Below are 72,089 nucleotides of genomic sequence, written 5' to 3' on the forward strand. Positions count from 1 at the left end.
TAAATATGCATGTTTTACATATGTATAGGAAGATACACTTATTCTAAATGCAATCGCTGTGTTACATTTATTTTTAACGTTACATTTTGCGTTCACTAGGCTATAATAGGGAGTCGGCGCTCCCACATTAGCATAATGACTCCTCTATCTTGGAGTCGACAGAAACCCAAAATTAACACATAAATATTCCCTTACCTTTGCTGTTCTTCCATCAAACGACCTGGAAGGGATTATACTTACCAAACCAGCGTTTAGTTTTCAAGTCTGCGTCTTTCGGTTCTCAAAATACCCACATTTCGGTCGAAATGTACGCAAAATCAAACTTGTCAAACTAACTTCATAATCAAGCTTTAACATGTTATAAAGGTGTACAGCAATTTTGAGAACAAACAGAAACACAGGCACCGTTCAATCGATCTTGGAAAAAAGAGAGGACTTGACCACTGCGCACATAAAAGTGACAGTTTTTTTTGAGTGACTGGGAGCTTACCGCATGCTCAAACTCTCGCGAGCGGGTGATTCTCACAATGAGAAGCCCCATTGAAAGCTGAGATCACCTGGCGCTGTAACTGTTTGTGGAGGGTGTTTGCGATGACGTCAAAGGTGGCCCAAGTTTTCAGATGAGAAGAGATAGTTTGGGAGAATGCATATTTTGAGAGTTCTGCTTTACATAGAGACAAAATTTAAACGGTTTTAAAAGCTTTAGAGTATTTTCTATTCAATAATATTTTTTATTTGCATATATTAGCAACTTTTGACAAAAAATAATTATGTTTACTATGGGCACGCAATTACTCCAGCGAGGGCAGTAGACAGCCCTATCCCCAACAGGTTTTAACAAGAAATTCCCAAAATGTCATTGCAATTACAACCTTAAAATAGATAGCCCTAAACCGCATGTGTGTGGAATCATACATTGTCCAATCTGTAAAGGGCCTTTGAAAAGCAGAGACGCTGAAGTGGTTCAAGAAGTGCCACACAAGTGTTATATTCAGCCCTTGGCTGAAGATGAACATTCAGAGAAATATGTGTTCTATGATTTTGAGACAAATCAGCAATCGGGGGATCATTTGCCTATTTTTGTATCTACCATGACATTCAAGGGGGAAAAGTGGTCTGCAGAAGGATCCAATTGTGCACTACTCTTTCTAAAACATTTTAGAAAGCCACAGTACCGAAACTTCACGTTTATAGCCCACAATTCTAGAGCCTACGATTCTTACCTGCTTCTGAATCCATTGACACAGCAAGGCGTGGCACCCAGGGTCATAGCCCAGGGTAGTAAAATCTTGTGTTTTGTAGACCCAGCCTTGAACCAGAGATACATTGACAGTTTAAGATTCTTACCCATGCGCTTGGCTCAAATGCCAGAGGCCTTGGGTTTTGAAAACTCTGTGAAAGGCTGGTTCCCCCACTTCTTCACATCTGAGGAGAATCTAAATTATGTCGGATCATATACCAGCCCTGAAATGTACGGGTGTGATCAAATGTCTCCCAAAGAGCGTGAGAGATTCATGACGTGGTACGAGACAGTAAGACATGGCACCTTTGATTTCTATAAAGAGATGGAATCATACTGTGACAATGATGTGGTTATACTTCGTGAAGGATGCCTCAGATTCAGAGAAGAGGTAATCAAAGATGCAGGCATTGACCCCTGGAGTTGTACAACTATTGCATCGGCATGCATGAAAACCTACCGACACACAATCTGCCTACAGCCTCTATAGCTATCCCCTCTCCTGACAACTACCGACGCCAATTCAAGTCATACTCTAGTGGGTCCATTCAATGGTTAGAGTATATGGCCCAGGATAAAGACATTTTTATTCAACATGCTTTGAATCGAGGGGAGAAGGCATTTGGCTCTTACCATGTAGATGGCTACACCCAGATTTACGGGGTTGAGACCGTGTATGAGTACAACGGTTGTTTCTTCCATGGTTGCAAATCTTGCTTTGTGCCCCAGACCATGTGTTTCCTAACCCAAAAGACTTTTGGGGAAATGTACCAAGAGTTTCAAGACAAAGTTGATTCGTTACAGGCTACTTACGGTCTAAAAGTGGTGGTTTTGTGGGAGCATGAATGGACAGGCCTCAAAATGTCTGATCCTCATGTTCAAGCCTTCCTTTCCAGCTTTGACACCCCAGAACCCCTGGAACCCCGACAGGCCTTGTATGGCGGCCGTACTAATGCTTTGACATTGCGGTATGTAGCGCAACCCGACGAGACAATAGGCTATGTAGATTTTACATCCCTTTATCCTCATGTAATGAGTTTCTCATGCTATCCTATAGGGTTTCCGGAAATTATTCATCGTGATTTTGACTTACCTCAAAAATATTTTGGTCTGATCAAAGCAACAGTCTACCCTCCAAGGGGTTTGTTTATACCTGTGTTGCCTTACAGGGGCCCTCAAGGAAAACTTTTCTTTCCCCTTTGTCGCACCTGCAGTGAAAACAAACAACAAACCCCATGTGATCACACCGATCAAGAAAGGGCCCTGACAGGGGTGTGGGTCACAGTTGAATTCTCTAAGACTTTAGAGATGGGGTATCGTGTGGCCAAAATCTTTGAAGTATGGAACTTTTCCAAGAAATCAGACACTCTTTTTAAAGAGTACATCAAGACCTTCTTGAGATGTAAGCAAATGGCTTCAGGCTATCCTGCATCGGTCACAGATCAAGAGAGTAAAGACAGGTACATTCAAGACAGAGAAGGCATCCTTCTTGACCCTGACAGAATAGAGGTCAACAAAACCAAACGAAATGTGTCGAAATTGTACTTAAATTCGCTTTGGGGCAAATTAGCACAGAGGTGTAATATGCTAACAACGTCAATTATTAAAGACCCTGAAGAATTTTTGGAATTTGTTTTTTCAGACCAATACGAAATTTAACATTTTTCATTCTTGAGTCAAGATATTGCCTTGGTGCAATGGCGACGTAACAAGAAGTGGGTTCTACCCCCGGGTAATGTAAATGTATTTCTTGCAGCATTTACCACGGCCTATGGCCAACTTGAACTGTACAAGCTCATGGAGCAGCTTCAGAGGCGGGTTCTTTACCACGACACAGACTCTGTGGTCTATGTAAGCAAACCGGGGGATTGGAGCCCCCCACTCAGCAACTATCTGGGTGGCTTAACGAGTGAACTCGCAGAGGGTGACCATATCACAGGATGGTCCTCCTGTGGTCCTAAAAGCTATGCTTTTAGGACTCAAAAGAATCACGTGGTGTTGAAAGCCAAAGGCGTGATCCATTTTAAGATCAACAAGAATGTTTTCAATATATTTCCTGCTTACAGGTACGTAGTGTGGCTTGTCGTAGGTGATAGTGACTATGTCCCCATCCTTTCCGTCTATATGTACCGTTCTCAGGAGTGGCACACAGCTGTCTCTGACCCTTTGATAGGATATGATGTCGGTATACACAAATATGTTGTAAAATCCTGCATGTATATCCGCGGAGAATGGGAATAATTTATCTTTCACATATGTCCATTTATTGGGACCCATCCCCAACATGTAGGCTAATCTAATCGGTCTTTATCCCCCCAGCAGCATCTCCTGAGATTTGTACACGTTTATGTATAGGGTTGTAGATCAGGAATATTTCCATACTGTTCTGCGATAGGCGTTCTTTCAACTCGGAGACAATCCTGTCGACGGTTCTATAGAACCCTTTTTTAACCTTAATAAGTTTCGCAGGTTCCGATAACTTTTTGCAATAAAAATCACGGTCCTTATCTTTGATATTATACCAGTGTTAGAGGAAATTATGGTTGAAATGACTAATTATGTATACATTCCAATCAGAACTGACTAGTCCAAATGCTATAATGTACTGTACATGTGAATTTTCTCTCTTGCTCCCATTCCCAATTGTATATAATATAGTCAGGAGTTTAGTAACAATGAAGGTCTGTTCCTTAGTTCATTCATTTGTACAATCTCCAGGTGGGAAAACGGCCTATCTCCAGACTGTCTAGAATGCTGATTTATACTGACTGACCTTGACTTCAGGCGTGGAGCATAAGGCTCGAGAGCTAGAGGGCCCCTCTACTGGTGAAATAGATAGAACGTCTTGAAAACGCTGACGTCATTTTCAGTTTATAACCTGTGGAAATATGTGTATGTGGGAGTACTCTCTGGAATTAAACGCTGTTACCTGGCTTTTAAGACTGGTCTCAATCTACTTCATGCATAATTAATGAACTTACAACTCATTAATGAATTAGAATGAGTGAGAATATGGTTTTGGCTACAAAACATATAGGAATTTAGAAATTCCACTAACAATTGGTCCTTCGAACCCGGATCTAAATACCCCTCCCTGTTATCTGGAGGTAGTACGCTGAAAATCGTGCACGGACGAGTTTTTGACTCGTTTACTAAAGACCTGACCTCTGAATTGAGGTTAAAATTAAAACAGGCCTGCGTATTATCACGGAGGACAGGGAAGGTGACTAGATTCAAACGAACAATGTTTTCCCAGACGGCAGCAGGTAAAGTAGCCTTTATTCTCGATTCTGGGGGGATTTGAGCTCTTTAATTGATGTTCTGGAATTTTCAGAATTCATCAATAATGGGAGTTTTGCTATTCCCACAGGGTTTGTATGACCATCATACACTGGGTTTTGTATAACCGATATACACTGAAGCAGGTTCGAAAATAACCTGTGGTAATGTGCACTACCGTAAATAAACTAAACTTAATCATGAGAGGCACACCCGCCCTAGATTAAGACGGGATATTAAATAGGTACTGGGAGATAGGACGGTGATCTTGTAAAAATACTAGGCGTGGGGAGACAGCAAGAATGCGCAAGATAACTGGATTGGTCATGTGAATAGTGGCAGTATTGATCACCGTCCGGATTCAACTAATACTACGGAAATATCAAAATGAGGAGGAGAGGGAATTTAAATCTAAAGAAATTAGATAAAAGCCATATCTATAGACAGGAAAGTTCCATGCGAGAGGGGAGTCTAACAATTAGTGGCATGAGCTAACGATTATTAGCGTTCTTTAAAAGCCCTCTGACATCCGCTACAAGACCATGGTGCTTGCCTACGGAGCTGTGAGGGGAACGGCACCTCAGTACCTCCAGGCTCTGATCAGGCCCTACACCCAAACAAGGGCACTGCGTTCATCCACCTCTGGCCTGCTCGCCTCCCTACCACTTCAGGAAGTACAGTTCCCGCTCAGCCCAGTCAAAACTGTTCGCTGCTCTGGCCCCCCAATGGTGGAACAAACTCCCTCACGACGCCAGGACAGCGGAGTCAATCACCACCTTCCGGAGACACCTGAAACCCCACCTCTTTAAGGAATACCTAGGATAGGATAAAGTAATCCTTCTCACCTCCCCCCTTTAAGATTTAGATGCACTATTGTAAAGTGGCTGCTCCACTGGATGTCATAAGGTGAACGCACCAATTTGTAAGTCGCTCTGGATAAGAGCGTCTGCTAAATGACTTAAATGTAATGTAAACAACCGGAAAATAAGATTTTAACTAGGGATTTACAAACCCTGGGCTTATAGTTGTAAGGTAGACCTAATATCTGATTCAAAAGTCAAAGCTGTTGATAAGATTTCCATAAAAGAGACACAAATAGTCAGACAGAAAAGGAAGGATTGTTTAGAAATTCCTCAAAAGAAGTGTCGAAAAACTAGCGGGAGATTACCGTAATACGAGAACAAAGAGAGGGGAAGGGAAGCATCCAAAATCTGACTCAGACAAAGAACCTGAATGGAAGCTGATATTTAAAACCCTTCCTTGCTATATCCGTAATTAGGACGATTTTCTGGGAATTCCCGGTGTCGAAGTTTTGGGACTACGGACAATTATAATAATAATGTTGAGAAAAATGGATAAGGTGAGTCAAAAGAAATACAATATGGTTTAATTGTAATCCCGGCCGAGGCGTTTAACTAAAATTGATTTTAGATTGTAATTGACCTATTTGCATGTTTTGCCTGAAAAATACGGTCACCAATGTTTGTAAAAGATGTGAAATGTGTTTTAGATTGAATACATTTTGTTAAAAAAGAAGGCATTAAAAATAATGGCGAGACAATTTAGATGAAAAACGCTATTTTGCCCAAAATGATCTGGTGGAATAATGTATTGAGATGGGAGTCGTATTTAAATAAATGTATCATAGAAGAGAAAGTCACCTAAAGTTAAATGTAGGGAATAACGGAGAGATAAGATACCATTTCGGGCTATCCGGACGTTATAGCTATTTATGAATCGACTGACATATGATAAATTTAGCACAAAACATGGTACGTTTAAATGTTAGAGTATGGTAATTTGTAAGTCGCTCTGGATAAGAGCGTCTGCTAAATGACTTAAATGTAAATGTATGTAAATGTAAGCTGAGAAGTTGGGTTGGGGTTACATTGATGATTAGAATTTAAGACTGAACGCAATCTGAATAGGGAATATATATATATTTTACAGAGGCAGGCAGATGTGTGATGACGTTGCACGTTTAACAACATCGTTCCTCAAATTTAAACTGAGAAAAGGGGTTGTGGCATTTAGAGGAAAAATGCGTGCATTATAGTTTAGAGTTACTTTTCAAAAGTGGCCAGAAGTTCCAGATACATTTCATTTAAAAGAAGGAGAAGTATCGTAAAGATGCCACAGATTGCAACGGAAGTGCCAAGCACTAAATGGGCTATATAGTGCAACGCTTTGGACTATAAAATAGGTAAGAATAGTTTAATCGTAAAAAGTTGTGATTGTTTTTCAGAGTATTGATTTTTGGTTAGGTAACGCCTGGGAATTCGAACTAGAAGTTAAAGTATCCTAAAAAAAAACACTATCTATTTTCTCTGTTTTTCTTCACGGGGAAAAATTATGTATTATCTTAAAGGGACAGTGCACGTCAATCACAGTGGTTTGAGTGTATGACAGTGGAAAAAATATTGTGGGACGACAATTTGAAGATAGAAAAATAAGTTACATGATACATCAAGAGATTTAAAACAAACGATGTGAAGGCATTATCAGAATTATTGGGTGTCATTGTAGTAGTAAAAGTTTGGGTTAAGGGGATTTCCCTGTTCCCAGTGACAAGGAATTTTAAATGTGTACACTCACATAGGGGGTGGTAAATTATAATTCAGGATTGGAACAGATGTGATAAATTAGGTTTGGTTAATCGAACAAGAATTATTTACAATTCATTTAAAGTTGCTACGAATTGGGATGAGGCTGAGCGCTTGATGATGACGTCACTAGCGAGGCACTTTTGTCGCCAGGGACTGGGGATAACGGAGAAGATTGGTTGTCGGTTAGTGTGTGTATTGGTGTTTCGAGTAACTTCTCAGAAGTTGATGTAAATTACAAAATACATTTTTAACAGTAATTTGAGAGTTGCCAGGATAGTCAGGAAAGATGCTAAAAACTATCAGCTGATACCTAGGTAGGCATCAAGGGTTGTGGCGTTGGTTTGGGTTGAACCATGTTAGAGAGGGAGAGACTGGATGTATGATTCATAAAACATTGTGGTAATGGATTCCATGGTTGGGATTCCAGGGTTGATTGTTTATGTAACACCAGTGAATTTGAGCACTTTCAATTGTGTGGAACCATGTTAGGGTATTTAAAGTTTGAAAAGCAACCTCTATAGAAAAACATAACTGCATATGTTTCGGGAAGTAAGATAGGTTGAACTTGAATTTTCCCCTGATACGTAGACATGCGTGTTTAAGTAGGATTCTTCATTCCGGGACGGATGGGAGTTTTCTAAAATAAGTAAATTAAAGGAGCCATGGGAGAATGCGAATGCATTTTTTAAAATTAAATATCTGGGATTAAATGACGGATTTCTTACACTGAGAAATGTACGAGTAAACACATACATAGACGTTGTTTAAAACTTATGATTAATGATTTGAGTCAAGGGGGAATTATCATTAGGTTTAGTTATAGTTCACTTATTGAGTTTCTGAATTGAAGTAGCATAGTGAATGCTAGTTAGGCGTGTTGTGTCTCACGTTTAGAAACCTCCTGGGATTATAATCTTGGGGAGAGTGGGGGAGAGAGCGGCCATAAACGACCAAATTGAAAAAGGTCTGGAAGTCTTGATTATCCATTAAGGTTTGCAAATATATACACATAAAACAATTGTTAGAACTATTTGTTTTAGTGCAAAGGTATTTTAAAGAGGCACGCTCACATATGGAACTTTATGAGTTTTAATTATACAAGTGAATTCTCTTTAAATTTGATGAACTATTGATATTATCGTGACTGTCTTCTGAGGTCTGATCAGCCTCAGGGGAGAGTCATTTGTATGATGAATGTGGTCATATTGAGTTACTAGTTTTAAGGTAATTCCTAATAATGGAGTTTTGGTTGAGGGGTTTAGAATTATTGTTTGAACCACAAATGAGAAAGTGGTTCAGGATTCTGTTTTACAACATTAGCTGTGAAGTTCTTGAATGGGCTATTAATGATTTGGTATTGTAACAGAGAAAAAGTCATATTTATCATTGAGAATAAATAGGGGAAGATAAAATAGATTAAGCCAATAGGGCAGGGAATTACATAGAAAAATAAGTTGCAGTTTTTAGGAGTGATAAATTACTGTAGATAAGGTATTCCACACTTTGCAACACATATTAAATTCATGTTATTGTCAGATAATAATGAGGGTCCCCGAAGCAGAGGGCTTGTTAGTGTAGGAAGGATTTTGATATGATTAGCATTTGTTTTGAATTTGTTTGATTATTATAAGTATTTAAATAGTATTACATTTAACAGGAATATAGGACATCTGTGATGATTTAGGGTTATTGTTAGGATTAAGTTAGATTGATTAAGGAAATGTAAGGACTTTAGAGAAAAACCGCTCATAGACATGTTTTTTCTAAAAATCAATGATTTTAGATAAAGCCAAACAGTGAGACATGTAGTTCAAATTTGGAAACATGAGAAACAGAGCTACAGACAGATAGGGGAAAAGGCAGACAGAAGAGCCCTCCCCGCACTGCGGAGACCTTGAAGGTTGGAGAGCAGAGAGGAGAAGTTTTAGAAGGGGAGCCAGGACAGGCAAAGATAACAGAATGTGTAGATAACAGTTACTGAGTGGAGACAAAAGCGAGAATTGGACATGTGGAAAATGAATGGGGCGCTCCTAAATGATAATGTCAGAACAGAAGGATATATACTAATCTTACCTAAATCATTATTTAGAGTAGGTAAGGTTGTTACCTGGGCAGAGCCAGGTAACAAAGGGGGGATGGGTAAATAGTGTTCTAGAATAGGATGTGACCTACGGGATAATTAACTAATACATTTTTTTTTAGCTAATAAACAAACCAAACCTGTATGTCCAAGATTTTATGCACTACAGGTGAACTACAGGTGAAGTCACTCAATCCAGTCCCATAGGCCTGTTGGGGGGACCATACCAAGGACTCCTGGTGACAGCTAGCTGAAAGAGCTACCCGGATTCATATCGCACTGCGGGAGGGTAAGACACGATAACACTGTCGAACAATAACAGAGTTCGAGAGGAGAGCTGGAATTAACAGAATTCGAATGAAAAATACCCTACCTGTCCTTTCCTCACTGTTGTTGTTCATAGAAGTGAAAATGTGTCTGGCTCTTGCTAAGCGATGTGTTCTAGGGGAGAGGGTGGGGCTTCACATGGAAGCTGTTCGTCTGAGCTGCCTTATCGTGGGTGACATATTCCTGATACAGCACGTCCTACTAGATATGCGGAGAGTGGTAATTTGACCCATGGTTTAGACGGTGAGGATTTTGTTCCAAAATAGAAGAGATATCGGTGCAGGTTCCCATATTGATCGTGGACACAGGTCATACCCCATGGGGAGAGAGGGCTATATGAATCCACTCACCCAGTATGGAAAAAGGTAGAGTGGAGTGGCATAAGGAAATGCTTAACTCTTTAAATAAGAAATGAAAAGGATCAAGGGTTGTGGTAGGGAGATGACCAGGTCTTGGTCGACACCCTAGTACGGTTCTGGGTAGAGGAGTGTGGGTCGGTATGGTAAAGCTGTTCATGAAAGCAGGAATGCCAGATAATGACAGTTGTATTGATTTGCACTATTTATATCCCCAGGTTCCCCTTAAATCAAGACTTCCTCCATTTACCGTGACGAGAGGAGAATATTACTGTTTGGCCAGATACAGTACACATGGGAAATACGTGGGGGAAGTTAGTACTTGCAATAGGACAGAGAATATTACCACTGACGAGACCATGTCTGATTTGACAGGCTGGTTGAACTCTGGGGATTTCAATATGTTGAAGTGGGCCAGGGCGACATCTGGTGGTTGTGCTGGGGAATGAGTTTGTGGCCAGTATTGCCGACTGATTGGACTGGACTATGTGCCCTAGTACATTTAGGAATGCCTTTTACACTCATACAACACCAAGACATGAAGTTAGACAAACGAGAGAGAAGAGAAGCTCCATCTGGGTCTTTTGACGACAGAGTATATATTGATAACATTGGGGTTCCACGAGGTGTGCCGGATGAGTTCAAGGCAAGAAATCAGATACTAGCAGGATTAGAGTCAAGCATTTTCGGGGTTCTACTCTTACAAGAACGTGGACTGGATTAATTATAGTTATGATAATCAACAGCGCTTTAGCAGGAATACCAGAGGTGATATTAAAGGTTTTGTAGAACAGACCGAAGCAACCAGCTGGAAGACCTGACAGAATAGAATTGCATTAGATAAAAGGGGAAAGTGGGCGTGATAATCGGGACCATGTCTTACATCCCGGGGTAACACAGCTCCGGACGAATCAGTGCCCGAAGCCTCAGCTGGTTTGACCACCCTGGCTCACGGGTTGGCAGAAAACTCTGGGGTGAATACTTCCCTGACTAATTGGTTTGATAGTACATTTGGAAAATGGAAAAATGTTATAATCACTGTGTTATGGGCTGCAACCACCTGCATGACTGTTTTAATTTTATGCGGCTGTTGTCTAATTCCCTGTGTGCGAGGCCTTGTTTCCAGGACTCTGGAGAGATCAATGACACTACAGATGGTGCGTTATGGGCCGATTCCAGGTTCTGACGCGTGGAGGACTGAAGGCATGTCTACAGAGGAAGTGGACGAATCTGGATCTGTTATTTGTGGGGAATTTATGTTTGATGAGACTAGTGTTGAGATGAAGGGGAATTAGAATGTAATTTGTTTCCATGATTGAACTGTTTTTTTAATGAAGGTCGTGACGAAAATCCGGAAGGAAGAGTTATGATTCTGATGTAGGTTTAAAAACAGTTGGAGTTAAGGTTAGATTTGATTAATGATATGTGAAGAGTTGGATAAACATTTATAATAATGTTGATTTGTTTATTATGTGTCTATTCATATGATAATCTGATAAACCGTTATAATAAGGTTAGTATGAGTAGGTTGATAGTTTCATTTTTATGATATAATGTAAACTAGATGTAGGTTTGAATGTATAATATTTGATCAAAGGGAGGATTGTTAGAGGAAATTATGGTTGAAATTATTAATTATGTATACATTATTGATTAGAACCATTTATTCTAATACTATTATGTTATGGTATGAAAAGTAAGAGTTATTGGTTAAGCTGTTACTGACAATGTAAGCAGAACGAATTAATTGTCTGTGCCTCTTGGGTGGTTAAAGGGAGGTATATGCTATAGCTTTTCAGACAGATAAGAAATGTTTGGGTGGTGTTCCATTAGTAGTTGGAATGTAGTTTTATGGGGGGAGTAGAAGAAGAGTTCCAGACCTAATAAACAATGGGCTCTTGTGAGAATCGGAGAGAGGGTGGGAAACTGATGATGTCATGTGTATGCATTTAGTACTCTCTTGTTACTTTTGGCTTTTAAGACTGGTCTCAATCTACTTCATGCATAATTAATGAACTTACAATTCATTAATGAATTAGAAATGAGTGCGAATTGGTTTTGGCAATAAAACATAAAGGAATTTAGAATTCCTCTAACAGTGACCCCAGTTCATTTTAGGTTAGGTAACACCTATACTAATTCCTCTAACAGTGACCCCAGTTCATTTTAGGTTAGGTAACACCTATACTAATTCCTTGTGACCCCAGTTCATTTTAGGTTAGGTAACACCTATACTAATTCCTTGTGACCCCAGTTCATTTTAGGTTAGGTAACACCTATACTAATTCCTCATGACCCCAGTTCATTTTAGGTTAGGTAACACCTATACTAATGCCTTGTGACCCCTCCACCCTTCCATTCAAGAACCCTATTCCAGAATAAGACGACATAAAATCTACATTTATTTCCAAATAAAACCACATAAAATGTCTCATGATTTAAAACCCCCAAGGCCTTCTGAGAGTGTTGTGTCATATCATTTAAATGTGTTACCTTTATTATCCATTCCTCTGTCATTTCTCCTAGAATCTTCAACCCAAAATATGTTTTCCTGTGGCAAATTTAGCCAATTTCTCCTCCAGGAATCCGCAATATTTACATGTGGTTCTCTAACACTTTCTCTCACCAAGGCAGCCGCCTCAGCCATTCCCTCTGCTTTATGATTATCTATGGAGATTTGATCTGTACGACTAGTATGAGGATCACATTTCACCACTGTTCATTTACTGGGTAACTGACATGCTTCTAATAATGCCTCATTTCTCCTTCTCCCTCACCTTCACCTCCCTCATCTCCATCACTTATGTTTTAGTGGTGTGTGTGTGGAGTATTCAGGAGTTGTGTTTTAGTGGTGTGTGTGTGTTTGGAGTATTCAGGAGTTGTGATTTGGTGGTGTGTGTGGAGTATTCAGGAGTTGTGTTTTAGTGGTGTGTGTGTGTTTGGAGTATTCAGGAGTTGTGATTTGGTGGTGTGTGTGGAGTATTCAGGAGTTGTGTTTTAGTGGTGTGTGTATGTTTGGAGTATTCAGGAGTGAGTGTGTGTGTGTGTGTGTGTGTGTGTGTGTGTGTGTGTGTGTGTGTGTGTGTGTGTGTGTGTGTGTGTGTGTGTGTGTGTGTGTGTGTGTGTAGTATTGGTGGAAACTATGAACTCTGCTCCCTCTCCTCTCTCTGTGGGCGAGTGTGTTTATATTCCACATGTCTGTACAATCACTTCAGAGTCTGGGGTTAGAAACCATGTGGAGTCTGGTCTGTTGTCACGATCATCGTATATTTTTAATGTAAGATGAATGAACACGAAGTACACTAAACATACCAACAACATGACCACTAACAACACTGAGTGCAAACATGCAACATCACATAGACAATCACCCACAGATTACCCAAGGAATATGGCTTCCTAAATATGGTTCCCAATCAGAGACAACGATAAACAGCTGCCTCTAATTGAGAACCAATCTAGGCAACCATAGACATACAAAACACCTAGACTAGTGAACAACCCCGTAAACATACAAAAACCCTAGACAGGACAAAAACCCTAGACAGGATAAAAACCCTAGACAGGACAAAAACCCTAGACAGGACAAAAACCCTAGACAGGACAAAAACCCTAGACAGGACAAAAACCCTGGACAGGACAAAAACCCTAGACAGGACAAAAACCCTGGACAGGACAAAAACCCTGGACAGGACAAAAACCCTAGACAGGACAAAAACCCTAGACAGGACAAAAACCCTAAACAGGATAAAAACCCTAGACAGGACAAAAACCGTGGACAGGACAAAAACCCTAGACAGGACAAAAACACAATAAACCACCCCTCGTCACACCCTGACCTAACCAACATAAAGAAAACAAAGATAACTAAGGTCAGGGCATGACATCTGTAGACCTCTCACTCTCCTCAACATTAAATAACTCTTACGGACAGATTGGTTTGGAGCCAGAGTCTCGTGTGGATCAGAAGACTGTGTTGGCTTCCACCAGTCTTCAGGTGTCAGATATGGTGACTTATTACACCAGCTTAGTTCACCGAACCACAAGGAGCCATTTAAATGTCGTAAATCATTAAATCAATAAACGATCAACGAACCGTGACTACGTGGTGCACAAGCACAAAACAATATCCCACAAACACAGGTGGGAAAAACAGTGATTTAAATATGATCCCCAATTAGAGACAACGATTACCAGCTGCCTCTAATTGGGAACCATACAAAACACCAACATAGAAAATATAAAAGTAGGAGACAAAAGTTTCAACATGAAACACTTTGAATAAGAACAGGAAGTAGAGTGTGGTAAATACAGTATGGTTCTCTGTTCAATAGTAGACCTCCTCAAACACTGGGTAAAAGTCTCACTCAGATCTTTAGTGTTATCAGTCTCTGACTCCGCCCGCTGACCTCCTGACCCCCCACAACCCTCTCCATTCTAAAGGTCTGCAGTGCAAAGGTCAATAATCTACGTTGGTTTGGAATTCTGTGTTAAATCTCATCAATATCTTTACAGACCTCCCTCCCTCTCTCTCTAGACACTGTAAAAGGGGGTTTCCAACTGAATTTATTCAACTGAAATGTGTCTTATGCATTTAACCCAACCCCTCTGAATCAGAGGTGGGGGGGGGCATAATCGACATCCGCGTCTTCAGCGCCCAGAGATCATTCGGTTAACTGCCTTGCTCAGGGGCAGAAGTACAGATTTTGACCTAGACAGGATCAGTATTCTGACCTGTTCTCCCACCATGACACTCATCACAGGACAGACTATCAGGTTGACCTAGACAGGATCAGTATTCTGACCTGTTCTCCCACCATGACACTCATCACAGGACAGACTATCAGGTTGACCTAGACAGGATCAGTATTCTGACCTGTTCTCCCACCATGACACTCATCACAGGACAGACTATCAGGTTGACCTAGACAGGATCAGTATTCTGACCTGTTCTCCCACCATGACACTCATCACAGGACAGACTATCAGGTTGACCTAGACAGGATCAGTATTCTGACCTGTTCTCCCACCATGACACTCATCACAGGACAGACTATCAGGTTGACCTAGACAGGATCAGTATTCTGACCTGTTCTCCCACCATGACACTCATCACAGGACAGACTATCAGGTTGACCTAGACAGGATCAGTATTCTGACCTGTTCTCCCACCATGACACTCATCACAGGACAGACTATCAGGTTGACCTAGACAGGATCAGTATTCTGACCTGTTCTCCCACCATGACACTCATCACAGGACAGACTATCAGGTTGACCTAGACAGGATCAGTATTCTGACCTGTTCTCCCACCATGACACTCATCACAGGACAGACTATCAGGTTGACCTAGACAGGATCAGTATTCTGACCTGTTCTCCCACCATGACACTCATCACAGGACAGACTATCAGGTTGACCTAGACAGGATCAGTATTCTGACCTGTTCTCCCACCATGACACTCATCACAGGACAGACTATCAGGTTGACCTAGACAGGATCAGTATTCTGACCTGTTCTCCCACCATGACACTCATCACAGGACAGACTATCAGGTTGACCTAGACAGGATCAGTATTCTGACCTGTTCTCCCACCATGACACTCATCACAGGACAGACTATCAGGTTGACCTAGACAGGATCAGTATTCTGACCTGTTCTCCCACCATGACACTCATCACAGGACAGACTATCAGGTTGACCTAGACAGGATCAGTATTCTGACCTGTTCTCCCACCATGACACTCATCACAGGACAGACTATCAGGTTGTTCTTACATTGTCAGATAAATATCATGTTATTATCTCTAGCTTCTCCAATCCCTCCATGAAAAAGTCATCTCGTCTCTAACCTCGTTGTCAGGCCAATTCAGTGAAATGGTGAACTAGGTTACATCTGCCCAAACATTCCTCAGATCTTCATCAGTTCTCCCTGTCTTCTTCCTCTCTCTTCTTCTACATCTCCATGTATCCCAGCACTTCTTCAGGCTAGTTACAATAACTCATTTACACATTTCCCACAGTCTTTCTATCAGTCCCTCTATCTCTCCATCCCTTTCCACAATCACTCTATCCTTCTCCTCCATCTGTCTATCCTTCTCCTTCATCTGTCTATTCTTCTCCTCCATCTGTCTGCTGAACTCCCCCTCCATCTCTCTATCCTTCTCCTTCATCTGTCTGCTGAACTCCCTCTGTATCTTTGTCTGTGAGATCATGATGTTCCTCTGTAACTCAGGCAGGACTATCTTCATCAGGTTTCTCTCTGCTTCAACTCTGGCTTCTCCTTCATAGTTCTCCATCACCTGTCTGTGTCTCTCCTCCATCTCCCTCCTCTCATTCTCTCTCTTCTCTCTAAATCTCTCCAGCTTTCTCTCCATCTCCTCCCTCCTGACAGACTCCCTCTTCAGCTCCCTCTCCAGCTCTCTTTTCTTCTCCTCATCCCTCTCTTCTTTCACCTGTCTCTCCAGTTCACTGGTTCTTTCACTGAGTGTTCTGATATCTCCCTCATGTTCCTGGATCACTCCCTCTATCTTTATCAGAGAGTCCTGCAACTCCTTCTCAAGCCTCTCTCTCAAGTCTCTCTCCTCCCTCTGTTTCGTCTCTCCTCTCTCTCTCTGGATGTTTCCCTCCATCTCTCTAACCTGGTCCTCTGCCTCCTGGTAGGTCTGACTGCTGTAGAATCTCTCTCTGTTTCCTGCCACCATCTCCTCTACCTGAACCAGCAGCTCTGATACCTGAGTGCCATGGGCCCTGTCCTTAATATTGAGGACGTGGTACCTGCTCCCACTTTTCTCTACAAGCTGCTGGAGGTCCTGACTTCCTGCTTGGAGAAACTCCTCAATGCTCTGCTCTTTCAGTCCATCATCATGGGTGAATAGAATCACAGTGTGTCCCCAACAACCCTCCCCAAACATCTCCTCTATTCTCTCCAACACCCCTCTCTCCTCCCCCTTAGAGGGCTCCACTGGTATGACCAGGAGGAAGGCATGGGGTCCCGGGGCAGACAGACGGACACAGAGCCCCACATCCTGTCTCATCTCCTCCAGAGAGAGTCCAGGACAGAACCAGTCTGGAGTGTCCACCAGCACCAGCCGTCTCCCACACACATCCCCCTCTCTCCTCTTACTCCTCTGGGTCACTGCAGAGGGGCTGGCCTGGGCCCCAAACTCCTCTCTGCCCAGGATGGTGTTTCCTGCTGCACCCCTCCCAGCCCCAGTCCTCCCCAGCAGCACCAGTCTCAGCTCAGACACACTGGGAGACAGTGGGGAGTCTGGACTGCTGCTCTCTCCTCCCACTGCAACACAACACACAGCACTGATCAACATTCTGACTCTCTGGAGGATGTACAACAGTGTCTAATATAATATAATCTACATCCATAACTCACTAGATGGAGGAGGTAACTCCATGCTGTGTCTCCTCCTCAGTGGAAGTGTGGGGTCTGTATCTGAGGTCTCTCCTCTCACTGTAACACAACATAGAGAACTGGTCAACATACTGACTCATCAGAGACACATTTTAAACATAGTATAAACAAACTACAAATACATTACACATCATAGTGAAATATAGATTATTGGAGAACATAGAGAATATCAAGATTGATGACAGTTTGAGACAATATTGATAACTCACTAAGTGAAGGATGGTCCACTATAAACTAGAGACAGTAGGAGACAACAGGACAATATTGATAACTCACTAAGTGAAGGATGGTTCACTATAGACTAGAAACAGGACAATATTGATAACTCACTAAGTGTGTCATGTTTTGTCTTAGATTGTCTTGTCATTTTGCTTTTCCCTCTGTTCATTTTCCCCCTGCTGGTCTTTTTAGGTTCGTTCCCCTTTTTCTCTCTCCCTTCCTCTCTCTCTTCTCTCTATCGTTCCATTCCTGCTCCCAGCTGTTCCTATTCCCCTAATCAATCATTTAGTCTTCCCACACCTGTTCCCTATCTTTTTCCCTGATTAGAGTCCCTATTTCTCCCCTTGTTTTCCGTTTCTGCCCTGTCGGATCCTTGTCTATTGTTCACCGTGCTGTGTCTGTGTATCGCCCTGTCGTGTCGTGTTTCCCTCAGATGCTGCGTGGTGAGCAGGTGTCTGAGTCTGCTACGTTCAAGTGCCTTCCCGAGGCAACCTGCAGTTCATGATCGAGTCTCCAGTCTGTTCTCGTCATTACGAGTGGAATTATGCTTTATGATTGTAGATTTACTTTACTGGATTAAAGACTCTGTTTTCGCCAAGTCGCTTTTGGGTCCTCATTCACCTGCATAACAAAGTGAAGGATGGTCCTCTATAGACTAGAAACAGTAGGAGACAACAGGACAATATTGATAACTCACTAAGTGAAGGATGGACCACTATAGACTAGAAACAGTAGGAGACAACAGGACAATATTGATAACTCACTAAGTAAAGGATGGACCACTATAGACTAGAAACAGTAGGAGACAACAGGACAATATTGATAACTCACTAAGTAAAGGATGGACCACTATAGACTAGAAACAGTAGGAGACAACAGGACAATATTGATAACTCACTAAGTGAAGGATGGACCACTATAGACTAGAAACAGTAGGAGACAACAGGACAATATTGATAACTCACTAAGTAAAGGATGGACCACTATAGACTAGAAACAGTAGGAGACAACAGGACAATATTGATAACTCACTAAGTAAAGGATGGACCACTATAGACTAGAAACAGTAGGAGACAACAGGACAATATTGATAACTCACTAAGTGAAGGATGGTTCACTATAGACTAGAAACACTAGGAGACAACAGGACAATATTGATAACTCACTAAGTGAAGGATGGTTCACTATAGACTAGAAACACTAGGAGACAACAGGACAATATTGATAACTCACTATTGTAGATTTACTTTACTGGATTAAAGACTCTGTTTTCGCCAAGTCGCTTTTGGGTCCTCATTCACCTGCATAACAGAAGGATCCGACCAAAGAATGGACCCAGCGACTACAGACGCTCGTAACACTGCCGTCGAGATCCAAGGAGCCATGCTCGGCAGACACGAGCAGGAATTGTCTGCTGCTCGCCATGCCGTGGAGAACCTGGCCGCTCAGGTTTCCGACCTCTCTGGACAGTTCCAGAGTCTTCGTCTCGTGCCACCTGTTACTTCCTGGCCTGCCGAGCCTCCGGAACCTAGGGTTAATAACCCACCTTGCTACTCCGGGCAGCCCACGGAGTGCCGCTCCTTTCTCACCCAGTGTGATATTGTGTTCTCTCTCCAACCCAACACATACTCTAGAGAGAGAGCTCGGGTTGCTTACGTCTTTTCACTCCTTACTGGCCGGGCTCGAGAGTGGGGCACAGCTATCTGGGAGGCAAGGGCTGATTGTTCAAACAATTACCAGAACTTTAAAGAGGAGATGATTCGGGTTTTTGACCGTTCAGTTTTTGGTAGGGAGGCTTCTAGGGCCCTGGCTTCCCTATGCCAAGGTGATCGATCCATAACGGATTACTCTATAGAGTTTCGCACTCTTGCTGCCTCTAGTGACTGGAACGAGCCGGCGCTGCTCGCTCGTTTTCTGGAGGGACTCCACGCAGTGGTCAAAGATGAGATTCTCTCTCGGGAGGTTCCTTCCAGTGTGGACTCTTTGATTGCTCTCGCCATCCGCATAGAACGACGGGTAGATCTTCGTCACCAAGCTCGTGGAAGAGAGCTCGCGTCAACGGTGTTTCCCTGCTCCGCATCGCAACCATCTCCCTCCTCTGGCTCAGAGACTGAGCCCATGCAGCTGGGAGGTATTCGCATCTCGACTAAGGAGAGGGAACGGAGGATCACCAACCGCCTGTGCCTCTATTGCGGATTTGATGGACATTTTGTCAATTCATGTCCAGTAAAAGGCCAGAGCTCATCAGTAAGCGGAGGGCTACTGGTGAGCGCTACTACTCAGGTCTCTCCATCTAGATCCTGTACTACTATGTCGGTCCATCTACGCTGGACCGGTTCGGGTTCTACATGCAGTGCCTTGATAGACTCTGGGGCTGAGGGTTGTTTCATGGACGAAGCATGGGCTCGGAAACATGACATTCCTTTCAGACAGTTAGACAAGCCTACGCCCATGTTCGCCTTAGATGGTAGTCATCTTCCCAGTATCAGATTTGAGACACTACCTTTAACCCTCACAGTATCTGGTAACCACAGTGAGACTATTTCTTTTTTGATTTTTCGTTCACCTTTTACACCTGTTTTGGGTCATCCCTGGCTAGTATGTCATAATCCTTCTATTAATTGGTCTAGTAATTCTATCCTATCCTGGAACGTTTCTTGTCATGTGAAGTGTTTAATGTCTGCCATTCCTCCCATTTCTTCTGTCCCCACTTCTCAGGAGGAACCTGGCGATTTGACAGGAGTGCCGGAGGAATATCATGATCTGCGCACGGTCTTCAGTCGGTCCCGAGCCAACTCCCTTCCTCCTCACCGGTCGTATGATTGTAGTATTGATCTCCTTCCGGGGACCACTCCTCCTCGGGGTAGACTATACTCTCTGTCGGCTCCCGAACGTAAGGCTCTCGAGGATTATTTATCTGTGTCTCTTGACGCCGGTACCATAGTGCCTTCTTCCTCTCCGGCCGGGGCGGGGTTCTTTTTTGTTAAGAAAAAGGACGGTACTCTGCGCCCCTGCGTGGATTATCGAGGGCTGAATGACATAACGGTTAAGAATCGTTATCCGCTTCCCCTTATGTCATCAGCCTTCGAGATTGTGCAGGGAGCCAGGTGCTTTACTAAGTTGGACCTTCGTAACGCTTACCATCTCGTGCGCATCAGAGAGGGGGACGAGTGGAAAACGGCGTTTAACACTCCGTTAGGGCATTTTGAGTACCGGGTTCTGCCGTTTGGTCTCGCCAATGCGCCAGCTGTTTTTCAGGCATTAGTTAATGATGTTCTGAGAGACATGCTGAACATCTTTGTTTTTGTCTATCTTGACGATATCCTGATTTTTTCACCGTCACTCGAGATTCATGTTCAGCACGTTCGACGTGTACTCCAGCGCCTTTTAGAGAATTGTCTCTACGTGAAGGCTGAGAAGTGCTCTTTTCATGTCTCCTCCGTTACTTTTCTCGGTTCCGTTATTTCCGCTGAAGGCATTCAGATGGATTCCGCTAAGGTCCAAGCTGTCAGTGATTGGCCCGTTCCAAGGTCACGTGTCGAGTTGCAGCGCTTTCTAGGTTTCGCTAATTTCTATCGGCGTTTCATTCGTAATTTCGGTCAAGTTGCTGCCCCTCTCACAGCTCTTACTTCTGTCAAGACGTGTTTTAAGTGGTCCGGTTCCGCCCACGGAGCTTTTGATCTTCTAAAAGAACATTTTACGTCCGCTCCTATCCTCGTTACTCCTGACGTCACTAGACAATTCATTGTCGAGGTTGACGCTTCAGAGGTAGGCGTGGGAGCCATTCTATCCCAGCGCTTCCAGTCTGACGATAAGGTTCATCCTTGCGCTTATTTTTCTCATCGCCTGTCGCCATCTGAACGCAACTATGATGTGGGTAACCGCGAACTGCTCGCCATCCGCTTAGCCCTAGGCGAATGGCGACAGTGGTTGGAGGGGGCGACCGTTCCTTTTGTCGTTTGGACAGACCATAAGAACCTTGAGTACATCCGTTCTGCCAAATGACTTAATGCCCGTCAAGCTCGTTGGGCGTTGTTTTTCGCTCGTTTCGAGTTTGTGATTTCTTACCGTCCGGGTAGCAAAACACCAAGCCTGATGCCTTATCCCGTCTGTTTAGTTCTTCTGTGGCTTCTACTGATCCCGAGGGGATTCTTCCTTATGGGCGTGTTGTCGGGTTGACAGTCTGGGGAATTGAAAGACAGGTTAAGCAAGCACTCACGCACACTGCGTCGCCGCGCGCTTGTCCTAGTAACCTCCTTTTCGTTCCTGTTTCCACTCGTCTGGCTGTTCTTCAGTGGGCTCACTCTGCCAAGTTAGCTGGTCATCCCGGTGTTCGAGGCACTCTTGCGTCTATTCGCCAGCGCTTTTGGTGGCCGACTCAGGAGCGTGATACGCGCCGTTTCGTGGCTGCTTGTTCGGACTGCGCGCAGACTAAGTCAGGTAACTCTCCTCCTGCCGGTCGTCTCAGACCGCTCCCCATTCCTTCTCGACCATGGTCTCACATCGCCCTAGACTTCATTACCGGTCTGCCTTTGTCTGCGGGGAAGACTGTGATTCTTACGGTTGTCGATAGGTTCTCTAAGGCGGCACATTTCATTCCCCTCGCTAAACTTCCTTCCGCTAAGGAGACGGCACAAATCATCATCGAGAATGTGTTCAGAATTCATGGCCTCCCGTTAGACGTCGTTTCAGACAGAGGCCCGCAATTCACGTCACAGTTTTGGAGGGAGTTCTGTCGTTTGATTGGTGCGTCCGTCAGTCTCTCTTCCGGGTTTCATCCCCAGTCTAACGGTCAAGCAGAGAGGGCCAATCAGACGATTGGTCGCATACTACGCAGCCTTTCTTTCAGAAACCCTGCGTCTTGGGCAGAACAGCTCCCCTGGGCAGAATACGCTCACAACTCGCTTCCTTCGTCTGCTACCGGGTTATCTCCGTTTCAGAGTAGTCTGGGTTACCAGCCTCCTCTGTTCTCATCCCAGCTTGCCGAGTCCAGCGTTCCCTCCGCTCAAGCGTTTGTCCAACGTTGTGAGCGCACCTGGAGGAGGGTGAGGTCTGCACTTTGCCGTTACAGGGCACAGACGTGAGAGCCGCCAATAAACGTAGGATTAAGAGTCCAAGGTATTGTTGCGGCCAGAGAGTGTGGCTTTCCACTCGCAACCTTCCTCTTACGACAGCTTCTCGTAAGTTGACTCCGCGGTTCATTGGTCCGTTCCGTGTCTCCCAGGTCGTCAATCCTGTCGCTGTGCGACTGCTTCTTCCGCGACATCTTCGTCGCGTCCATCCTGTCTTCCATGTCTCCTGTGTCAAGCCCTTTCTTCGCACCCCGTTCGTCTTCCCTCCCCCTCCCGTCCTTGTCGAGAGCGCACCTATTTACAAGGTACGTAGGATCATGGACATGCGTTCTCGGGGACGGGGTCACCAATACTTAGTGGATTGGGAGGGTTACGGTCCTGAGGAAAGGAGTTGGGTTCCGTCTCGGGACGTGCTGGACCGTTCACTTATTGATGATTTCCTCCGTTGCCGCCAGGATTCCTCCTCGAGTGCGCCAGGAGGCGCTCGGTGAGTGGGGGGTACTGTCATGTTTTGTCTTAGATTGTCTTGTCATTTTGCTTTTCCTCTGTTCATTTTCCCCTGCTGGTCTTTTTTTTAGGTTCGTTCCCCTTTTTCTCTCTCCCTTCCTCTCTCTCTTCTCTCTATCGTTCCGTTCCTGCTCCCAGCTGTTCCTATTCCCCTAATCAATCATTTAGTCTTCCCACACCTGTTCCCTATCTTTTTCCCTGATTAGAGTCCCTATTTCTCCCCTTGTTTTCCGTTTCTGCCCTGTCGGATCCTTGTCTATTGTTCACCGTGCTGTGTCTGTGTATCGCCCTGTCGTGTCGTGTTTCCCTCAGATGCTGCGTGGTGAGCAGGTGTCTGAGTCTGCTACGTTCAAGTGCCTTCCCGAGGCAACCTGCAGTTCATGATCGAGTCTCCAGTCTGTTCTCGTCATTACGAGTGGAATTATGCTTTATGATTGTAGATTTACTTTACTGGATTAAAGACTCTGTTTTCGCCAAGTCGCTTTTGGGTCCTCATTCACCTGCATAACAAAGTGAAGGATGGTCCTCTATAGACTAGAAACAGTAGGAGACAACAGGACAATATTGATAACTCACTAAGTGAAGGATGGACCACTATAGACTAGAAACAGTAGGAGACAACAGGACAATATTGATAACTCACTAAGTGAAGGATGGACCACTATAGACTAGAAACAGTAGGAGACAACAGGACAATATTGATAACTCACTAAGTAAAGGATGGACCACTATAGACTAGAAACAGTAGGAGACAACAGGACAATATTGATAACTCACTAAGTGAAGGATGGACCACTATAGACTAGAAACAGTAGGAGACAACAGGACAATATTGATAACTCACTAAGTGAAGGATGGTTCACTATAGACTAGAAACACTAGGAGACAACAGGACAATATTGATAACTCACTAAGTGAAGGATGGACCACTATAGACTAGAAACAGTAGGAGACAACAGGACAATATTGATAACTCACTAAGTGAAGGATGGTTCACTATAGACTAGAAACACTAGGAGACAACAGGACAATATTGATAACTCACTAAGTGAAGGATGGACCACTATAGACTAGAAACAGTAGGAGACAACAGGACAATATTGATAACTCACTAAGTGAAGGATGGACCTCTATAGACTAGAAACAGTAGGAGACAACAGGACAATATTGATAACTCACTGGATGGAGGAAGGTCCTTGCTGTCTCTCCTCCTGACTGGGAGGATGGAACCTGTTTCTGACAGCTCTCCATGTTCTAAAATAATAGAACAACCATTTAGAATGAGAACATTTACCTCAGTGACACAGGAAGGCACATAGACCTACTGAAGGGGAGTTCTGGGTTTCTACTGAAATGTTAAGTATCACATATCTCACTCACCAGTCATCTGGGCTGAGATCTCTCTTCTCAGTCTCTCTACCTCAGTCTTCACATCACATATCTGTTGAGCTGAAATAACAAAGGAGGACTAGGATCTGAATTCTGTGTTAAAGACTTCAGACAGAAATATGATGCAGAGGGAAAGTATGAAGTGATGGACAACAATATTCACAACTCAGTGGAGAGTCGACAATAACCTGAGAACTGAGGAAAGTACAGAAGACTAAATGTATTAATGGTGTGAATAATCTCACCCAGTTCAGCATTTTCATTGTTGACATCCTCCACCTGTTTGTCTCTTTCCTTTAGCTGGTTCTCTCTCTCCTCTAGTAGGTTGTCTTTCTCTTCTACTTCCTGTCTCCTCTCTTCTACTTCCTGTCTCCTCTCTTTTAGTTTGTTTTCTTTTCCCTCCAGTAGTTTGTCTCTCTCTTCCAGTCGTTTGTCTCTCTCTTCCAGTAGTTTGTCTCTCTCTTCCAGTAGTCTGTCCTTCTCTCCCAGTCTGTGATTTCTGTCCTCTAGTTGAAGGTCTTTTTCCTGCAGTAGTTTGTCTCTCTCTTCCAGTAGTCTGTCCTTCTCTCCCAGTCTGTGGTTCCTGTCCTCTAGTTGAAGGTCTTTTTCCTGCAGTAGTTTGTCTCTCTCTTCCAGTAGTTTGTCCTTCTCTCCCAGTCTGTGGTTCCTGTCCTCTAGTTGAAGGTCTTTTTCCTGCAGTAGGACTCTGAAGTTCTCTACTTTGCTGTTCTTGTCCTGCAGGTTCTTTCTCAGAGCCTCTAGTTGAATGTCTCTATCCTTTAGTTGCTTGTCTTTCTCTTCCAGTTGGTTTTCTTTCTCTTCTAATTGTTTGTCCCTCTGTTCCATTATCTGGTTCTTCTCCTCCAGGAGTCTCTCTTTCTCTCTCACTTCCTGGGTCATATCATCCAGTTGTGTGTCTTTCTCTCTCACTTCCTGGGTCATATCATCCAGTTGTGTGTCTTTCTCTCTCACTTCCTGGGTCATATCATCCAGTTGTGTGTCTTTCTCCTCTAGTTGTTTCATCATCTCCTCTCTTAATATCTCTTTTAATTCTTTTTCCATCTTCAACTCTGAGAGCAATTAATATATATTGGTTGTTTGAATAAGTAATGCATTAATTCATTCAATAGTATGTCTATAAAGACATTATCATTTGATGGAGGTGGTTCAATTATTAGTAATTATTTCCTCCAGTCAACAGTTATCTGAGCTGAACCAATCATCAACTGGTCTATTGACTATTTGATACGTTACAAATGAATGAGTCTGAAAAACTGAATGACCTCACTCATGTTCCCTGATTCAATCCTCTCTCCTCCAGACTCTCTCATACTTACCAAGCTCACCAGCTGATGCCTCCCTCTTCAGCTTGTCCTCCTGGGTCTCAGGTTGTAAATACCGTGATCCTGAGACTATGGTGTAAAACAGAGAGGTGAGTTCTGTGTGGTAGACAACATCACTACATACATAACAAACAGGACCAATCAGATTTCTCCTGTCACTCAAGCCTCCCTCATGTAGGGACTGTGGGCACCAATGAGATCTGGTTAACTTCATAAATAATGTTGTTTTGTTATTGGTCTTTCTCTGATCAAATGATTATTGTCATTGTTTGTGATAACCAGCATTGGGCTCTATGTCAGATACAGGATATTGTGTCAGGAGGCAGGGTTCTATGGAATATACATTCAGTAGAATGTGAAGAACATATGACATCATAATACAACCTACCTTGAGAACATTTGGGGAGAGTATTGATAAATGTAAAGAAACTGATTTAATTTGTAGCCTTGAAGAAGACACACTGCTGTTCACAAGGCCTGTAGTTTTTATAGTATCAGATTAACACTCTGGTCTGTTCTTTGTCTTGTGTTATTGGTTGTCAATAAACAAAACAGACAAATAAGTAATTACTCACCAAATGCTGATCATCCATTATCCAAGATGGAGAGTCATGAATAATGATCATGTAAAACAGAATGCATTAGTTATTATTGTTCATTGAATTTCTGTCTCATTACATAATTTAATGAAATACCATACATCATATTGGAATGACTGTTCATCACATTCATTACTAATGTACTTCTAGGGAAAGGGATGTAAGCAGCACTACTATGTGAGCAGTCTGAGAATGACTGAATGCTTCATAATAAGACATCAAGCTAAATTCAAGCTGATTCTATTTTAATTTTGGTGTGTGAAATATTGACCTCTATGACAGATATATTGTGGGAGGACTATGTGAAATGTTGACCTCTATGGCAGATATATAGTGGGAGGACTATGTGAAATATTGACCTCTATGACAGATATATAGTGGGAGGACTATGTGAAATATTGACCTCTATAGCAGATATATAGTGGGAGGACTATGTGAAATATTGACCTCTATGGCAGATATATAGTGGGAGGACTATGTGAAATATTGACCTCTATGGCAGATATATAGTGGGAGGTCTATGTGAAATATTGACCTCTATAGCAGATATATAGTGGGAGGACTATGATATGAAAATTCTGGATAATTTGAAGAACATCTATACATCTTTATCCAACCTAACTTGAGAACATTTGGGGAGAGTATTGATAAATGTAAAGAAACTGATTTAATTTGTATCCTTGAAGAAGACACACTGCTGTTCACAAGGCCTGTAGTTTTTATAGTATCAGATTAACACTCTGGTCTGTTCTTTGTCTTGTGTTATTGGTTGTCAATAAACAAAACAGACAAATAAGTAATTACTCACCCTCATCTGATCATCCATTATCCAAGATGGAGAGTCATGAATAATGATCATGTAAAACAGAATGCATTAGTTATTATTGTTCATTGAATTTCTGTCTCATTACATAATTGAATGAAATACCATATATCATATTGATATGACTGTTCATCACATTCATTACTAATGTACATCTAGGGAAAGGGATGTAAGCAGTGCTACTATTGGAACAGTCTAAACATCACAGAATGATTCATACTGGGACAACAAACTGAATACAAGCTGATTCTATTTTCATTTTGGAGTGTGAGATATTGACCTCCATAGCAGATATATAGTGGGAGAACTGTGAAATATTGACCTCTATAGCAGATATATAGTGGGAGGACTAAGTGAAATTTTGACCTCTATAGCAGATATATAGTGGGAGGACTATGTGAAATATTGACCTCTATGGCAGATATATAGTGGGAGGACTATGTGAAATATTGACCTCTATAGCAGATATATTGTGGGAGGACTATGTGAAATATTGACCTCTATGACAGATATATAGTGGGAGGACTATGTGAAATATTGACCTCTATGACAGATATATAGGTGGAGGACTATGTGAAATATTGACCTCTATAGCAGATATATAGTGGGAGGACTATGTGAAATATTGACCTCTATGGCAGATATATAGTGGGAGGACTATGTGAAATATTGACCTCTATAGCAGATATATTGTGGGAGACTATGTGAAATATTGACCTCTATGACAGATATATAGTGGGAGGACTATGTGAAATATTGACCTCTATGACAGATATATAGTGGGAGGACTATGTGAAATATTGACCTCTATGGCAGATATATTGTGGGAGGACTATGTGAAATATTGACCTCTATGACAGATATATAGTGGGAGGACTATGTGAAATATTGACCTCTATGACAGATATATAGTGATTCCAAGATGGCGTAGCAGTAACTCGTCCTGTCGTATCGTCTCTCTGTAAATATCTTTTTCGTTTTAGATACTTTTTCTTCGCATATCTTTAAAAACATTTTGCTAAATCTAAGCTTCCAAATACTCTTCTGCAACCCGCCAATGTAGCTACTTTTCCTAAAGTAGTTATATTTACTTCGAAACCGAAACCGGAAACCTTCAACTGAAGCTAGCCAGCTATGCTAGCGGTCTTCAGCTAACCTTTAGCTCGGAAAGCTCTCGCCAGTTCGAACAACGCGACGCTAACCAGAGCATAACGGACCTATTTCTTTTTTATTTTTTACCCCCGGATTCCCACCACAAACGGAACATTCTTCAGCTGGATCTTCACAACTAGCTATCGAGCTAAACAGCAACCCTGGTTGATTACTCCTGGCTAGCGTTTCCACCCACGTAGCTTGAAGCTAGCCCGGCCAGAGCTCCTAGCATACTCCTGGGCTACAATACCTTGACTACGACCGGTCTATCGATGTCACCGCATGAAGAGGAATAAACCGACTCACCCCATCGCAACGTCCTCCAAAGGCTAACTCTCTAGCCCTCGCTATCTCCTTGCTTGCTAACTCGGCATGCTAACTGCTAGCTTGTTTAGCCCAGAACACACCCAAGAACCTCCAGAAGCTAACCAGCTAGCTACAATCTATTTAGCTACCAGCTAGCTAGCTACAAGCTATTTAGCTAGCTACAAGCTACTTAGTCATTGTTAGTTTTCTTAACCTGGATAACACTCGCCAGCCCAGCCCCCCTGCCCCATCCACCGCTGCCCCTGGACTCTGATCACTTGGCTACATAGCTGATGCACGCTGGACTGTCCATTAATCACGGTACTCCATTCTGCTTGTTTGTTTTATCTGTCGGCCCCGTTGCCTAGTCAATGCCATTTTACCTGCTGTTGTTATGCTAGCCGATTAGCTGTTGTCTCACCCACTGTTTTAGCTAGCTTTCCCAATTCAACACCTGTGATTACTGTATGCCTCGCTGTATGTCTCTCCCAAATATCAATATGCCTTGTATACTGTTGCTCAGGTTAGTTATCATTGTTTCAGTTCACTATGGAGCCCCTAGCCCCACTCCTCATACCCCTGATACCTCCTTTGTCCCTCCTCCAACATATGCGGTGACCTCACCCATTACAACCAGCATGTCCAGAGATAAAACCTCTCTCATCATCACCCAGTGCTTGGGCTTACCTCCGCCATACCCGCACCCCACCATACCCCTGTCTGCGCATTATGCCCTGAATATATTCTACCATGCCCAGAAACCTGCTCCTCTAATTCTCTGTTCCCAACGCTCTAGGCGACCAGTTTTGATAGCCCTTAGCCGCACCCTCATACTACTCCTTCTCTGTTCCGCGGGTGATGTGGAGGTAAACCCTGGCCCTGCATGTCCCCAGGCACCCTCATTTGTTGACTTCTGTGATCGAAAAAGCCTTGATTTCATGCATGTCAACAACAGAAGCCTCCTCCCTAAGTTTGTTTTACTCACTGCTTTAGCACACTCTGCTAACCCTGATGTCCTTGCCGTGTCTGAATCCTGGCTCAGGAAGGCCACCAAAAATTCAGAGATTTCCATACCCAACTATAACATCTTCCGTCAAGATAGAACTGCTAAAGGGGAGGAGTTGCAGTCTACTGCAGAGATAGCCTGCAAAGTAATGTCATACTTTCCAGGTCCATACCCAAACAGTTCGAACTACTAATTCTGAAAATCACTCTCTCCAGAAATAAGTCTCTCACTGTTGCCGCCTGCTACCGACCCCCTCAGCTCCCAGCTGTGCCCTGGACACCATTTGTGAATTGATTGCCCCCATCTAGCTTCAGAGTTTGTTCTGCTAGGTGACCTAAACTGGGATATGCTTAACACCCCGGCAGTCCTACAATCTAAGCTAGATGCCCTCAATCTCACACAAATCATCAAAGAACCCACCAGGTACAACCCTAACTCTGTAAGCAAGGGCACCCTCATAGACGTCATCCTGACCAACTGGCCCTCCAAATACACCTCCGCTGTCTTCAACCAGGATCTCAGCGACCACTGCCTCATTGCCTGTATCCGCTACGGTGCCGCAGTCAAACGACCACCCCTCATCACTGTCAAACGCTCCCTAAAACACTTCTGTGAGCAGGCCTTTCTAATCGACCTGGCCCGGGTATCCTGGAAGGACATTGACCTCATCCCGTCAGTTGAGGATGCCTGGTCATTCTTTAAGAGTAACTTCCTCACCATTTTAGATAAGCATGCTCCGTTCAAAAATGCAGAACTAAGAACAGATACAGCCCTTGGTTCACTCCAGACCTGACTGCCCTCGACCAGCACAAAAACATCCTGTGGCGGACTGCAATAGCATCGAACAGTCCCCGCGATATGCAACTGTTCAGGGAAGTCAGGAACCAATACGCGCAGTCAGTCAGGAAAGCTAAGGCCAGCTTCTTCAGGCAGAAGTTTGCATCCTGTAGCTCCAACTCCAAAAAGTTCTGGGACACTGTGAAGTCCATGGAGAACAAGAGCACCTCCTCCCAGCTGCCCACTGCACTGAGGCTAGGGAACACGGTCACCACCGACAAATCCATGATTATCGAAAACTTCAACAAACATTTCTCAACGGCTGGCCATGCCTTCCGCCTGGCTACTCCTACCTCGGCCAACAGCCCCGGCCCCCCTGCAGCTCCTCGCCCAAGCCTCTCCAGGTTCTCCTTTACCCAAATCCAGATAGCAGATGTTCTGAAAGAGCTGCAAAACCTGGACCCTTATAAATCAGCTGGGCTTGACAATCTGGACCCTCTATTTCTGAAACTATCCGCCGCCATTGTCGCAACCCCTATTACCAGCCTGTTCAACCTCTCTTTCATATCGTCTGAGATCCCCAAGGACTGGAAAGCTGCCGCAGTCATCCCCCTCTTCAAAGGGGTGACACCCTGGACCCAAACTGTTACAGACCTATATCCATCCTGCCCTGCCTATCTAAGGTCTTCGAAAGCCAAGTCAACAAACAGGTGACTGACCATCTCGAATCCCACCGTACCTTCTCCGCTATGCAATCCGGTTTCCGAGCCGGACACGGGTGCACCTCAGCCACACTCAAGGTACTAAACGACATCATAACCGCCATCGATAAAAGACAGTACTGTGCAGCCGTCTTCATCGACCTTGCCAAGGCTTTCGACTCTGTCAATTACATTTACATTTACATTTAAGTCATTTAGCAGACCCTCTTATTCAGAGCGACTTACAAATTGGTGCATTCACCTTATGACATCCAGCGGGACAGTCACTTTACAATAGTGCATCTAAATCTTAAAGGGGGTGAGAGGGATTACTTATCCTATCCTAGGTATTCCTTAAAGAGGTGGGGTTTCAGGTGTCTCCGGAAGGTGGTGATTGACTCCGCTGTCCTGGCGTCGTGAGGGAGTTTGTTCCACCATTGGGGGGCCAGAGCAGCGAACAGTTTTGACTGGGCTGAGCGGGAGCTGTACTTCCTCAGTGGTAGGGAGGCGAGCACCATGGTCTTGTAGCGGATGCGAGCTTCAACTGGAAGCCAGTGGAGAGAACGGAGGAGCGGGGTGACGTGAGAGAACTTGGGAAGGTTGAACACCAGACGGGCTGCGGCGTTCTGGATGAGTTGAAGGGGTTTAATGGCACAGGCAGGGAGCCCAGCCAACAGCGAGTTGCAGTAATCCAGACGGGAGATGACAAGTGCCTGGATTAGGACCTGTGCCGCTTCCTGTGTGAGGCAGGGTCGTACTCTGCGGATGTTGTAGAGCATGAACCTACAGGAACGGGCCACCGCCTTGATGTTGGTTGAGAACGACAGGGTGTTGTCCAAGGATCACGCCAAGGTTCTTAGCGCTTTGGGAGGAGGACACAATGGAGTTGTCGACCGTGATGGCGAGATCATGGAATGGGCAGGCCCGTTCCTGTAGGGAAAGGAGAAGATTAATTGTGTGTCGTCTGCATAGCAATGATAGGAGAGGCCATGTGAGGTTATGACAGAGCCAAGTGACTTGGTGTATAGCGAGAATAGGAGAGGGCCTAGAACAGAGCCCTGCGGGACACCAGTGGTGAGAGCGCGTGGTGAGGAGACAGATTCTTGCCACGCCACCTGGTAGGAGCGACCTGTCAGGTAGGACGCAATCCAAGCGTGGGCCGCGCCGGAGATGCCCAACTCGGAGAGGGTGGAGAGGAGGATCTGATGGTTCACAGTATCGAAGGCAGCCGATAGATCTAGAAGGATGAGAGCAGAGGAGAGAGAGTTAGCTTTAGCAGTGCGGAGCGCCTCCGTGATACAGAGGAGAGCAGTCTCAGTTGAATGACTAGTCTTGAAACCTGACTGGTTTGGATCAAGGAGGTCATTCAGAGAGAGTTGGCGGGAGAGCTGGCCAAGGACGGCACGTTCAAGAGTTTTGGAGAGAAAAGAAAGAAGGGATACTGGTCTGTAATTGTTGACATCAGAGGGATCGAGTGTAGGTTTTTTCAGAAGGGGTGCAACTCTCGCTCTCTTGAAGACGGAAGGGACGTAGCCAGCGGTCAGGGATGAGTTGATGAGCGAGGTGTGGTAAGGGAGAAGGTCTCCGGAAATGGTCTGGAGAAGAGAGGAGGGGATAGGGTCTAGCGGGCAGGTTGTTGGGCGGCCGGCCGTCACAAGACGCGAGATTTCATCTGGAGAGAGAGGGGAGAAAGAGGTCAGAGCACAGGGTAGGGCAGTGTGAGCAGAACCAGCGGTGTCGTTTGACTTAGCAAACGAGGATCGGATGTCGTCGACCTTCTTTTCAAAATGGTTGACGAAGTCATCTGCAGAGAGGGAGGAGGGGGGGGGAGGATTCAGGAGGGAAGAGAAGGTGGCAAAGAGCTTCCTAGGGTTAGAGGCAGATGCTTGGAATTTAGAGTGGTAGAAAGTTGCTTTAGCAGCAGAGACAGAGGAGGAAAATGTAGAGAGGAGGGAGTGAAAGGATGCCAGGTCCGCAGGGAGGCGAGTTTTCCTCCATTTCCGCTCGGCTGCCCGGAGCCCTGTTCTGTGAGCTCGCAATGAGTCATCGAGCCACGAAGCGGGAGGGGAGGACCGAGCCGACCTGGAGGATAGGGGACATAGAGAGTCAAAGGATGCAGAGAGGGAGGAGAGGAGGGTTGAGGAGGCAGAATCAGGAGATAGGTTGGAGAAGGTTTGAGCAGAGGGAAGAGATGATAGGATGGAAGAGGAGAGAGTAGCGGGGGAGAGAGAGCGAAGGTTGGGACGGCGCGATACCATCCGAGTAGGGGCAGTGTGGGAGGTGTTGGATGAGAGCGAGAGGGAAAAGGATACAAGGTAGTGGTCGGAGACTTGGAGGAGTTGCAATGAGGTTAGTGGAAGAACAGCATCTAGTAAAGATGAGGTCGAGCGTATTGCCTGCCTTGTGAGTAGGGTGGGAAGGTGAGAGGGTGAGGTCAAAAGAGGAGAGGAGTGGAAAGGAGGTAGAGAGGAATGAGTCAAAGGTAGACTTGGGGAGTTTAAAGTCGCCCAGAACTGTGAGAGGTGAGCCGTCCTCAGGAAAGGAGCTTATCAAGGCATCAAGCTCATTGATGAACTCTCCGAGGGAACCTGGAGGGCGATAAATGATAAGGATGTTAAGCTTGAAAGGGCTGGTAACTGTGACAGCATGGGATTCAAAGGAGGCGATAGACAGATGGGTAAGGGGAGAAAGAGAGAATGACCACTTGGGAGAGATGAGGATCCCGGTGCCACCACCCCGCTGACCAGAAGCTCTCGGGGTGAGCGAGAACACGTGGGCGGACGAAGAGAGAGCAGTAGGAGTAGCAGTGTTGTCTGTGGTGATCCATGTTTCCGTCAGTGCCAAGAAGTCGAGGGACTGGAGGGAGGCATAGGCTGAGATGAACTCTGCCTTGTTGGCCGCAGATCGGCAGTTCCAGAGGCTACCGGAGACCTGGAACTCCACGTGGGTCGTGCGCTGGGACCACCAGATTAGGGTGGCCGCGGCCACGAGGTGTGGAGCGTTTGTATGGTCTGTGCAGAGAGGAGAGAACAGGGATAGACAGACACATAGTTGACAGGCTACAGAAGAGGCTACGCTAATGCAAAGGAGATTGGAATGACAAGTGGACTACACGTCTCGAATGTTCAGAAAGTTAAGCTTACGTAGCAAGAATCTTATTGACTAAAATGATTAAAATGATACAGTACTGCTGAAGTAGGCTAGCTGGCAGTGGGTGCGTTGTTGACACTACACTAATCAAGTCGTTCTGTTGAGTGTAATAGTTTCGACAGTGCTGCTATTCGGGGGCTAGCTGGCTAGCTAGCAGTGTTGTTTACGTTACGTTGCGTTAAAAGAACGACAATAGCTGGCTAGCTAACCTAGAAGATCGCTCTAGACTACACAAGTCAATCACCATATTCTTATCGGCAGACTCAGTAGCCTCGGTTTTTCGGATGACTGCCTTGCCTGGTTCACCAATTACTTTGCAGACAGAGTTCAGTGTGTCAAATCGGAGGGCATGTTGTCCGGTCCTCTGGCAGTCTCTATGGGGGTGCCACAGGGTTAAATTCTCGGGCCGACTCTTTTCTCTGTATATATCAATGATGTTGCTCTTGCTGCGGCGATTCCCTGATCCACCTCTACGCAGACGACACCATTGTATACACTTTCGGCCCGTCATTTGACACTGTGCTATCTAACCTCCAATCGAGCTTCAATGCCATACAACACTCCTTCCGTGGCCTCCAACTGCTCTTAAACGCTAGTAAAACCAAATGCATGCTTTTCAACCGATCGCTGCCTGCACCCGCATGCCCGACTAGCATCACCACACTGGATGGCTCCGACCTTGAATATGTGGACACCTATAAGTACCTAGGTGTCTGGCTAGACTGCAAACTCTCCTTCCAGACCCATATCAAACATCTCCAATCGAAAATCAAATCAAGAATTGGCTTTCTATTCCGCAACAAAGCCTCCTTCACTCACGCTGCCAAGCTTACCCTAGTAAAACTGACTATCCTACCGATCCTCGACTTCGGCGACGTCATCTACAAAATTGCTTCCAACACTCTACTCAGCAAACTGGATGCAGTTTATCACAGTGCCATCCGTTTTGTCACTAAAGCACCTTATACTACCCACCACTGCGACTTGTATGCTCTAGTCGGCTGGCCCTCGCTACATATTCGTCGCCAGACCCACTGGCTTCAGGTCATCTACAAGGCCATGCTAGGCAAAGCTCCGCCTTATCTCAGCTCACTGGTCACGATGGCAACACCCATCCATAGCACGCGCTCCAGCAGGTGTATCTCATTGATCATCCCTAAAGCCAACACCTCATTCGGGCCGCCTTTCGTTCCAGTACTCTGCTGCCTGTGACTGGAACGAATTGCAAAAATCGCTGAAGTTGGAGACTTTTATCTCCCTCTCACCAACTTCAAACATCAGCTAGCTGAGCAGCTAACCGATCGCTGCAGCTGTACATAATCTATTGGTAAATAGCACACCCATTTTCACCTACCTCATCCCCACAGTTTTTATTTATTTACTTTTCTGATCTTTTGCTCACCAATATCTCTACCTGTACATGATCATTTATCACTCCATTGTTAATCTGCAATATTGTAATTATTTGCCTACCTCCTCATGCCTTTTGCACACATTGTATATAGACTCCCCTTTTTCTCTGTGTTATTGACTTGTTAATTGTTTACTTCATGTGTAACTCTGTGTTGTCTGTTCACACTGCTATGCTTTATCTTGGCCAGGTCGCAGTTGCAAATGAGAACCTGTTCTCAACTAGCCTACCTGGTTAAATAAAGGTGAAATAAAAAAATAAAAAAATATATATAATGGGAGGACTATGTGAAATATAGACCTCTATGACAGATATATAGTGGGAGGACTATGTGAAATATAGACCTCTATGGCAGATATATAGTGGGAGGTCTATGTGAAATATTGACCTCTATGGCAGATATATAGTGGGAGGACTATGTGAAATATTGACCTCTATAGCAGATATATAGTGGGAGGACTATGTGAAATATTGACCTCTATGGCAGATATATAGTGGGAGGACTATGTGAAATATTGACCTCTATAGCAGATATATAGTGGGAGGACTATGTGAAATATTGACCTCTATGGCAGATATATAGTGGGAGGTCTATGTGAAATATTGACCTCTATGGCAGATATATAGTGGGAGGTCTATGTGAAATATTGACCTCTATAGCAGATATATAGTGGGAGGTCTATGTGAAATATTGACCTCTATGGCATATATATAGTGGGAGGTCTATGTGAAATATTGACCTCTATGGCAGATATATAGTGGGAGGACTATGTGAAATATTGACCTCTATAGCAGATATATAGTGGGAGGACTATGTGAAATATTGACCTCTATGGCAGATATATAGTGGGAGGTCTATGTGAAATATTGACCTCTATGGCAGATATATAGTGGGAGGACTATGTGAAATATTGACCTCTATAGCAGATATATTGTGGGAGAACTATGTGAAATATTGACCTCTATGGCAGATATATAGTGGGAGGTCTATGTGAAATATAGACCTCTATGACAGATATATAGTGGGAGGACTATGTGAAATATTGACCTCTATGGCAGATATATAGTGGGAGGTCTATGTGAAATATAGACCTCTATGACAGATATATAGTGGGAGGACTATGTGAAATATAGACCTCTATGGCAGATATATAGTGGGAGGTCTATGTGAAATATTGACCTCTATGGCAGATATATAGTGGGAGGACTATGTGAAATATTGACCTCTATAGCAGATATATAGTGGGGAGGACTATGTGAAATATTGACCTCTATGGCAGATATATAGTGGGAGGACTATGTGAAATATTGACCTCTATAGCAGATATATAGTGGGAGGACTATGTGAAATATTGACCTCTATGGCAGATATATAGTGGGAGGTCTATGTGAAATATTGACCTCTATGGCAGATATATAGTGGGAGGTCTATGTGAAATATTGACCTCTATAGCAGATATATAGTGGGAGGTCTATGTGAAATATTGACCTCTATGGCATATATATAGTGGGAGGTCTATGTGAAATATTGACCTCTATGGCAGATATATAGTGGGAGGACTATGTGAAATATTGACCTCTATAGCAGATATATAGTGGGAGGACTATGTGAAATATTGACCTCTATGGCAGATATATAGTGGGAGGTCTATGTGAAATATTGACCTCTATGGCAGATATATAGTGGGAGGACTATGTGAAATATTGATCTCTATAGCAGATATATTGTGGGAGAACTATGTGAAATATTGACCTCTATGGCAGATATATAGTGGGAGGACTATGATATGAAAATTCTGGATAATTTGAAGAACATCTATACATCTTTATCCAACCTAACCTTGAGAACATTGGGAGAGTATTGATAAATGTAAAGAAACTGATTTAATTTGTATCCTTGAAGAAGACACACTGCTGTTCACAAGGCCTGTAGTTTTTATAGTATCAGATTAACACTCTGGTCTGTTCTTTGTCTTGTGTTATTGGTTGTCAAGAAACAAAACAGACAAATAAGTAATTACTCACCAAATACTGATCATCCATTATCCAAGATGGAGAGTCATGAATAATGATCATGTAAAACAGAATGCATTAGTTATTATTGTTCATTGAATTTCTGTCTCATTACATCATTTAATGAAATACCATACATCATATTGGAATGACTGTTCATCACATTCATTACTAATGTACATCTAGGGAAAGGGATGTAAGCAGCACTACTATTGGAACAGTCTAAACATCACAGAATGATTCATACTAGGACAACAAACTGAATTCAAGCTGATTCCATCTTCCACTTCGAAGTGAGAAATGTTGACCTCAAAAGCAGATATATTGTGGGAGTACTATGTGAAATATTGACCTCTATGGCAGATATATTGTGGGAGGACTATGTGAAATATTGACCTCAATGCCAGATATATTGTGGGAGTACTATGTGAAATATTGACCTCAATGCCAGATCTATTGTTGGAGGACTATGTGAAATATTGACCTCAATGCCAGATCTATTGTTGGAGGACTATGTGAAATATTGACCTTAATGCCAGATCTATTGTGGGAGGACTATGTGAAATATTGACCTCAATGCCAGATATATAGTGGGAGGACTATGTGAAATATTGACCTCAATGCCAGATATATTGTGGGAATACTATGTGAAATATTGACCTCTATAGCAGATATATAGTGGGAGGACTATGTGAAATATTGACCTCAATGCCAGATATATTGTGGGAATACTATGTGAAATATTGACCTATATAGCAGATATATAGTGGGAGGACTATGCGAAATATTGACCTCTATAGCAGATATATTGTGGGAGGACTATGTGAAATATTGACCTCAATGTCAGATATATTGTGGGAGGACTATGTGAAATATTGACCTCAATGCCAGATATATTGTGGGAGCACTGTGTGAAATATTGACCTCTATAGAAGATATATAGTGTCACGGTTCATGAATCCACTGCCTCCCTCTCTCTTTCTCTTTCTCTCTCTCTCTCTCTCTCTCTCTCTCTCTCTCTCTCTCTCTCTCTCTCTCTCTCTCTCTCTCTCTCTCTCTCTCCCGTGTTTGTGTGGGTGTGGTTTCCAATCTCGGCCTGATTGTCTGCGCCAGCTGGAACCACTTATCTTCCCTTTATATGTTCTGTAACCAGTGTTTCTTGTTGTCAGATCGTTGTTACTTCCCTGAGGTTGTGTCGTGTGTCCGTGCTTATCTCTCGCTGCCCTTGTGTGGATTATCTGCTGTGCTCCTTCCTACCCATCCGGACACACTCCCCTGGATTTCTCAGCACGCTATCATCGGAAGATGCGCACTAGTCCCTGGGTCGGATTCCGTCTGAGTACAGTCTGTCTGTCCTGTTGCTGCTGTAAACTGTATTCATTAAACCATCGTTGCTTGCATCTTGCATCCGCCTCTGTATTGTCACAGAACGATCTGACCAGACCATGGATGCAGCGAGTTCAACGAGTCTGACCGAATTCATTTCCCGCAGTATCACGAGAATGGATCAACAAGAGGAGAACATCTCCAGCACAGGTCGGGCAGTACAAGCCCTTGCGACGCAGGTATCCCAGCTGACCCAACAATTGCAACATCTGAGGGGTTCCGCTGCGCCACCTACACCAGCAGTTCAACCCGCCCCGCCAGAGCCGGATTCCCAGCTAGAGCCACGTCTACCGACACCAGAGGGTTATTCAGGTGATCCTGACTATTGCAGAGCTTTTCTTACGAGATGTTCCATGCATTTCTCGTTGCAGCCACGGACCTTCAACCGTGAACAGTCTAAGGTAGCATTCGTACTCACACTGCTATCAGGCAAAGCGGCTCTTTGGGGAACGGCGGTGTGGGCGAACCAGGACCCATGCTGCACCTCTTTCCAGACACTCTCCGAGGAGATGAGAAGGGTCTTCGATCGGGCCGTGGCGGGTAGGGAGGCGGCCAGACTACTCGCTGACCTTCGCCAAGGAGACCGTTCCGTATCGGAATACTCCATCCAATTCCGCACTCTGGCCGCAGAGTGTCAGTGGAACGAGGAGGCGCAGTGGGACATGTTCCTGCATGGGCTGGAGGACCGGATCCAGAAGGAGATTTATGTTCTGGACCTTCCCAGGAGTTTAAATGGACTAGTGGAACTAGCCTTGAGGGTCGATGCTCGTCTGAGTCGTATTGGCCGCCGAGCATGCCCTAACAGACCGTATAACGACACGGAGGGCTGGCATGCCAGCGGCGGGAACACGGCCAGTTCAGCCTCCGCTCACGAACCCATGCAGCTGGGGAGAGCTCGCCTCTCCCGGGAAGAGAGGGAGAGGCGGAGATCCCAAGGACTCTGTCTCTACTGTGGTAGAGCGGGCCACTTTATCCACTCCTGCCCGGTAAAAGATCAGGCCCGGTAGTAAGCATGAGGCTACTATCGGGTGGTGTCACCACAGAGAAGACCTCATCATCTACTCTCCTCCCGGTAAGACTAAGATGGGCCACCCACACGCACGACACCCAAGCCTTACTGGACTCAGGAGCAGAGGGTAATTTCATGGACTTCAAGCTCGCTCACAAACTCCAGATTCCTATCACCTCACTCACGCACAAGATATCCGTCAACGCTCTCAATGGTCAAGAACTCCCCAACATTTCTCACACCACTGAACCTATCACACTCATCACTTCTGGCAATCACACTGAGACACTATCATTCCTACTCATGGACTCACCCCTTGCACCATTAGTTCTCGGCCACCCTTGGCTCACCCAACACAACCCCAGAGTTGACTGGGGTCATAACTCTATATCCATGTGGAGTAACAAGTGTCTTGAGTCCTGTTTAGTGTCTGCTTGTTCGTCTGTGTCTGATTCTGTGTTTCTAGAGGAGGCAGTGGATTTGTCTAACGTGCCCGTTGAATACCTCGACCTGAAGGAGGTGTTCAGTAAGTCCCGTGCTGCTTCTCTTCCTCCGCATCGTCCCTATGACTGTGCAATAGAATTATTGCCAGGTGAGTCTCCGCCTGAAGGCAAGTTATATTCACTCTCTGTTCCTGAGAGGGAGGCTATGGAGAGATACATCTCTGATTCTCTGGCATCTGGATTCATTCGTCCTTCCTCTTCTCCAGCGGGGGCGGGGTTCTTCTTTGTGGGGAGGACGGATCTCTGCGTCCTTGCATTGATTACCGTGGGTTGAATAACATCACAGTGAAGAATACCTATCCCTTACCATTGATGTCCTCAGCCTTTGAAAGGTTACAGGGAGCATCCGTGTTCACTAAGTTGGATTTACGTAATGCATATCATTTGGTTCGCATAAGGGGGGTTACAAATGGAAGACCGCGTTTAACACCCCCAGAGGGCACTTCGAATATTTGGTCATGCCTTTTGGGCTATCCAACTCCCCAGCGGTTTTCCAGGCACTCGTCAATGACGTGCTGAGAGATTTACATTTACATTTAAGTCATTTAGCAGACGCTCTTATCCAGAGCGATATGATTGATCAGTTAATAATAATAATAATATATGCCATTTAGCAGACGCTTTTATCCAAAGCGACTTACAGTCATGTGTGCATACATTCTACGTATGGGTGGTCCCGGGGATCGAACCCACTACCCTGGCGTTACAAGCGCCATGCTCTACCAACTGAGCTACAGAAGGACCAGTTCATATATGTTTACCTGGATGACATACTGATTTTTTCTTCTTCTCTCCAGGAACACGTTCAGCACGTCAGACGAGTGCTTCAGAGGTTGTTGGAGAATGGACTTTTTGTCAAGGCGGAGAAATGCATTTTTCATGCACAATCCGTTCCATTCCTAGGTTACATCGTCTCGACTGAAGGTATTCACATGGATCCTGACAAGGTTAAGGCTGTGGTGGATTGGCCTAGCCCAGATTCCCGTAAGGCCCTACAGAGGTTTCTGGGATTCACCAATTTCTACCGGCGTTTCGTTCGCAACTTTAGCCAGATAGTTGCTCCTCTTACCGCCTTAACCTCCCCCAGAGTGACGTTCAGGTGGTCCGATACAGCCGAGGCTGCATTAGCCAAACTCAAGAGCCGCTTTGTTTCGGCTCCCATCCTCATAGCTCCCGATCCCTCGCGTCAGTTCGTGGTGGAGGTGGACGCTTCAGGGGTGGGGGTAGGTGCGGTACTTTTCCAACGTTCCTCTTCTGACGACAAGATGCACCCTTGCGCGTTCCTTTCCCATTGGTTATCACCTGCGGAACGCAACTACGACATTGGCAACAGAGAGATGTTGGCAGTGAAGTTAGCACTGGAGGAGTGGCGCCATTGGTTAGAGGGTTTGGGGGTACCTTTTATAGTTTGGACCGATCACAAAAATTTGGAATATATCAGAACCGCCAAGCGACTCAACTCCAGGCAGGCGCGGTGGGCACTCTTTTTCGGACGTTTTGACTTCTCTCTCTCGTATCACCCGGGTTCCAAGAATGTCAAACCCGATTCCCTTTCTCACATTTTTGACCATTCCGAACGCCCATCCACTCCCGAGTGCATCCTACCCGGGACCCTAGTGGTCTCCACACTCACATGGGAGGTTGAATCGAGGGTCAAAACGGCCTTAGAAGGGGTAACGCCTCCGCCCGGTTGCCCGCCTAATCGGTTGTTTGTGCCGGAGGGGTGTCGGTCCGATGTTATTCGGTGGGGGCATTGCTCCAACGTAGCGTGTCATCCAGGAGTCAGCCGCACTAGCTTTTTGGTTAAGCAACGCTTTTGGTGGCCACTAATGGCTTGTGACATTCACAGTTTTGTCTTGGCTTGCTCGGTTTGTGCCACTGGGAAGACTTCTAATCGACCCCCAGATGGGTTACTCCAACCGCTGTCGGTCCCTTCGAGACCCTGGTCCCACATCACGCTAGATTTTGTTACCGGCCTCCCGCCCTCCCAGGGCAAGACATTTGTTTTGACCGTGGTGGACCGGTTCTCGAAGGCGGCTCATTTTATTCCCTTGCCTAAATTACCATCTGCCAAGGAGACAGCGGTAACTGTCGTGGATCACGTCTTTCGCTTACATGGCCTGCCGATGGACGTAGTTTCTGACAGGGGGCCCCAATTTGTGTCCAAGTTTTGGCAAGAGTTTTGTAGGTTACTGGGAGCGAGTGTCAGCCTGTCTTCAGGGTTTCATCCCCAGAGCAACGGTCAAACGGAGAGGGCCAACCAAGATTTGGAGAGAGTGTTGCGATGATTGGTTTCTAAGAATCCCTCTTCCTGGAGTCAACAACTCTCTATGGTTGAGTACGCTCACAATTCGTTGCCAGTGGCAGCCACAGGTCTCTCTCCGTTTGAGTGTAGTTTAGGTTACCAGCCACCTATCTTTCCCAGTACGGAGTCCGAGGTCACTATTCCCTCCGCTCACACTTTCATCCAGAGGTGCCGTCACGCATGGAGCAGAGCCCGTGAGACTCTTCTCCGTGTTATGCAGGTGAGTGAAGACCCAAAAGCGACTTAACAGAAACAGAGTTTATTCAAGTCCAAACAGAAAACGACAAATCCTGAATCCTTAACAGGAAATGTCCAAACGGGGAATAACTGAAATCCTCTAGTCTGTAGAGGGGAATAACAGGAGAAGCGGCCACAGACTGCAGGTCGCTTCGGGTAGACGCAGGCCGTAGCTGACAGATACACCTGCTCACTCGCAGCATCTGATGAAGGCAAAAACAAGACAGAACGGAACAAGGACACAGTACAGCAAACAAGGATCCGACAAGGACAGAAGCGGAAACAGAGAGAGAAATAGGGACTTAATCAGAGGGCAAAATAGGGGACAGGTGTGAAAGAGTAAACGAGGTAGTTAGGAGAATGAGGAACAGCTGGGAGCAGGAACGGAACGATAGAGAGAGAGAGAGAGGGATAGAGAGAGGGAAAGAACCTAATAAGACCAGCAGGGGGAAACGAATAGAAGAGAAAGCACAGGGACAAGACATGACAATCTATGACAAAACATGACACTCCGGGTGGGGGCGCGCACCAAGGCTAAGGCCGATCGCCACCGGTCGAAGCCTCCGGTATACGTCGTTGGCCAAAGAGTGTGGCTTTCTACTAAGAACATTCCACTCCGATCCGTTTCGAACAAGCTTGCCCCCAAATTTATCGGCCCGTTCAAAGTCACCAGGATCATTAGTCCGGTGGCGGTCCGGCTCAAGCTTCCTCCGGCGTATAGGAGAATTCATCCTACCTTTCATGTGTCTAAAATAAAACCTGTGTTTCAGGCACGCATTAACCCGCCGGTCCCGGTTCCCCCGCCGCCACGACTTGTTGATGGGGAACCCACCTTTTCTGTCAATCGTATTTTGGACTCTAGAAGGAGGGGACGCGGATTCCAGTACCTGGTGGACTGGGAGGGTTACGGCCCGGAGGAGAGAAGTTGGGTGCCTGCTAGGGACATTCTGGATCACTCCCTTATCGATGATTTCAATCGACAGGTAAATTCGACTGGGAACGCCAAGAGGCGTTCCTAGGGGGGTATTGTCACGGTTCATGAATCCACTGCCTCCCTCTCTCTTTCTCTTTCTCTCTCTCTCTCTCTCTCTCTCTCTCTCTCTCTCTCTCTCTCTCTCTCTCTCTCTCTCTCTCCCGTGTTTGTGTGGGCGTGGTTCCCAATCTCGGCCTGATTGTCTGCGCCAGCTGGAACCACTTATCTTCCCTTTATATGTTCTGTAACCAGTGTTTCTTGTTGTCAGATCGTTGTTACTTCCCTGAGGTTGTGTCGTGTGTCCGTGCTTATCTCTCGCTGCCCTTGTGTGGATTATCTGCTGTGCTCCTTCCTACCCATCCGGACACACTCCCCTGGATTTCTCAGCACGCTATCATCGGAAGATGCGCACTAGTCCCTGGGTCGGATTCCGTCTGAGTACAGTCTGTCTGTCCTGTTGCTGCTGTAAACTGTATTCATTAAACCATCGTTGCTTGCATCTTGCATCCGCCTCTGTATTGTCACATATAGTGGGAGGACTATGTGAAATATTGACCTCTATAGCAGATATATAGTGGGAGGACTATGTGAAATATTGACCTCTATAGCAGATATATAGTGGGAGGACTATGTGAAATATTGACCTCTATAGCAGATATATTGTGGGAGGACTATGTGAAATATTGACCTCTATAGCAGATATATTGTGGGAGGACTATGTGAAATATTGACCTCATTGCCAGATCTATTGTGGGAGTACTATGTGAATATATTGACCTCTATAGCAGATATATAGTGGGAGGACTATGTGAAATATTGACCTCTATAGCAGATATATAGTGGGAGGACTATGTGAAATATTGACCTCTATAGCAGATATATAGTGGGAGGACTATGTGAAATATTGACCTCAATGCCAGATATATTGTGGGAGGACTATGTGAAAGGGAAGTTAAAGGGATAAATTGATTCCTAGTCAGTTGTCCAACTGAATCTATTGTACTGAAATATGTCTTCCACATTTAACTCAACCCCTCTGACATGTTGAGCTCTAAAGCAGATATTTTGTGGGAGGTCTATGATATAAAAATTCTGGAAAATTTAAAGAACATCTATACATCTTAGTACAACCTAACTTGAGAACATTTGGGGAGAGTATTGATAAATGTAAAGAAACTGATTTAATTTGTAGCCTTGAAGAAGACACACTGCTGTTCACAAGGCCTGTAGTTTTTATAGTATCAGATTAACACTCTGGTCTGTTCTTTGTCTTGTGTTATTGGTTGTCAATAAACAAAACAGACAAATCAGTAATTACTCACGTTGTCCTGATCATCCATTATCCAAGATGGAGAGTCATGAATAATGATCATGTAAAACAGAATGCATTAGTTATTATTGTTCATTGAATTTCTGTCTCATTACATATTACATAGTCCCTGGGTCGGATTCCGTCTGAGTACAGTCTGTCTGTCCTGTTGCTGCTGTAAACTGTATTCATTAAACCATCGTTGCTTGCATCCTGCATCCGCCTCTGTATTGTCACATATTGTGGGAGGACTAAGTGAAATATTGACCTCTATAGCAGATATATAGTGGGAGGACTATGTGAAATATTGACCTCGAAAGCAGATATATTGTGGGAGGTCTATGTGAAATATTGACCTCTATAGCAGATATATAATGGGAGGACTATGTGAAATATTGACCTCGAAAGCAGATATATTGTGGGAGGTCTATGTGAAATATTGACCTCTATGGCAGATATATAGTGGGAGGACTATGTGAAATATTGACCTCTATAGCAGATATATAGTGGGAGGACTATGTGAAATATTGACCTCTATAGCAGATATATAGTGGGAGGACTATGTGAAATATTGACCTCTATGACAGATATATAGTGAGAGGACTATATGAAATATTGACCTCTATAGCAGATATATAATGGGAGGACTATGTGAAATATTGACCTCGAAAGCAGATATATTGTGGGAGGTCTATGTGAAATATTGACCTCTATGGCAGATATATAGTGGGAGGACTATGTGAAATATTGACCTCTATGGCAGATATATAGTGGGAGGACTATGTGAAATATTGACCTCTATAGCAGATATATAGTGGGAGGTCTATGTGAAATATTGACCTCTATGGCAGATATATAGTGGGAGGACTATGTGAAATATTGACCTCTATGGCAGATATATAGTGGGAGGACTATGTGAAATATTGACCTCTATGGCAGATATATAGTGGGAGGACTATGTGAAATATTGACCTCTATAGCAGATATATAGTGGGAGGTCTATGTGAAATATTGACCTCTATGGCAGATATATAGTGGGAGGACTATGTGAAATATTGACCTCTATAGCAGATATATAGTGGGAGGACTATGTGAAATATTGACCTCTATAGCAGATATATAGTGGGAGAACTATGATATGAAAATTCTGGATAATTTGAAGAACATCTATACATCTTTATCCAACCAACCTTGAGAACATTTGGGGAGAGTATTGATAAATGTAAAGAAACTGATTTAATTTGTATCCTTGAAGAAGACACACTGCTGTTCACAAGGCCTGTAGTTTTTATAGTATCAGATTAACACTCTGGTCTGTTCTTTGTCTTGTGTTATTGATTGTCAATAAACAAAACAGACAAATAAGTAATTACTTACGCAATGCTGATCATCCATTATCCAAGATGGAGAGTCATGAATAATGATCATGTAAAACAGAATGCATTAGTTATTATTGTTCATTGAATTTCTGTCTCATTACATAATTTAATGAAATACCATACATCATATTGGAATGACTGTTCATCACATTCATTACTAATGTACATCTAGGGAAAGGGATGTAAGCAGTGCTACTATTGGAACAGTCTACACATCACAGAATGATTCATACTGGGACATCAAACTGAATACAAGCTGATTCTATTTTCATTTTGGAGTGTGAAATATTGACCTCTATGACAGATATGTAGTGAGAGGACTATATGAAATATTGACCTCTATAGCAGATATATAATGGGAGGACTATGTGAAATATTGACCTCTATGACAGATATATAGTGGGAGATCTATGTGAAATATTGACCTCTATGACAGATATATAGTGGGAGATCTATGTGAAATATTGACCTCTATGACAGATATGTAGTGGGAGATCTATGTGAAATATTGACCTCTATAGCAGATATGTAGTGGGAGATCTATGTGAAATATTGACCTCTATAGCAGATATATAATGGGAGGACTATGTGAAATATTGTACTCGAAAGCAGATATATTGTGGGAGGTCTATGTGAAATATTGACCTCTATGACAGATATATAGTGGGAGATCTATGTGAAATATTGACCTCTATGACAGATATATAGTGGGAGATCTATGTGAAATATTGACCTCTATAGCAGATATGTAGTGGGAGATCTATGTGAAATATTGACCTCTATAGCAGATATGTAGTGGGAGATCTATGTGAAATATTGACCTCTATGACAGATATATAGTGAGAGGACTATATGAAATATTGACCTCTATAGCAGATATATAATGGGAGGACTATGTGAAATATTGACCTCGAAAGCAGATATATTGTGGGAGGTCTATGTGAAATATTGACCTCTATAGCAGATATATAATGGGAGGACTATGTGAAATATTGACCTCTATAGCAGATATATAGTGGGAGTACTATGTGAAATGTTGACATCTAATGCAGATATATAGTGGGAGGACTATGTAAAATATTGACCTCTATAGCAGATATATAGTGGGAGGACTATGTGAAATATTGACCTCTATAGCAGATATATAGTGGGAGGACTATGTGAAATATTGACCTCTATGACAGATATATAATGGGAGGACTATGTGAAATGTTGACCTCTATGGCAGATATATTGTGGGAGGACTATGTGAAATATTGACCTCTATGGCAGATATATAGTGGGAGGACTATGGTTCTGATGCTTTAGGACCAGCTCAAAGCTCAGAGTGATGGTAAAATGCATTGTAACTAGTTGATATTCAGAATGAATCTAGTCTATTCATCTGTAACTCCTACTATGAACTCCTACCTACATGAGAAAGTACAAGTGTTCTGTACAGGGAAAGAGACTGGTTGTTATTGTTGTTGTTTAGGTGTTTAGAAACATTACTGGAGTTCTAGAACACTTACCTCTTCTGACCAATAAACCCACTGCAGCCTCCTCCTTCTGTTCTCCATGGATGACCTGACAGATGTAGACTCCTGTATCTGACTCCCTGAAGTCTCTCAGCCTCAGAGACACGTTGCCTCTCTTCAGCTCCTGGGTGATCAGACTCACTCTGCCCTCATAGTCACTCCTCTCTGTCACCTGGCCATTCTTATACAGGTAAATACACTCTCTCTCTTTAAACCACCTGATCGTCGTGGCAACAGCACTGGTGTCAGGTGAGAGGTGACAGGGGAGGGTGACCTCTTTACCAACATCGGCCCACACATAGTTTTCTGAGGTGAGTTTAAACTGATCTGTTCAGAAAGAGAGAACATTTCATGTTTAATGACATCATCTGTGTCAGGAACACAAATCCTCTCAGTACATTTATAAACCAGCTGAATTAAAAACTACAATAGACATACAACAACCAGGACCATGTCAATTCTAAAATACAACCCCCACAATCCCAGACAGACAGATTCATTTGAAGGAAAGTCTATATGTCATAGCAGAATGTGATGCTACAATCTAGAATGATATTATCCCATGTGTTCCCACATCTTTCCCAGACATGCCACTCTGCTAATCTTATGCCACTAGTAGTCTAACATGTCATCCATTTTGATTAGTGATTTATTTAAAAGTATGTTTTATTCTTGGTCACAGTTGTGACAGAGTGCTCTGTCTATAATAACATGAACAGATATTTACCCCTATTCCTCAACCTCAATATCTATATACCTCAGCCCACTTACCCACACACCTAAACTCAATGACCCACACACCCCAGTCCTGTTACCCCTAGTCCTCAACCTCAATATCTATATACCTCAGCCCACTTACCCACACAGCTAAACTCAATGACCCACACACCCCAGTCCTGTTAACCCTAATCCTCAACCTCAATATCTATATACCTCAGCCCACTTACCCACACACCTAAACTCAGTGACCCACACACCCCAGTCCTGTTAACCCTAATCCTCAACCTCAATATCTATATACCTCAGCCCACTTACCCACACACCTAAACTCAATGACCCACACACCCCAGTCCTGTTACCCCTAGTCCTCAACCTCTATATACCTCAGCCCACTTACCCACACACCTAAACTCAGTGACCCACACACCCCAGTCCTGTTACCCCTAGTCCTCAACCTCTATATACCTCAGCCCACTTACCCACACACCTAAACTCAGTGACCCACACACCCCAGCCCTGTTACCCCCATGCCCTAACCCTAACACCCACATGCCAATACCCTCAAATCTATACAATCAAGTACAGATACAGGCAAATCTAAAAATAAATGATAAAATTAGAATAAATTATATATAATGAATTAGAGGCTCTGTATTTGTGTACTGAAGAAAGAAAAGGATCTGTTATGACTAAATATATATAATAAATTAGAGGCTCTGTATTTGTGTACTGAAGAAAGAAAAGGATCTGTTATGACTAAATATATATAATAAATTAGAGGCTGTATTTGTGTACTGAAGAAAGAAAAGGATCTGTTATGACTAAATATATATAATAAATTAGAGGCTCTGTATTTGTGTACTGAAGAAAGAAAAGGATCTGTTATGACTAAATATATATAATAAATTAGAGGCTGTATTTGTGTACTGAAGAAAGAAAAGGATCTGTTATGACTAAATATATATAATAAATTAGAGGCTGTATTTGTGTACTGAAGAAAGAAAAGGATCTGTTATGACTAAATATATATAATAAATTAGAGGCTGTATTTGTGTACTGAAGAAAGAAAAGGATCTGTTATGACTAAATATATATAATGAATTAGAGGCTCTGTATTTTTCCATTAGTCAGACATGTTTGTCAGGTAGCTGAGCACGTAAGAGCATTGGACCAGTAACCCAAACGTTGCTGGGTTGAATCCCTGAGGAAACTAGGAAAACATCTGTTGATGTGCCCTTGAGCAAGGCACTTAATCCTAATTACTCTGGATACATATTTATTTAACGAGGCAAGTCAGTTCAGAACAAATTCTTATTTACAATGACACCCAGACAACACTGGACCAATTATGCTCTGCCCTATGCGACTCCCAATCATGTGATACAGCCTGGAATTGAACCAGAGTCTGTAGAGACGCCTCTCACACTGAGACACAGCACCATAGATTGCTGCTCCACTCAGGAGCCCAACTTATTTGTTGAAATGTACAACTTTAACTTCTCTAGAGCCAGTAAAGTACAAAAGGTTGATTTTCTTCGTATTGTGTCAAACTGGATTAAATGGGTTCTATAATAAAGAGATGTTTGGAGGGAGAGGTCACTGTGGAACAGTAGAGCTGTTTCTCACAGACACAAACTCAGCTACAACTCCTCATGTTACAAACACATTTCATCCAGACACACATTTACACATAAAGAGAAATAAAACCACAAACACATTTCATCCAGACACACATTTACACATAAAGAGAAATAAAACCACAAACACATTTCCTTTTCAATAGTTGGTTTAGTTCTGTTCTCCCAGATACATGAAAGAAAAGTTCATCATTAATTATAGCATGGTGACTTACTATGAACTCTGGACTCTGCCATTTTAACTGCAATAAAAAGAGAAAACATTCATATTTACATCATTACCTTTCATCAAATTCTCTATATGTGCATATCTACATGTTTTTACAGAACAATCTACACCTCAGTCCTGTACTGAGACACACCTTTCACTTTCACCTTTGCTCAGGTATTTGGAGTAAACTCCTCCCCCCAGCCTCTCTAGTTATTAGAAAACCCAGTCACAAAGTCTAAATTGTCTACAGGACTATCATAAAATGTCATGTAAACAAAAATGTGCATTTGTGATCATAATTTAGGTTTAAGGTTAGGCATAAGGTTAGCAGTGTGTAGAATAGGGTTCTAATCAGAAGACCGATCCAGCCAGCAGATGGTAGTGATGATCTTTAATTATAGTCATATTATCCTGAGCTGTAAAGATTTAACAGTGACTATCAATATTAGCTTCTCTTATCTCTTTGGACACATTCACATGAGTAAATGAGTGAAATTGCTTTCATGACAAATAGTCTCAATGCTTTTCCATCCCCTCCTAACAAAATAAATGTAGCTGACTGGTGGTCATTTACTGTCTGAGAAGAGAGTCATTACCACCTGCTGGTCAATGTTGGGAACTGCAGGGAATTTACAAATCAGAAAGTCAGACATACAATTTAGGAGGCTGGGGGTAAAGACTGAGTTTGGGTTAGGGTGTACAGGGGACAGGGGACAGAGCTGGGGGTAAAGGCTGAGTTTGGGTTAGGGTGTGTAGGGGACAGGGGACAGGGCTGGGGGTAAAGGCTGAGTTTGGGTTAGGGTGTGTAGGGGACAGGGGACAGGGCTGGGGGTAAAGGCTGAGTTTGGGTTAGGGTGTGTAGGGGACAGGGGACAGGGCTGGGGGTAAAGGCTGAGTTTGGGTTAGGGTGTGTAGGGGACAGGGCTGGGGGTAAAGGCTGAGTTTGGTTTAGGGTGTGTAGGGGACAGGGGACAGGGCTGGGGGTAAAGGCTGAGTTTGGGTTAAAACCATTACAATCTGGGCACTTGCAGACAGTATCCATGTCAGCACCTTAATTTAATCAAGACTTTACTTTTCACAAAAGACATCGGAAACCATATATTTTTATTGGTCAATTATCTTTACATTTAGTCTCAGTTTGACAATTTTCAACAAGTTTCTACAGTGACATTCTGCGCAATGTTGTGTCATGTGGTAGCCCCTGGCAACAGTGTTTTACCCTGTTCATCCTCAAACCCAAACCAGTATGTTCTGACCCAGCTGTAGATGTGCAGTATAGCAGCAAATCACTACAATAGGTGGCTTTTCTGCAACTGAATTCAATGTAAATATTGTAGATTTATTTTGTCATGTTTTTATTTTGAGTACAAAATATACAAGTGATGCTAGATCTTATGTTTTACAGGTAGATATTTAAAGCTGCATTTGATTTCAACTGTTTGTTTGTAAGTGAATTGCCTGTATTACCACCTGCCCTGCTTGTTTACAGCTGATCTGTCGTTCTCTATCTAGACAATATTACCAAGTCGTCTTAGAAGGTTACAGCTGATCTGTCGTTCTCTATCTAGACAATATTACCAAGTCGTCTTAGAAGGTTACAGCTGATCTGTCGTTCTCTATCTAGACAATATTACCAAGTCGTCTTAGAAGGTTACAGCTGATCTGTCGTTCTCTATCTAGACAATATTACCAAGTCGTCTTAGAAGGTTACTGGGGATTTGTCATTAACTATTTCTCATTGAGCCTCATTCAGTGAAACATTTCATTCAGCCTCATTTACTGCTTTTAAAAAACATATCTGATATGGATGAGTTGCTTAAACAAATGTGGTTTCTACTGACACTCGAGGAGTACAAACTATGGCACAATGGGACGACAAGCGGATAAGAGGCAATCCATAATTTCGATTAAGACATTAATGAGAGAGCCAGGAGGGACGTAGTCAATATATAAAATGGCGCCGATAGAGAGGGAGGAAGTGATTCTAGCCCCGAGGCAACATTCCAGTGTTATTTCTTACATTGTTAGCCAGACATTTTAGTGTGTTATTACATACAGCCGGGAAGAAGGTGGGGTGTGTGTTTCATTTCTCAATAAAAAGAGAAAACATTCATATTTACATCATTACCATTCATCAAATTCTCTCTATTGCTCAATCACACAGATACAAACATCCCTTCTTCTTTCTCCAGTCCTCATTGTTTTAAAACAGGACTGTTGTGTCTAGTTTGGAAAGTGAAATATACTGACACCTCCTCTTACCTTTACTGGTCTTCACGTCCTCCACTTCACTTTCAAAATAGTTTATTTAAATCCATAACCACTCTAATAGTCACTATATGTGCATATCTACATGTTTTTACAGAACAATCTACACCTCAGTCCTGTACTGAGACACACCTTTCACTTTCACCTTTGCTCAGGTATTTGGAGTAAACTCCTCCCCCCAGCCTCTCTAGTTATTAGAAAACCCAGTCACAAAGTCTAAATTGTCTACAGGACTATCATAAAATGTAATGAAAACAAAAATGTACATTTGTGATCATAATTTAGGTTTAAGGTTAGGCATAAGGTTAGCAGTGTGTAGAATAGGGTTCTAATCAGAAGACAGATCCAGCCAGCAGATGGTAGTGATGATCTTTAATTATAGTCATATTATCCTGAGCTGTAAAGATTTAACAGTGACTATCAATATTAGCTTCTCTTATCTCTTTGGACACATTCACATGAGTAAATGAGTGAAATTGCTTCCATGACAAATAGTCTCAATGCTTTTCCATCCCCTCCTAACAAAATAAATGTAGCTGACTGGTGGTGATTTACTGTCTGAGAAGAGAGTATCATTACCACCTGCTGGTCAATGTTGGGAACTGCAGGGAATTTACAAATCAGAAAGTCAGACATATGATTTAAGGGGCTGTTGTTGTGGACAGTCCAGCTCTTTTGGCCCTAAACGGCTCTTTAATAAAAATATGTTTTGTATTTTTTCAAGTCAAACAGTTTGCGACAGTTTGACTATGATTGGTGTTAAAACAATTCTAATTAAAGTATTAAATGAAATCATACTCTACCTTAACCACAATGTATTTAAAAATGCATTCTACCGCACCCATGCTATTAAACATTTGCATTTCAAGTATAACTTTTTAATGTATATAAATGTAACAATTAAAAATGAATTCATTCTGAACAACATAACAATAGAATATTGCAAAATATCAAAGAAAAATAAATAACAATTTGCAAAAGTGCAGCATCTCAAAACAAAAGTGCAGCATCTCAAAACAAAAGTGCAGCATCTTAAAACAAAAGTGCAGCATCTCAAAACATAAACTGCAGCATCCCACTTAAAACATTAAACTGGTCTTTTCTCTCTCGGCTTTATCACCATGTTATAACCATATTTAGCTTTTATGAGAGATTTGCATTCGGAAATACAAGCTGCCTCACTTTCGAGGGGCTGATGAGGTTTCTTCTCCTTCTTCTTCTTCTCTTCTATGATATCATGGCGTTCTGCAAACCATGTAAGTGCATAAATCCCTACTAACTTCTACCACAACCTCCCTTTCCTTGTCCCATCGCACTCCTGTGGCAGTCCCTGCGCGCTGACACGGGTCGCCAGGTGTACGGTGTTTCCTCCGACACATTGGTGCAGATGGCTTTGTTTCGGAGGATGCACTGCTCTCGACCTTCACCTCTCCCGAGTCCACAGCTATGAGACAAGACTGTAACTACCAATTGGACACCACGAAATTGTAGGTTCACTTACTACAGGAGCAGCTATGGAAGCTCCATCAGTCTGACTGTAGGTTCACTTACTACAGGAGCAGCTATGGAAGCTCCATCAGTCTGACAGTAGGTTCACTTACTACAGGAGCAGCTATGGAAGCTCCATCAGTCTGACAGTAGGTCCACTTACTACAGGAGCAGCTATGGAAGCTCCATCAGTCTGACAGTAGGTCCACTTACTACAGGAGCAGCTATGGAAGCTCCATCAGTCTGCCAGTATGTGCACTTACTACAGGAGCAGCTATGGAAGCTCCATCAGTCTGACAGTAGGTCCACTTACTACAGGAGCAGCTATGGAAGCTCCATCAGTCTGACAGTAGGTCCACTTACTACAGGAGCAGCTATGGAAGCTCCATCAGTCTGACAGTAGGTTCACTTACTACAGGAGCAGCTATGGAAGCTCCATCAGTCTGACAGTAGGTCCACTTACTACAGGAGCAGCTATGGAAGCTCCATCAGTCTGACAGTAGGTTCACTTACTACAGGAGCAGCTATGGAAGCTCCATCAGTCTGACAGTAGGTCCACTTACTACAGGAGCAGCTATGGAAGCTCCATCAGTCTGACAGTAGGTTCACTTACTACAGGAGCAGCTATGGAAGCTCCATCAGTCTGACAGTAGGTCCACTTACTACAGGAGCAGCTATGGTAGCTCCATCAGTCTGACAGTAGGTCCACTTACTACAGGAGCAGCTATGGAAGCTCCATCAGTCTGACAGTATGTGCACTTACTACAGGAGCAGCTATGGAAGCTCCATCAGTCTGACAGTATGTGCACTTACTACAGGAGCAGCTATGGTAGCTCCATCAGTCTGACAGTATGTGCACTTACTACAGGAGCAGCTATGGAAGCTCCATCAGTCTGACAGTAGGTTCACTTACTACAGGAGCAGCTATGGTAGCTCCATCAGTCTGACAGTAGGTCCACTTACTACAGGAGCAGCTATGGAAGCTCCATCAGTCTGACAGTATGTGCACTTACTACAGGAGCAGCTATGGAAGCTCCATCAGTCTGACAGTAGGTCCACTTACTACAGGAGCAGCTATGGAAGCTCCATCAGTCTGACAGTAGGTCCACTTACTACAGGAGCAGCCACAGAAGTTCTCTAACATTGAAATTAAGGAATTCTATCTGTACTTTTCCAGGCAAAACCTTCTCAAACCTCAGCAGCATTGATAGGCTTTCACTTCTTAGACCCTCTTTCCTGCTGATCAACCTTTTGGTCTCAGTCATTCTGCCTCCCCTCACATGTTCTTTAATATCATCTGTAGATGTAGATAGAGGGACACCGGTGATGACTCCCCTCAACCGAAGGCCAAACAACAGGGACATGGCTTTTAATTCTTTAATCCATTAAGCTTTTCCATTTTCACAATCTTTCACAACTTGAACAATCGCTAAAAGTCACACTCAAAATCTCTCAAGTTGAATTTGCGCGCACCACGCTGTCCTGCCCTCGCTGCACCATCCTCTGCTCCATTTACCACAGTTCTTCTCTCTCCACTCAACTGTTTGCTAGTGCAATGATCGTTCATCTTGAACCCGGTCGCCCCTTGAACCGGAATTGACACCACAGATCAGCCTCACCATCACTAAGACCACAGCACAAAATGAACTTCAGTTTGGTTTCAAAGTCCAGAGGCAGTGCCCAGGATAGGGATATGCTGCCTCTGGTCTGCAGCCATTCAACACACATCATTTCCACTCTGCACTTCCTCTTGTCATTATGGGTGGCCTAGTGGTTAAGAATGTTGGGCCAGTGAGTGTCAAGGTCTCTGGTTCAAATCCCTGAGCAGACTTGTTGAAAAATCGTTCAATGTGCCATTGAGCAAAGCACTTCACCCTAATCTGCTCCTGTGAGTCCCTCTGGATAAAATGTTTGCTAAATGACTCAGCTGTAACTATATCGGCCTAACAAACCAGGCAGAAGCACACCAACGTTGAAATGTCAAAGTGCGGTGAACTTGTTGGGTCTGGTATGTCTAACTTGTCCCACCTAGCTATCTTCAGATGAACATACTAAACTGATAGTCTCTCTGGATAAGAGCGTCTGGTAACAGTCCTTTAGTGTGGGAGTCTGCTAACAGTCCTTTAGTGTGGGAGCCTGCTAACAGTCCTTTAGTGTGGGAGCCTGCCAACAGTCCTTTAGTGTGGGAGCCTGCTAACAGTCCTTTAGTGTGGAGCCTGCTAACAGTCCTTTAGTGTGGGAGCCTGCTAACAGTTCTTTAGTGTGGAGCCTGCTAACAGTCCTTTAGTGTGGGAGCCTGCTAACAGTCCTTTAGTGTGGGAGCCTGCCAACAGTCCTTTAGTGTGGGAGTCTGCTGTCAGTCCTTTAGTGTGGGCGCCTGCTAACAGTCCTTTAGTGTGGGAGCCTGCTAACAGTCCTTTAGTGTGGGAGCCTGCTAACAGTCCTTTAGTGTGGGAGTCTGCTGTCAGTCCTTTAGTGTGGGAGCCTGCTAACAGTACTTTACTGTGGGAGCCTGCTAACAGTCCTTTAGTGTGGGAGCCTGCTAACAGTCCTTTAGTGTGGGAGCCTGCTAACAGTCCTTTAGTGTGGGAGTCTGCTGTCAGTCCTTTAGTGTGGGAGCCTGCTAACAGTCCTTCAGTGTGGGAGCCTGCTAACAGTCCTTCAGTGTAGGAGCCTGCTAACAGTCCTTTAGTATGGGAGCCTGCTACAGGCCTTCAGTGTGGGAGCCTGCTACAGGCCTTCAGTGTGGGAGCCTGCTAACAGTCCTTTAGTGTAGGAGCCTGCTACAGACCTTCAGTGTGGGAGCCTGCTACAGGCCTTCAGTGTGGGAGCCTGCTACAGGCCTTCAGTATGGGAGCCTGCTACAGGCCTTCAGTATGGGAGCCTGCTACAGGCCTTCAGTGTGGGAGCCTGCTACAGGCCTTCAGTATGGGAGCCTGCTAACAGTCCTTTAGTGTGGGAGCCTGCTAACAGTACTTTAGTATGGGAGCCTGCTACAGGCCTTCAGTGTGGGAGCCTGCTAACAGTCCTTTAGTGTGGGAGCCTGCTAACAGTCCTTTAGTGTGGGAGCCTGCTAACAGGCCTTCAGTGTGGGAGCCTGCTAACAGTCCTTTAGTGTGGGAGCCTGCTAACAGTCCTTCAGTGTGGGAGCCTGCTAACAGTCCTTTAGTGTGGGAGCCTGCTAACAGTCCTTTAGTGTGGGAGCCTGCTAACAGTCCTTTAGTATGGGAGCCTGCTAACAGTCCTTTAGTGTGGGAGCCTGCTAACAGTCCTTTAGTGTGGGAGCCTGCTAACAGTCCTTTAGTATGGGAGCCTGCTAACAGTCCTTTAGTGTGGGAGCCTGCTAACAGCCAACCGTATGCAGATGAGGTTAGGTACACACTCATCATTTCCAAAGGAAACTACTGGGACCAACATGCATGATAGTTACAGTATGAGCTGCAATAGTTTCCACTGAATAAAACAGTCTGATTCTCACAGTTAGTGTTATGAGGTCTATATAACAGTGTTATGAGGTCTATTTAACAGTGTTATAATGTCTATATAACAGTGTTATAATGTCTATATAACAGTGTTATAATGTCTATTTAACAGTGTTATAATGTCTATATAACAGTGTTATAATGTCTATATAACAGTGTTATAATGTCTATTTAACAGTGTTATCAGGTCTATATAACAGTGTTATAATGTCTATATAACAGTGTTATAATGTCTATATAACAGTGTTATAATGTCTATATAACAGTGTTATAGTGTCTATATAACAGTGTTATCAGGTCTATATAACAGTTAGTGCTGTTTGCACGATCACTCAGACTTGATCAACTAATCAAGTCATCATCAAACCTTTGATTTGAATCAGGTGTGTGAGTGCTCCCCTTTGGGTTTCCAGAACCAGGATTGGGAGACACTGGTCTTAACACCCGGAGGTCTGTTCATTCAGAACAAAACCGTAACAAACAGTTTGTAACGGAAACCATTAACTTTGAACAAAAACATGCTTTTCAATAAAAAGTCAAGTTTCTTTTGGACAAATTCATGTTGGTCCCTCCCCTTTTCCTTCAGTTTGCTTCTGCTGGTTTCCGTGTGGGTTTGAGGGGTCGTGAATAAACCCCAGGTTTCCACTGACACACCATGCTCATCATACTCAGATCATAGAAGGTGGCACAGACATGGGCTGGCTGCATGTGGTTTACCCACACGGTGTTCAGTTTCATTATATTGCCTAACTTTCTATTCTGGTTCAGAGGGGAAAGTGAAATCCAGAAAGTGAAATGCTGTGCTTTCTTCCTCCTTTGGTCCATTTGGAGTTTTGTGGTTCTGCAAAGCCATAAAAAACCTGTATTATAATGATGGCAGTGATATAATAGACCTCCTATCTACTAGACTCACTGTCAGTCTGGGACTATTAAAGTATGGTAATATAGTAATACTAACACAGCTACTATTACATTATTACTTTGCTATAAACTTGTATTAGCCTTCATCTAATCCTATTTTATCTGACCATAATAGCCTTTATTACAAGACATATGTTAATCACCCATGTTATTCAACCCATGTTATTCAACCCATGTTATTCAACCCATGTTATTATACCCATGTTATTATACCCATGTTATTCAACCCATGTTATTATACCCATGTTATTCACCCATGTTATTCAACCCATGTTATTCAACCCATGTTATTCAACCCATGTTATTATACCCATGTTATTATACCCATGTTATTCAACCCATGTTATTATACCCATGTTATTATACCCATGTTATTCAACCCATGTTATTATACCCATGTTATTATACCCATGTTATTATACCCATGTTATTATACCCATGTTATTATACCCATGTTATTCAACCCATGTTATTATACCCATGTTATTCACCCATGTTATTCAACCCATGTTATTATACCCATGTTATTATACCCATGTTATTCAACCCATGTTATTATACCCATGTTATTATACCCATGTTATTATACCCATGTTATTCTACCCATGTTATTATACCCATGTTATTATACCCATGTTATTATACCCATGTTATTATACCCATGTTATTCAACCCATGTTATTATACCCATGTTATTATACCCATGTTATTATACCCATGTTATTATACCCATGTTATTATACCCATGTTATTATACCCATGTTATTATACCCATGTTATTATACCCATGTTATTATACCCATGTTATTATACCCATGTTATTCAACCCATGTTATTATACCCATGTTATTATACCCATGTTATTCTACCCATGACTGTACGTTTTGTTTATTGTGTAACTCTGTGTTGTTGTTTGTGTCGCACTGCTTTGCTTTATCTTGGCCAGGTCACAGTTGTAAATGAGAACTTGTTCTCAACTGGTCTACCCGGTTAAACAAAGGTTAAATTAAAATTTAAATTAAAAAATGATTGTTATTAGATGATAATAAGAAGAGATACATGCTTACCACAAACAAGTCTTACGAAATGTGAAACATCTTGCTATTTTTGATGAATGTGAATTCCAAGGAGACTAATTATTCACTAATTCTGCTTTTTTGAAAATGGACAACTGGAAGTCGTTGTTCTCCCTGCTAAATTTAGGCCTAGTTGAAAGCACTGAAACCTTGCTCACACTGCAGGCCTTAATGCTCAAATCAGTTATGTTTTTCAAATCCGTTTTGGAATTTCTCACTGTCCAAAAAGCAAGTTACAAGTGACCACATCGGATTTGTATGTGTTCAGACAGCATTCATTTGATGACATGGCTAGTTGTCATAGTAACGATGGGTTTGTGTTCAGACAGCATTCATTTGATGACATGGCTAGTTGTCATAGTAACGATGGGTTTGTGTTGCTTTGCTCTAGTTGAATGCCTGCTAGGGATGTTTCCCACATACTTTGACTGCCACAGCAGTCAACTAGCTAATCACAGCAGTCAACTATCTAGCCACAACAGTCAACTAGCTAGTCACAGCAGTCAACTATCTAGCCACAACAGTCAACTAGCTAGTCACAGCAGTCAACTAGCTAGTCACAGCAGTCAACTAGCTAGCCACAACAGTCAACTAGCTAGTCACAGCAGTCAACTAGCTAGTCACAGCAGTCAACTATCTAGCCACAACAGTCAACTAGCTAGTCACAGCAGTCAACTAGCTAGTCACAGCAGTCAACTAGCTAGTCACAGTCGTCAACTATCTAGCCACAACAGTCAACTAGCTAGTCACAGCAGTCAACTAGCTAGTCACAGCAGTCAACTAGCTAGCCACAACAGTCAACTAGCTAGTCACAGCAGTCAACTAGCTAGTCACAGCAGTCAACTATCTAGCCACAACAGTCAACTAGCTAGCCACAGTCGTCAACTATCTAGCCACAACAGTCAACTAGCTAGCCACAACAGTCAACTATCTAGCCACAACAGTCAACTATCTAGCCACAACAGTCAACTAGCTAGCCACAGTCGTTAACTATCTAGCCACAGCAGTCAACTAGCTAGCCACAGCAGTCAACTAGCTAGCCACAGCAGTCAACTATCTAGCCACAACAGTCAACTAGCTAGCCACAGTCGTCAACTATCTAGCCACAACAGTCAACTAGCTAGTCACAGCAGTCAACTAGCTAGCCACAGCAGTCAACTAGCTAGCCACAACTGTCAACTAGCTAGCCACAGCAGTCAACTAGCTAGTCACAGCAGTCAACTAGCTAGTCACAGCAGTCAACTAGCTAGCCATTGCAGTCAACTAGCTAGCCACAGCAGTCAACTAGCTAGTCACAGCAGTCAACTAGCTAGCCATTGCAGTCAACTAGCTAGCCACAGCAGTCAGCTAGCTAGTCACACCAGTCAATTAGCTAGCCACAGCAGTCAGCTAGCTAGCTGTTTACCTTTCTACCACATTCACTCATTTGTTTGTAAACAACTAACAAGCTAGTTAGCTCTCTCATGTTCTTGTCAAACTGTCAACAGATTCGCTAGGAAGCAACAAGATATGCCAAACAGCCTAAAAACCACTTGAGGGCAAATAAATCAGATTTGACCGTTCAGACACAAGTCGCATGGCCAGGAATCAGATTTGTATTTGACTGGTTTGAAATGTGACTTGAAATGTCCAATTCCATGTGCTTTTTGCTGTTCAGACTGCAGGAAAAATAACAGCTTAGAATCGGATATGCAAAAAATGTGGATTTGAGTCATTTCAAACTGCCAATGGGAACAATCCTTATATGTAGGTCGCTCTGGATAAGAGCTTCTGATAAATGACCACAATGTAAAAATAGATGTGATCTTCACCGGGCAGTCCACGGCCAATAGAGAGCTCTTTCCATCAGTCTGATAATAGAAAAAAACATTGTCTGGCATCTTAATGCTTGTTAGCATTTTCAGTTCCTTATTCTGGGTTCCTTGCACCCGATGAAGTGAAATGAATCTAAATTAAACACAAGTGATATGAAGCTATCAGCCTTGATAAATGGCTGAGTGATTCTGATAGGGAAAAGACACGACAGGGTAATAATAGTACTGTATTAATTCCCAAGGAGGAGATATTGTTGCACATGCAGTGTATAAAGTCAGGTCCACAATTACTGACATAAAGATGAGAAGAACCAAAGTAGCTTTGTTTTCATGTCATCTGAACATAGTACAGGTTCCGACGGCTCCCGTTTCCGTTTATCAAACTGGAGGTGTTTACATTTGTTGGATGTCATTAAAAAGGAGCCTCATACCAACTGTAAAATATGGTGGAGGATCTTTGATGTTATGGGACTATTTTTGCTTGTTCTTTTTATGTTTTTGTCCACAAAGTCAAAAAACTCTGCCTATTTCTACCATTTATCTTCTGAAAAATGAGATTTTTAACCTTAACTCTAATCTTAAAAGAAGATCACGATTATTTTAGTTTTGTCCTGGGACCCTTGTTACGGTCAACGGCATCATCAAATTTGCCAAGTACCAGGCCATTTCAGCCAAAAACCTGGTTGCCTCTCCAGGGGTCTGAAACTTGGCCACAAGTGGGTCTTCCAGGAAGACAATAACCCCAAGCACTAATCAAAATCAGCAAAGAAATTGTTAAATGACCACAAAATGAACAGTTTGTTATGGTCCTCTCAGTCTCCAGACTTGAACCCCATTGAAAACCTGTGGTTTGAATTGAAGAGGGCAGTCAATCACCGCAGACAAGAGATATCAAGGATAGGGAAAGACTCTGTTATGGAGGAAAGGTCAAAGATCCCTCCTGATGTTTTCTTCATTCTCATAACCTAATGTAGGAGGTCTAAGATCCCTCCTGATGTTTTCTTCATTCTCATAACCTAATGTTGGAGGCGTAAAAGAAGATCCTATAAAACATAGGAGAAAAAGACTCGGTGGCCATTATCCTCTCAAGGTGAGTTATTGAAAACAGCAGTGCCATTTTAACCCCTATCTTGTTGAGAGAGAAAAGAAATATGACTTGTGAAACCAAATCCCTTTCACTGAGCAATTGTATTAGTATAAAATATAATTTCCCCTTTTTTTGCATAAAATATAGCTCAGTGTTTGTATTATTGATTTTATACAGTCTTTAAAAAAATCTTTATCAAAGCCAATAATTATGGACCTGTCTGTATGTCTACGAGAAATACAGTTTTTAAACGCTATCCAATCTTAACCACTGAATCTCTACTTGTTCTACTCAGCATTTACCATGTTTTGACTAGATTTTTATATCCTCCAAAAGTCTGACCTTCATTTTACGTGTAGACGAGGGATTCCCCCACACTTCCTTTTTTGCAGCAATATAAACCCAGAGACAACATTCAGTTTCAGTCGACACCAGCCGACCACAGCCAACACTGACTCAAGATGCCTTTCAAGCCACACTACCTGTTGGTGTCCCTGACTCTCTGCTGGTTCGTGGCTCTTCAAGGTGAGATATTGCATCTTTATCTATATATCTACATATCTATGAATCTGTTCAACTTGACTCTTGAACAATCAACAAACCAAACCTATTATCATTTATTTTTTTGAACAATTTAATTCCAATTATCACAATCAATCCACTGCAATGTTAAGTGTCTCAGAGTAGGGTCTGTATTCAATCCTTATGGCAGAAGTTCTGCGTTGCAGCGTGGGTGAAATTTAAAGCTAATGTTCCTGAGTGGAAACTGCATTCACGGTAAACACTGCATGTCGGCTCAATCAGATATTACCGTTACATTGCTGTCACGCAATCACTGTCTTTTAACTGGTGTTTTTATTTCTTTACTTACCTATTGTTCACCTAATACCTTTGTTGCACTATTGGTTATAGCCTGTAAGTAAGCATTTCACTGTAAGGTCTACTACACCTGTTGTATTCAGCATTTCACTGTAAGGTCTACTACACCTGTTGTATTCAGCATTTCACTGTAAGGTCTACTACACCTGTTGTATTCAGCATTTCACTGTAAGGTCAACTACACCTGTTGTATTCAGCATTTCACTGTAAGGTCGCATGTGACAAATAAACTTTGATTTTTTAAATTTAATCTGTAACACTTCAGCGATGATACAGACTGAATAGAGCCCTAAGACTGCTGATCTAGAATCAGTTTTGTCTTTGTAACATTAACATGTTTAAAAGTGCAACTTTTAGTGATGATAAAAAGGTGTTAACCCTATCCCTTAACCTTTAACCCCAAATTTGAACACTATATTGTTATTGTATGTAATATTCCCGGTCTTCATCCCTGCAGCATTCCCCATGAACGGCTGTGCTGCATGTCAGAAGTGTCGCTGCATCCGGACGTCCTCTGCTTTCATCTCTCCTCGGCTGTTCCACAGGATAGAGATCCTACCTCCAGGTGCCCACTGTCGTCAAACAGAGATCATGTGAGTCAACTAACACCACCTAGCAACCAGTCAAGAACCCTTTCACAGTCAACAAGCACACCAACATCTATTTCTGAAATATATATACATTAACCTAATAAAAACTGTTCTCTTGTACAGTAGCCCAAATATGTTACCTGGTCTGCCTAATACATTATCACAGTATGTCTAATAGATTATCACAGTATACCAAATACATTATCACAGTATGTCTAATACGTATCACAGTATACCAAATACATTATTACAGTATACCTAATACATTTTCACAGTATGCGTAATACATTATCACGGTATACCTAATACATTATCACAGCATGCCTAATACATTATTACAGTATACCTAATACATTATCACAGTATGCATATTACATTACTACAGTATGCATAATACAGTATTACAGTGTGCCTAATACATTATTACAGTATACCTAATACATTATCACAGTATGCATATTACATTACTACAGTATGCATAATACAGTATTACAGTGTGCCTAATACATTATTACAGTATACCTAATACATTATCACAGTATGCATAATACATTGTCACAGTATACCTAATACATTATCACAGTATGCATAATACATTGTCACAGTATGTCTACTACATTATCACAGCATAATACATTATCACAGCATAATACATTATTACAGTATGTCTACTACATTATCACAGCATAATACATTATTACAGTATGCCTAATACATTGTCACAGTATACCTAATACATTATCACAGCATGCCTAATACATTATTACAGTATACCTAATACATTATCACAGTATGCATATTACATTACTACAGTATGCATAATACAGTATTACAGTGTGCCTAATACATTATTACAGTATACCTAATACATTATCACAGTATGCATAATACATTATCACAGTATGCCTACTACATTATCACAGCATAATACATTATCACAGTATGCCTACTACATTATCACAGCATAATACATTATCACAGTATACCTAATACATGATCACAGTATGTATAATACATTATCACAGCATAATACATTATTACAGTATGCCTACTACATTATCACAGTATGTATAATATATTGTCACAGTATGTCTAATACATTATCACAGTATGTCTAATACATTATCACAGCATAATACATTATTACAGTATGCCTACTACATTATCACAGCATAATACATTATTACAGTATGCCTACTACATTATCACAGCATAATACATTATTACAGTATACCTACTACATTATCACAGCATAATACATTATTACAGTATGTCTAATACATTATCACAGTATACCTACTACATTATCACAGCATAATACATTATTACAGTATGCCCAATACATTATCACAGTATGCCCAATACATTATCACAGTATACCTAATACATTATCACAGCATAATACATTATCACAGCATAATACATTATTACAGTATGTCTAATACATTATCACAGTATACCTACTACATTATCACAGCATAATACATTATTACAGTATGTCTAATACATTATCACAGTATACCTACTACATTATCACAGCATAATACATTATTACAGTATGTCTAATACATTATCACAGTATACCTACTACATTATCACAGCATAATACATTATTACAGTATGCCCAATACATTATCACAGTATACCTAATACATTATCACTTCATATTGGCTACACTCTTAGAAAAAAAGGTGCTATCTAGAACCCAAAAGGGTTGTTCAGCTGTCCCCATAGAAGAACCCTTTGAATAAATCCCTTCCTGCTTCCAGGTAGAACCGTCTGTGGAAAGGGTTCTACATGGAACTCAAAAGGGTTCTACCTGGAACCAAACAGGGTTCTCCTATGGGGACAGCTGAACAACCCTTTTGGAACCCTGTTTTCTAAGTGTGTATTTGCCTGTCCTGACAATATTGTTATTCTCAGACAATATTATATTTCAAAACTACCTGACATGATGACTCCTTGCTGTCCCCAGTCCACCTGACTGTGCTGCTGCTCCAGTTTAAACTGTTCTGCCTTATTATTATTTGACCATGCTGGTCATTTATGAACATTTTAACATCTTGGCCATGTTCTGTTATAATCTCCACCCAGCACAGCCAGAAGAGGACTGGCCACCCCACATAGCCTTTAGGCTGGGTTTCTGTACAGCACTTTGAGATATCAGCTGATGTACGAAGGGCTATATAAATACATTTGATTTGATTTGATCACTTGCAAGGCACAGCAGAGCAGAAATTGAAATAATTGGCTTTTATTTTACTGGACTGATGGTATCTGCATCTGTCCTGGTCCTTTCAAGACAACTGGGAACTCTGGGAGATAAACTAGGTCAAATCATGAAGTCAACGAACTTCAGGTTGGAAAGATGGAGTTCTAGAAAGATGTCTCAGTTAACAACTTGGAATTTAGAGCCGGATGACCGTTCAAAATGATTTTTTCATAATCGGGTCTCGTTTTTTTCAGTTTCCAGTTGTCTTGAACACACTGAAGTTGAAAGTCTGAGATTTCAGAGTTCCCAGTAGTTTTGAACTCCGCATTAGTCTCAGTGGAGGGAGGGAGAGAAGAGCAGAAACCTCACACGGTCCTGCTCTCTCCTTCCTTTCCTCCGGTGAGACTGACCAGAGAGGTGAGACTGACCAGAGAGGAGGTGAGACTGACCAGAGAGAGGTGAGACTGACCAGAGAGAGGTGAGACTGACCAGAGAGGTGAGACTGACCAGAGAGGAGATGAGACTGATCAGAGAGAGGTGAGACTGACCAGAGAGAGGTGAGACTGACCAGAGAGAGGTGAGACTGACCAGAGAGGAGGTGAGACTGACCAGAGAGAGGTGAGACTGACCAGAGAGAGGTGAGACTGACCAGAGAGGAGGTGAGACTGACCAGAGAGAGGTGAGACTGACCAGAGAGAGGTGAGACTGACCAGAGAGAGGTGAGACTGACTAGAGAGAGGGGAGACTGACCAGAGAGGTGAGACTGACCAGAGAGAGGTGAGACTGACCAGAGAGAGGGGACAATGTCTTCCACCTGATGGCTAAAGTCGAGTCACACCGCATCTGCTTTCAGACACAAATTCATGTTGTTCCTCTGACCAGAGAAAGTATAATATCCCTCCCTATTAAAATAGACAGGACGAGATGCTAATAATGATAGAAACACAGCGCTGTCGATACACTTGGCTTCTCATTCATTACAGTGTGAGTGGAAGTAGAGAGAAACATGTTTTATATTATGTAATAGTGTTGAATGAAAACAGTGACAGAGCAGAATAAAAAAACAGCAGCTGTTTTCTTTGATAATTTCTCTCTGGTCATGGTTTTAAAAGTTATGAAATCTTACATAGGCTGGTATCAAACTTTGCGTGGGGTCGTGGAAGCTGTAGGCACAGTTATTTGAGCTATACGGTTGGCCAGAGCAGTAAGGATCACTCGATTTAGAGTTGGTCTGACAAATGAAATGGTTTAAAATGGGAACAGTTTGCCTACCCGGTGCGCAAGGCTTCTGAAGTGTCTACCCGGTGCGCAAGGCTTCTGAAGTGTCTACCCGGTGCACAAGGCTTCTGAAGTGCCTACCCGGTGCACAAGGCTTCTGAAGTGTCTACCCGGTGCACAAGGCTTCTGAAGTGTCTACCCGGTGCACAAGGCTTCTGAAGTGTCTACCCGGTGCACAAGGCTTCTGAAGTGTCTACCTGGTGCACAAGGCTTCTGAAGTGTCTACCCGGTGCACAAGGCTTCTGAAGTGTCTACCCGGTGTCATGCAGGTGAAAGAGGACCCAAAAGCGACTTAACAGAAACAGAGTTTATTTAAGTCCAAACAGGGAATAACAAAAATCCTCTAGTCTGTAGAGGGGAATAACTGGAGAAGCGGCCACAGACTGCAGGTCGCTTCGGGTAGGCGCAGGCCGTAGTTGACAGAGACACCTGCTCACACGCAGCATCTGATGAAGGCAAAAAACACGACAGGACAGGGCGATACACAATCACAGCAAAAACACGACAGGACAGGGCGAAACGCAATCACAGCATGGTGAATACTAAACAAGGAACCGACGGGACAGGAACGGAACACAAAGGAATAAATAGGGACTCTAATCAGAGGAAAGGATCGGGAACAGGTGTGGGAAGACTAAATGATGATTAGGGGAATAGGAACAGCTGGGAGCAGGAACGGAACGATAGAGAGAAGAGAGAGCGAGAGAGTGAGAGAGGGAGGGGGAGAGAGAGGGATAGAAGGAGGGAAAGAACCAAATAAGACCAGCAGAGGGAAACGAATAGAATGGGGAGCACAGGGACAAGACATGATAATAAATGACAAACATGACAGTACCCCCCACTCACCGAGCGCCTCCTGGCGCACTCGAGGAGGAATCCTGGCGGCAACGGAGGAAATCATCGATGAGTGAACGGTCCAGCACGTCCCGAGACGGAACCCAACTCCTCTCCTCAGGACCGTAACCCTCCCAATCCACTAAGTATTGGTAACCCCGTCCCCGAGAACGCATGTCCATGATCTTATGTACCTTGTAAATAGGTGCGCTCTCGACAAGGACGGGAGGGGGGAGGGAAGACGAACGGGGTGCGAAGAAAGGGCTTAACACAGGAGACATGGAAGACAGGATGGACGCGACGAAGATGTCGCGGAAGAAGCAGTCGCACAGCGACAGGATTGACGACCTGGGAGACACGGAACGGACCAATGAACCGCGGAGTCAACTTACGAGAAGCTGTCGTAAGAGGAAGGTTGCGAGTGGAAAGCCACACTCTCTGGCCGCAACAATACCTTGGACTCTTAATCCTGCGTTTATTGGCGGCTCTCACCGTCTGTGCCCTGTAACGGCAAAGTGCAGACCTCACCCTCCTCCAGGTGCGCTCACAACGTTGGACAAACGCTCGGAGGGAACGCTGGACTCGGCAAGCTGGGATGAGAACAGAGGAGGCTGGTAACCCAGACTACTCTGAAACGGGAGATAACCCGGTAGCAGACGAAGGAAGCGAATTGTGAGCGTATTCTGCCCAGGGGAGCTGTTCTGCCCAAGACGCAGGGTTTCTGAAAGAAAGGCTGCGTAGTATGCGACCAATCGTCTGATTGGCCCTCTCTGCTTGACCGTTAGACTGGGGATGAAACCCGGAAGAGAGACTGACGGACGCACCAATCAAACGACAGAACTCCCTCCAAAACTGTGACGTGAATTGCGGGCCTCTGTCTGAAACGGCGTCTAACGGAGGCCATGAATTCTGAATACATTCTCAATAATGATTTGTGCCGTCTCCTTAGCGGAAGGAAGTTTAGCGAGGGGAATGAAATGTGCCGCCTTAGAGAACCTATCGACAACCGTCAGAATCACAGTCTTCCCCGCAGACAAAGGCAGACCGGTAATGAAGTCTAAGGCAATGTGAGACCATGGTCGAGAAGGAATGGGGAGCGGTCTGAGACGACCGGCAGGAGGAGAGTTACCCGACTTAGTCTGCGCGCAGTCCGAACAAGCAGCCACGAAACGGCGCGTGTCACGCTCCTGAGTCGGCCACCAAAAGCGCTGGCGAATAGACGCAAGAGTGCCTCGAACACCGGGATGACCAGCTAACTTGGCAGAGTGAGCCCACTGAAGAACAGCCAGACGAGTGGAAACAGGAACGAAAAGGAGGTTACTAGGACAAGCGCGCGGCGACGCAGTGTGCGTGAGTGCTTGCTTAACCTGTCTTTCAATTCCCCAGACTGTTAACCCGACAACACGCCCATAAGGAAGAATCCCCTCGGGATCAGTAGAAGCCACAGAAGAACTAAACAGACGGGATAAGGCATCAGGCTTGGTGTTCTTGCTACCCGGACGGTAAGAAATCACAAACTCGAAACGAGCGAAAAACAACGCCCAACGAGCTTGACGGGCATTAAGTCGTTTGGCAGAACGGATGTACTCAAGGTTCTTATGGTCTGTCCAAACGACAAAAGGAACGGTCGCCCTCCAACCACTGTCGCCATTCGCCTAGGGCTAAGCGGATGGCGAAGTTCACGGTTACCCACATCATAGTTGCGCTCAGATGGCGACAGGCGATGAGAAAAATAAGCGCAAGGATGAACCTTATCGTCAGACTGGAAGCGCTGGGATAGAATGGCTCCCACGCCTACCTCTGAAGGCCAACCTCGACAATGAATTGTCTAGTGACGTCAGGAGTAACGAGGATAGGAGCGGACGTAAAACGTTCTTTTAGAAGATCAAAAGCTCCTGGGCGGAACCGGACCACTTAAAACACGTCTTGACAGAAGTAAGAGCTGTGAGAGGGCAGCAACTTGACCGAAATTACGAATGAAACGCCGATAGAAATTAGCGAAACCTAAAAAGCGCTGCAACTCGACACGTGACCTGGAACGGGCCAATCACTGACAGCTTGGACCTTAGCGGAATCCATCTGAATGCCTTCAGCGGAAATAACGGAACCGAGAAAAGTAACGGAGGAGACATGAAAAGAGCACTTCTCAGCCTTTACGTAGAGACAATTCTCTAAAAGGCGCTGTAGAACACGTCGAACGTGCTGAACATGAATCTCGAGTGACGGAGAAAAAATCAGGATATCGTCAAGATAGACAAAAACAAAAATGTTCAGCATGTCTCTCAGAACATCATTAACTAATGCCTGAAAAACAGCTGGCGCATTGGCGAGACCGAACGGCAGAACCCGGTACTCAAAATGCCCTAACGGAGTGTTAAACGCCGTTTTCCACTCGTCCCCCTCTCTGATGCGCACGAGATGGTAAGCGTTACGAAGGTCCAACTTAGTAAAGCACCTGGCTCCCTGCAGAATCTCGAAGGCTGATGACATAAGGGGAAGCGGATAACGATTCTTAACCGTTATGTCATTCAGCCCTCGATAATCCACGCAGGGCGCAGAGTACCGTCCTTCTTCTTAACAAAAGAACCCCGCCCCGGCCGGAGAAGAAGAAGGCACTATGGTACCGGCGTCAAGAGACACAGACAAATAATCCTCGAGAGCCTTACGTTCGGGAGCCGACAGAGAGTATAGTCTACCTCGAGGAGGAGTGGTCCCCGGAAGGAGATCAATACTACAATCATACGACCGGTGAGGAGGAAGGGAGTTGGCTCGGGACCGACTGAAGACCGTGCGCAGATCATGATATTCCTCCGGCACTCCTGTCAAATCGCCAGGTTCCTCCTGAGAAGTAGGGACAGAAGAAACGGGAGGGATGGCAGACATTAAACACTTCACATGACAAGAAACGTTCCAGGATAGGATAGAATTACTAGACCAATTAATAGAAGGATTATGACATACTAGCCAGGGATGACCCAAAACAACAGGTGTAAACGGTGAACGGAAAATCAAAAAAGAAATAGTCTCACTGTGGTTACCAGATACTGTGAGGGTTAAAGGTAGTGTCTCAAATCTGATACTGGGAAGATGACTACCATCTAAGGCGAACATGGGCGTAGGCTTCTCTAACTCTCTGAAAGGAATGTCATGTTTCCGAACCCATGCTTCGTCCATGAAACAACCCTCAGC

General features: G+C 43.6%; 2 protein-coding genes across 3 annotated transcripts in view; one reads left to right on the forward strand and one right to left on the reverse strand.

Moving 5' to 3' along the window:
• Positions 1-14,351: 14,351 nt before the first annotated feature.
• Positions 14,352-53,408, reverse strand: LOC124034704 (trichohyalin-like). 2 transcript variants are annotated; one of them, XR_006838620.1, is made up of 15 exons: positions 53,234-53,408; positions 50,976-51,002; positions 48,398-48,730; positions 46,885-46,890; positions 45,521-45,526; positions 37,798-37,803; positions 27,255-27,260; positions 26,423-26,428; positions 25,842-25,916; positions 24,750-25,574; positions 24,496-24,564; positions 24,295-24,369; positions 17,279-17,356; positions 14,671-17,185; positions 14,352-14,599 (listed from the first exon to the last, which is right to left on the reverse strand). XR_006838620.1 is itself a non-coding variant. In XM_046348179.1 (14 exons), the coding sequence occupies exons 2-14, from the start codon at positions 50,995-50,997 to the stop codon at positions 15,894-15,896; spliced, it is 2,799 nt and encodes a 932-aa protein (XP_046204135.1). In that variant the 5' UTR covers positions 50,998-51,002; positions 53,234-53,408; the 3' UTR covers positions 14,606-15,893. The 2 variants fall into 2 exon arrangements, 1 of the variants encoding a protein (XP_046204135.1); XM_046348179.1 differs by lacking the exon at positions 14,352-14,599 and having other exon boundaries at positions 14,606-17,185.
• A 10,123-nt stretch (positions 53,409-63,531) lies between these two features.
• The window catches only part of LOC124033422 (C-X-C motif chemokine 13-like), a 12,990-nt gene continuing 4,432 nt past the window's right edge, over positions 63,532-72,089 (forward strand). Inside the window, exons 1-2 of the mRNA XM_046345453.1 lie at positions 63,532-63,632; positions 64,444-64,579. Of these exons, the coding sequence (XP_046201409.1) occupies positions 63,569-63,632; positions 64,444-64,579 (200 nt within the window). The 5' untranslated portion in view covers positions 63,532-63,568. The remainder of the gene's footprint in view (positions 63,633-64,443; positions 64,580-72,089) is intronic.

The sequence above is a fragment of the Oncorhynchus gorbuscha genome, linkage group LG04, assembly GCF_021184085.1.
Source record: "Oncorhynchus gorbuscha isolate QuinsamMale2020 ecotype Even-year linkage group LG04, OgorEven_v1.0, whole genome shotgun sequence".
NCBI lineage: Eukaryota > Metazoa > Chordata > Actinopteri > Salmoniformes > Salmonidae > Oncorhynchus > Oncorhynchus gorbuscha.

Excerpts from the sequence above, each read along its gene's own strand:
- LOC124034704 (XM_046348179.1), bottom strand. The coding sequence starts at position 50,997 with ATGGCAGAGTCCAGAGTTCATA. Across the intron at positions 17,357-24,294 it reads CAAGGACCTTCCTCCATCCA|TGAGAGGAGAGACCTCAGAT; the intron begins GTGAGTTATCAA and ends GTTGTGTTACAG. Across the intron at positions 17,186-17,278 it reads GGAGTTACCTCCTCCATCTA|TGGGAGGAGAGAGCAGCAGT; the intron begins GTGAGTTATGGA and ends GTTGTGTTGCAG.